This window comes from Eretmochelys imbricata, chromosome 9 (assembly GCF_965152235.1).
Source record: "Eretmochelys imbricata isolate rEreImb1 chromosome 9, rEreImb1.hap1, whole genome shotgun sequence".
Classification (NCBI taxonomy): domain Eukaryota; kingdom Metazoa; phylum Chordata; order Testudines; family Cheloniidae; genus Eretmochelys; species Eretmochelys imbricata.
The window spans coordinates 28,721,351-28,793,439 of NC_135580.1; the positions used below are offsets into that span (position 1 = coordinate 28,721,351).

A 72,089-nucleotide genomic window follows, 5' to 3' on the forward strand; every position below is an offset into this window, starting at 1 on the left:
TTTATACTCAAGACTCCATGCACTTTTACTGTTCAGTTTTCTCTCCAAAGAGTTATTGGAAAATGCTGTAGTTTGGTATTGGTTTGTGTGAGAAATAAAACCATAAGAGGTTTGATTTTTTTTAAAGAAAGAAGTATCATTCTGTTTTACACTGAGTGGGAGCTGGGTGTGATGTACAAGGTACTTCAGAACATCGGTGTGTTCTCAGCTGGGAAGCTGAACAAATGTCTTAGGAGTCTTTCTTCAGACAGAGAAGATTAGATTTCATTTTGAAGTTGATTACAGGGACACAAATAGATGGCTGGAGCCTTGCTCCTTTGGGTCCTTCATTATTTCCATCTCTGTACTTCACAATATACGAGATACTGTAATGCACAAAATGTGGTTTCAGGTTAAAGAAAAATTAATGTTGAGGTATTGACTTTACACATATGGCCCCTATGTTTCCCTCCCTGGGGCAAAGGCAAAAGAGAGGAACATTTACTTCAAAACCTCTGCAAAGTTTGGAGAGCTAGATCTCCCCTGAATGCAGCTGACAGAAATGTGATGCAGGAAGGGATCATGGCCTGTTTTTATTGCATTGGCTGGTGATCCATGGGAAACACCCCTTGTAACATGGATTGTCAGGACATTGGGTGGAGGAAGTCTCACTTGAGCACCCCCAGGAATTGCAGGCTAGCCAGCCCGGTCTCTGTATTGCCTTTAGGCTCCTCTCCATTCCTCACAGCGCCACTTTGCAAAAAGAAAAGGAGTACTTGTGGCACCTTAGAGACTAACGAATTTATTTGAGCATGAGCTTTCGTGAGCTACAGCTCACTTCATCAGATGCATACCGTGGAAACTGCAGCAGACTCTATATATACACAGAGAATATGAAACAATACCTCCTCCCACCCCACTGTCCTGCTGGTAATAGCTTATCTAAAAGCCATTTCCAGCACAAATCCAGGTTTTCTCACCCTCCACCCCCCCACACAAAGCGCCACTTTGGTCGCCCATCGCTGGTACCCTGAGGAGGGCCCCCTCCGGAGTTTGTCATCTGTCACTGGAACCTTGCAGGGGGCCCCCTGTCACCTATTGCTGCTGTGGCCTGTTGCTGGACCCCTGCCAGGGCCCTGCTGGCTGTCAGCTCCAGAGTCCAGTAGCCCCTGGGGCTGAAGCAGAGAATGTCAGGCAGGTCTCTGGAAGTCAGGGATTCTGTGACGTCAACGTAGCTGTACTCATGGGTCTTAGTGCCACTCTCTCAAATTTGGCCTAGTTGGCCCTCCCTAAAGCCGCAACACCTCAAATGGGTAGAGCCCAGCCAATCCCGTGGGACAGGAGCCAGGAGGTAACAGTTGGTGTCATGTTCTCGGGTAAGTATCAACTGGCAGCCCAATATACCTCCCATCCCACAGCTGGGTGACATCCTGGTATCCATATCCTCTCATACCCCCCACCCTGGCCTCCATCCGCTTCTGCCCCCAAACTCCATCTCCACCACTGCTTTATCCTCTGACCCCCATGGGCCTGTGTGGGGGGCTAAGTGTTTTCTGGGTTGTGTCTCAGCTCACTGCCCCTCTCCCTCAGTTGCCAGTTGGAGGTGGGGGGTTTCTCCAGTTGTTCACATCTGACCAGAGAGTCTGGATTTTTAGCTCCAAGCCCTCCCTGCATGGTGTGTTTGATGTGTATAAGTAAATGTTACACTCATTAAAATTTGAGAGAGGGGCCCACAATAAAAACCTGCACTGTGGCCCATCTTCCTGTTCTCGTGACACTGGCCCTGCTAACACACAATACTCTTTATGAGCAGTAAAGTAATTCCATGCACTCTGTGCTCTTTTATGTTTACAGACTGTACAAAAACACTCCAATTAATTCATTTGAAACATGTTAATTTTTCTAAGAAGCCTCCTATAGATAGTAATGTTAGAACTTACAGTAAAGTATTTTTTGGTCCAACATGCAAATTCAGCTCCATGAAAAGGCTATAACCACTCAATTCTAGGTATAGCTGTAAAATACTTTAAAGGAAGTTTTGGGTTCCAGGACCTGGTCAGATTTGTCCATTAACTTTGAAGGGGGGAAAGAGGGAAATGCTTCATGTTCCTGTCCCCGCCATTTTCTCTCAATTTTCACTCCTTCACTGTCATATGTCCAAGCTATCATTCCTCCAGCTCAGAAATACTTTGGAGTAGCATGGCATCATTTAATGGTTAATTGATTGAAAAAAATTGGCTTTTATTTACCTTTTCATTCAGTTAGTGACATGTGTCTCAACACAAAAGCTATTATAAAAGTGTTTTAAATCAGACAAAGCCTCTATACCCTGAGAAGGTACATAGGGCGCTGTTCAAAAGCTGTTCCAACATGGATGCGAGAGGCCAGTTTAGGATGATGCTTAGCCATATTAGCAGTCTGTGCAGAAATTATCAGACCCTGAAATGTATTTAAATAAGGGTAAAGAGCAGAGATAAGTTTGAATATTATCCCTGCGCGGTGAGGCAAATCCCCACCCCCGTCAAGGTGTTGCAGTGCTTCTCTGGCATAATCAGCCCCAGCCCAGTGCACCCATGAGACCTGTCAAGCCTGGAGATGGGTGAGTCCTTAAAAGGGAGGATCCCTGCTCAGTCCAGGGTAGCACTCTGAAGGAATAGCAGTGTAACTCTTGGAGATTAGGGAACAGAATTTGTTTTGACAGAAACAATATATTTGTTGGTTAAAGGAAACTGTCATATCTACCGCTTGTTTACAGAAACATGTCAACAGAGGGATATTGTGCCAGAGAAGAAAGTCAGAGAGCTCATGCATGTCTCCATTCATCCCCCAAGTAGGTGAGTAGCTTTATAGGCATTATGTACATTCTGGCACTCAGTTTTATTAATTTTGTATAACTAAGGCATGATGAATACTAAAACCATGCTGTAGAACAGTACTAGCATGACCAGGATACATGCTACAGGAATTCATGTAAGGCTGGAGAAGATGGAGAAATTAGTGTTTCTGTGATACACTGCCCAGATGTAATTTTACCTAATTATCCTCTATAGCAAATGACTTGTCTGTTTTGCAGGATTCCCATTGATATCAATAGGGGTACTTTGGGTAGACTAACCTAATATGGCCCTTAGTGAGCAGAATCCAGCTAGGCAGAGAGGCACCACACATTATCAGTCACAGAGGCCTAATTTTTCAAGAATGCATTCAAAGTGAACAGTGAACCGTAATGGAATGTGCACAGATCAGAGGAGCAAATTGAGCATCTGATGTAATTGGGAATAGGAATGTTTATACATTTGGTTAGGTGATGGGGGCCTTAAACCCAAGTCAATTGCAGGTGCATGTCAAATTTTTATAAAGATCATGGAGAAGTTTTGATAAGAGGTAGGGCTGCTCAAAAAATTTCTATTGAAATTGTTTTTCAATGGAAAATTTGGTTTTCAATGATACGGTTTTTCACAAAAAGCATCTGCTTTCCATGGAAAAATTTGACTTTTTGTCAAAACATTTGTTTTAACAAAATTGAAATTGTTCATGGAAGTCCCCCATCATTTTCTGACAAGCTCTAGTGAGAGAGAGAGATGAGTGGGAAGTAAGGAAAGATTAAGAGAGAAGAGTGGCATGAACCATGCTCTTGGAAGACAAGGTAGCAAAACTTGCACCTGCTATGCAGAATGGTCATTCCCCCCCCTCATTTCTTTGAAATTTTGAGATTTAAAATACAACTTGTCTGTGCCTCATTGATACTGTGCATATACCTCTAAAAAGCCTATGTCTTTCTGTCCTTCGGCACGTCAGAAACACCTTATATATTTCCTTATACTGTGAGAGCATTTTTAATTTGAAATCTCTATGTTGGAATAATTTATTATGTGAGGAGTATGGGCAGGTGTATATTGGTGGGAGAGCAGATATCAAAAGGATAAAGGGAAAGGAGAAGGGGTGGGAAGAGAAAAATAAGAATGGAAAAGAGACAAGGGGGAACAGAATAAAGGAAAGAAAATTGGGAAGTTGGGGATTTTGAGAATTCTGAGAAGAGAGATATGTGAAAGGAGAATTAAGGGAACCAGGGGGAAGAGTGACGGAAATAGAGATATTTAGAGGAAGGGGAGGGAAAGAGGTAGGGGGATGAGATAAGTTGAGAGGCTAAAAGGAGAAAAATAGACAGTTAAAAGGCTGAAATGATTTGAAGCTGCAAATAAGAGGAAGCAGATAACAGGAGATGGGCAGGGAGGAGGAAGTGATGGCCAATTTGAAGTTTAGACATTTTTATGCATCCCTGCCTCCCCTCCTCCCAAACCCCCTGCTGGTCTCTACCATCCCTTTTCATCCACCTACTGGAACACTTTGAATAATGTCATCCTAGTTTCAACACAAAACTAGATGAAATTTGATGGTTTCTACTAAGTTTTGTTTGAAGATTTGGGTTTTGTTCCAGCCTGGAACTCAGTGATCACTTAGAGCAAAACCTAAGCGACTATTCACACAGACCCTTGCAAAATGAAGCTCCCTTTTCCTCAGAGCTTTGTTATTTACTCCTTCTAGTGACGGAGCCACACCTGACCACCTACATCGTGCAAGCACCACAGGGTGCCTCCTGATAGTATTGTAATATCTCATCCAAGTGGTCCATCCTCCTACTGTCATACTGTCTATTTTCTGGTCTCAGTATTAGAAACTGCTCAACTAAAAATCTGTAGACAGTTACCAACACACTAACCTAATTGATTACTAGCTAAGAGATTTCTGTTGGAAGAGACCACAAAGCACATGGTCTCCCCTTACTCTTCAATACACATGAACTACTGGTATTTCATTCTGCTCCAGGAGAGTCTGGACATATCTGGATTGAGCCGGAAATCCACTTCCACATTAGCAACTTCATCATAAGCTGAATCCAGATGATGGAAATCGAGCTGCACACAGAAATGAGGAGTATCTCATTTTAGTGCTTACATAGTACAATTGGCCAGGTGAGCATGTACAGTTGTAATGGAAAACTGTTGGGACAGTGTTGCCACAACTCTAGACAATGCCTGATTTTATTTTTTGAATTGTGAACACACATTTATAAAGGTATTTACAATCCTACTTTCAGAAAACCTCATTTATTTTCTCATTCTTCAGAAGCCTTAGGAAAGCATTTATTTAAATACAATATTGTTAGTACACTCAGATCGGCAAATGCTGTGTATCCTTTAGGGTCTATATTTGGCTCATGGGGACAAATTCATCTCTGATGTGAGTGGATGCAATTCCCTTGATGTTAATGGAGTTCTGCCCACTTATACCATGGGTGAATTTGGCTCATAGAGTCTTTCACATGTAGATTGTGGGTGAACTTGGCATATCTGGTCTTTCAAGTTAAGTCCATGTGAGTAGTGACCAAAATTGTTATATCTGGTTGTTCTGCTTGCTTGTGGGAAATAAATTTAATCACTTCAGTTCAATTTCTGGTGGACAAGTACCCACATCACAGAAATCAGGCATTAATTGGCCCCCCTGTTGGCAGCCTCAGAAGAGAGAGAGAGAGGATTGAAAATACCTTCTCAGTACCTTTTGATGAGGCTTTTCTAGAACTGGACAGAGGCACATTGGCAAGGCATTGTCACTGCTGTACCTGTTGTAGGGATAAAAACAGGACTCTTGTCTCTAGGGCTGTTGATCTGGCCACTTCCACAAACACTAAATGTGCTCACAATTATTTTTTAGTTTTAAAGAAGTGCCGTCATTAGTTTAGAAGTCTTGGACTTCCCCTGATTTGTACTGTGGTACTTTTCACATTACCCTAGGCTGATACAATCTTTATCAGCTTCTCTGATAATTCAACAAAATTGTCTTGTTTTTCTTTTTTTTCAGTGACAAACATACTTTTTTCTGTCTCTAAACTGGGGTTACATATCTATATCACCCCAGTTACTGGAATACCTAACAATCTTTAATGTATTTATCCTCAGAACACCACTGTGGGGTATGGAGTAACTATTATGTCAATTTTACCAATGGAAACTGAGGCAAACTAAGACTCTGGGTGACTTTCCAAAGGTGACACAGAGTAGAGCACAGAATTGAACTTGGGTCTCCCAAGTCTCTAGCTAATGCCCTAATCACTGAACTGTCCTTCCTCTCTTAGTTTCTCTCGCCACAAAGCTATCATAAATTGTGTTTATAGCTATATAGAATTCAATTCCTTTATTAATACATTGTTTGAAATGCTTCTCTTGAGTTAAGGGTGTGTTAAATCTTTCTCAGGAAGATGGTGTGTGGCTCTCATTCCATTCAATATCTAGATGGATCAGAACATGAGCCAAGGATTATTACATTTTGGGGAAGTCATGAAATAATCTATTCTGGAGAATGTCCAATGTACTGCTGAGAAGCTCCTCTCACTATAGTGCAGTATTATGGAAATTAGTACAAATTATTTATGAGATGCTGAACATAGATTTTACAGTGCTAAAACTTAATATGCCTTTTTCAGGCTTTTCCGCATATATTGCTAATCCGGAGAATGAGCAGGAAAATGTTTGTGTTCATCTTACAACACCAGTAAAATGTCAGATATGACAATGGCTCAAAATAATATTGACACCACCAAATAGTAATAAAAACGAAACGTTTATGATACATAGATACTAAATGTAGCTTGTCAGCTCAGGAAACCAGAAAAAATAGACCACATATTCAACCATACTAAAAATTACAGCAGATCAATCCCTTCATTTCCAACGTATCCTATACTTGCTCTGCCAGTGATATCCTTTATTGTTAGGGGTTGTTGTAAACCCTTTGTTATACAGAGACTGCACCATGGTACACAAGGCTCCATTGTAATCCCAAGATAACAGGTGTGTGTTACTCTATATTTTATAAAAATAATCAGCTACTGGATGTATACGTGAGCATTAGCAGATTTTGTGGGCAAAACTGTTAGATGATGTCTAATGTAGCATAACCCATAGATTCCCTTAGACTACTTACATCTGCTCTACCAATGCATAAAGGAGTCTAAATTAACATAACTTAAATGCCCAGGAGCTGGGAGAAGGTGTATATTAAGGTATGGATGAGGATTCTTTAACACACACTTTCTTATACTTCTTCCACCTGCTGCTTATACTCCTTTGTACTTCAGTGTAGGTGTAAGAGAGAATCTAGCAATGCTACTTTAGGTACCACTTCTGAATTTGGCCCCATATTATAATGATGTATGTACAGTATATGGTGAGTTACACCTGCATCTCTGAGATTTGAGACCATTGCAAGAAGCTAAAAAAAATTAAAGTGAAGAGTTAAATATATGGCACTCTGTGTAAAAATGTCTCAGCTGTATGATGCTGGCCAAGTCCTTCATGAAGTTCACTTGTTTGTCATTCTGAGGATTCCCATGAAACATTTTCTCACTTCAAAAGACATCAGTAACCAGTCACAATCATAACTTTACATTGTACAGTCCTGTTCGGTTCGAGCCCCTTTCTTTGCCTATTAGTCCATTTGAAGTAGGGGTCCTCTAATTTGTCTGGTACAGCTCTTCTGTGCTACAGTGTGTACATAATATCAAACTAATGTGATCATTGATACAATTTCTGCCAATGATCCTCAGAGAGCTTTCTACCTGTCAAAGCGATGAATGTGAGGAACAACATGAGTTGCTGCAATCAAGGCTAAAAGCAACATAAAGTTCATGTTTCTGCTTGTTCTCTGCATAGCAAATACTGTCTGTCACATTTTATATTCCCCCTTCTTATTGCTCAGCAAGCAACTGACTTTCTCTTAGAGCTTCATTGGAGATGGTTTTATTATTATTTGAACCTTCCTACTCTTCAAATAACTGAGATGCTAATAACACTAATGACTCTAGCCTATACTAGTTGGGAAAACAGCACATCTATTCAGATGGAAAGCTTCTGGGACTTAAAGGTCATGGCTCAGAAAGAGGGCTTAATTGCCTTTCTCAGTATACCAATCCATACGTAGTAGTTAAGTAGTTCCTCAAGTTCCACCAGACATCTGTCTTGCATGCAGAGAGAATCCATACAGAATTTGCTCCCGTGGCATTTTGTTTGGTTTTGTTCATTTCTGTTGTTTAGCTATTAAAGTTTTGCTGGGAGTGCAGGTGTTCCTGCATGTCTGTGCATTTGGTTCTCAGTCACAAAATGAAGCTAGCAGCTCAGGATTTATGTTTGTGGTTTTGATTATTTGATTCAAGGATTACATTCTATACATGTAGAAATATAAAGACATGAGCATACCTACCTGATGGATCATATACAACATATGAAATCAGTTACTTATCAGACTGACTTCTTAACTACTGCCCATATTGCTTTAACTAATTTAAAACTGTTGGAACAAAGCCTGAGTAATCAATGTAGCCATTTTCTATATAAGTGTGTGTAGAATTTGTAATGACCGGTGAAGTTTATCAGTTCATTCCTATGTTATTATTTTTCATATTTTCTTTACTTTATTTAATTTTCACTTCAAATGCTAACCTGTTAAATTTAGTTTTCAGGACAGGACCCCTACCTCCATCCTCATTGTCTGATTTTTGATCTCTGTCTGCCTCTGATATAGGGATGGATTAGATATAGTCATTATTAGGTTTTCCCCCAACTCCATTATTGTTGGGCTCCCATTTGCCCTCACTCTTGTTTCACCTAGGAGCTAGCTGCTATTAAAGCTTCTGATTAATATTAGCCTAGTAAGAGAGGTCCAGCTTCTGCCCCTAGATCTATCATGCAGCTCCACTGAAGTCAATGCCCCATGATTGAATTTGGTTTAGTGATCATTAAAGGGCCTTTAAAAAACGCGTTAACTGGCTGAACAGTCAAAATAGACACTGGTGGCTTCTTCATCCATTCAATCCAGTCACTGGAGTAACAGATGTTCTATCAATATTCAAACAGTAGGTGAGTCATTGTCATTTTTATTTGTGATTAATAGAAAAATCCCGAGATATTTTCATTGGCTCTAGAGCTCAAGTGTAAAGGAGAACTAACAGCATCCTGTAAAGCAGAAATCATCAGCCATCAGGGAAAGAGAACAAAGGGGATAGTATATTTGAAACAAGCTTTCTTGAATAATTTTGCAGTGCCATTCTAATATAAATGGTCAAGGACGTAATTGGCAATATATTTAACAGCTTTTAGAGTCTCTTCACAGGTTGGCTTTATCTGAGATTCAGGGAGTGCAAATCCATATCTACCCTTATCACGGAGCTCAAAGGTGAAGGAGTACTTGATACCCTCATTATAAGCCCAGTCATCAGAGCCACCAGCAGCAGGATCTGCATTGGGAGAGAAGAAAACTTTACTAGAAAGGGACAAGTCACTGGTAATCAGTGGGATTTATTATAACGATAACTACCATACTACTTAGCTAAAAATATAGGCAGGGCAGAGGAAAAAGCAGTGAGAGTCAATGAACCATTTGTTTGCATCCAGAATATGGAATAGAGCTTGCCCAGCACTTTAATAGCCTTGAAAATGGAAACCTGTAGCTGTAAAAAGAAGAATATAACCATGTCCCCCTTCTAAAAATATAGAAGAAACAATCCTGATCAGAATACAGACTCTGAGTTATTTTGCAGTGCTGCTCCCCGCTCACTGTAGAGATCCCTCCTGAGAAGGGGTGGGAGGGGTATCTTTTGCCTGAGGAGAGGACTGGAAGCATGGTATCTGCAGGAGCAAGGATCTATCATATTGAATCTCCTGTCTCTGGAGTATCTCCCTGAGATCTACACAGATCTTTGGAGATCCACAAAGCTGGGGATATGAACTCTGCTTTTTTGTTGTTGAAATAAGCTTTGCGCCTTTCCCTCTCAACGAGAGAATTCTGAGCATACTCTCTGGGTTGTTCCTTGTAAGGAGAGAATGGGGTACTAATATTTTTTATCCTATAGGTGGTCCTCAAAATTGCTAGGAATCCCCAAAAGCATTTTTCTCAATAGTTCTTTTAAACATTGACAAACAATTGCAGCCATTATATTTAAGACAAAAAAAAAAATTGGCTTCCAGATTGTTCAGTCCTACAATGCTGAATTTCAAGCAGGCGATAGCCTGAGGAATTAGGAGCCAAAACAGCTGAGCTATAAAACTCTGGAAAACTGGGTTTGGAGACACGAGGTCAGCTTTATAATGTCGCAAAGGACATAACACAACAGCTGGGTTTCAGGAGAGTGTTAGAGTGAGGCTGGAATTTATATATTTTTAAAATCACCATACAGTAACAGAAAGTAACAGTCTGCTGGCTAGAGCCATGAAGGCAAATTCTGGTCAAAAAGGTTTCACATACTATTGTCGCCCCTTGTAGGCCCTGGACATCAAGAAACTCACAGGCTGAACGAGCCCAGTTGTCTCACGTTTTAATCTAATTTTAGCTGTTTGTTTTAGGAACTCCTAGTGTGCCCATCACCGTAGTATTTGGGCGCTACATAGTTATTGTGTGAATCTCATTCGTACCCCCAGGTGCATGTTTGCACGTTTGCAGAACCAGATGTGTTGCATCCACACCTTCAGGACAGTGAGGTTAATGGGACTACTTGCGAAGAAAAGTACCACGCAACAAGAGTAAAGATATCACAGTCTACACCCATTAGGAGGGAAGTAAGTAGGGTGTGTATGGGCAGGGCTCATCTTATGGGGTTTTTTTGGGTCATAATACATAATTTCCTCCCACTGTCTAGATAAATAATTCTTACTACAGTTACTTATGATATTTAGGTTAATACTTACAGATTGTTGAAGCAGATGCACCAAAGGTATATTTTGTGCCATACAATGAAGCCAGCTCTTTAACTGCAGCTTTAGAAATGGTATTCTATAAGGAAGGACAATTGCGGAATAATAAGTTATTCCAGACATTTAAAGCTTTCCTTAGAAATTTGAGTTAACTCATGAGGGCCTCATTTTAGAAGTTTTAAATTATTTGTAACTGTTGTTCCTCTTTTAGAATCAGTAACAGAGTTTATGCTGTCATCGTCTAACGATCTGCAAATGTCTACACTTTGTTCACGTAGCATATCAATAAGTAGTCTGTACTCAGAGCTCTAATTATGAAATGTATCTGGAGTCTGGAAACTACGGGCACAACAGGATCCAGGGATTACTGTATTTAACAGAAATGTGTACTTGAATCTGTGAGAATAAACTAGAATTATGAAATAAAATGATGGTGAGGTTTAGGCAACAGGGGATGTATATATGGAAATTATGAAGACAGCATTTTCTTCCCACTTACACAAGTGTAAATCCAGAGCAACACAGTAAAAGTGGTATAAGTGAAATCAGAATTAGATCCTGTAAAATGCAGATTGCAAATGTCAACAATACTATAGCAGGAGGTGCATGAATTACCCTGGAGTCATATACAGCACTTCTGTGATTTCAGTTTGCATTTCCTGTACAGATTGGGATCCATCCAAGTCCCCCTGACTTCAGTGGGGGTTGCATAAAGTCTGTCAACACTAAAATGCAGCTCTGAGTGTTTGCATTATGAAAGTTACAGACTTTCCTTTGGAATGTGTGGCTTTCCCATTTCTTCATAATATGGCATGTTGACAATAAAACTATGGAAAGTATTCCTAAGGGATGGTAAATATTTGTTTGTATATTGTTAGTTGAGAACAGATGTTCAGCACGCAGACAAACAATGGATTACCATATCTCCCTCTGTAGTTCAGAGTTGAACAGTGTGGTATTCCTAACAATTTCTTCAACTCTCTTGTTTCACTCTACATTACGCAATAAATTATTTTTCCCAAGGAGGAGAGATATTTTAAAACATCTTGACTTCCATTTAGTACTTTCACATTTTTATGAATTTTCCAAAAGCTGCATTTGAAAATGTTTTGAAAAATAGATAGATAAAGTGACTATTTGTTTCTGTGAAAGTAGCAACAAGCCATATTAATGGTTAAAATGGCAGTTTTTTATATCATGGGATTGTAACTGCTCTCAGTGGGATAAAACAGGTTCAAGGTGCAAAATTCACATTGAGAACTGGGTTTTGTACACCCAAGAATTCTGGGAGTTTGTATGTAGGGCTTTGGTTTGTTGCATTTCATGGAGGCCTTTTACAAAAGCCAGATTTAGATCTGAGAGCAGGTTTCAAACACTCCCCAAAGACTGGGTGGGATTTAAAGGCAGGGTTTTTGTTCTGGCCTCTCTCTTCTCTATACATGTGCTGAAGAAGAGTGCTGTTGTGACATACAAAGAAACAATCTTGGAATTCTAATAATAATCAGAGTAGTTAAATCTTCCACTTCTGAAAATTGCCTTAATGAGATGATGCTTCTCCTATTAAAATCCATGGCAATTTTGCTATGTATGTCCATGGAACCTGTAGTGTTTGGACACGAGTATCTGCTATTAGTGATGTATCAAATTTTGTTCAGGCACCTTTTGTTTATATTGGCTTCAAATCAGCGTGCATGCGCTGAGATCTGCAGATAAAGGATTTCTTGTTCACCTCACAAAAGAGAGTTCTGTTGCAAATTTATAATTTGCCTCCTTTTATAATGAACATAGAGAGAAAACATACAACATGGCGATGCCTTGTACTGTGGATGGGACCTGGTGCTAATATAGTGTCTGTGGCAGTGTGTCATTTCCTCAGTGGCAAGAAACTAAGGAAAATAAAATAGGAATATTTCCTATAGGGAGGAGAGGCATTAAGTATCAGCCAGCTGCCAAATGGCAAATTTAAAACATCAGATACTTGTATCTGCCAAATTTAGGAGACTAGCGATCAGAAAAATATGCTGGGAAAGGTTCCTATGAAAAGGATGACCCTACTGTGGATCAGAATTACCATAATGATCAGGCAGCTGTAAAGAAAGGTGCTTGTAGATCAGTGGTGGGCAACCTGCAGCCCTCGGGCCACACACGGCCCATCAGGGTAATCCGCTGGTGGCCGCCAGACCGTTTGTTTACATTTTTGCAGCCGCCCACAGCTTCCAGTGGCGTGGGGCTGGCTGCTGCTTCCCACAGCTCCCATTGGCTGGGAACAGTGAACTGTGGCCACTGGGAGCTGCGGGCGGCTGTGCAAATGTAAACAAATGGTCTGGCGGCCTGCCAGCAGATTACCTTGATGGGCCACGTGTGGCAGGTTGCCGACCACTGTTGTAGAGGAAGGACTGAAATTCTCAGCTGTTGAAAGACATCCTCAGGTTTTCCAGGTTGGAGCATGGTGATGGAAATAAATGGCCTATTTTATAATTCGGTAAATTGAGTGTGCCTGTGTGATTTCACCACAAAATGAGTCAGTAGCAGAGCTAGGAACAGAACCGAGGAGTCCTGATATCTGATCTCTTCTTGTAATCATCAGGCAACACTCTTTCCCAATTGCTCGGTTAATGTATGAAAAGGGCGGAAAAAACAAAACATCAGCATCAAAATGAAAGTGCCATTTTATAGCAACCAAAGCAAGAACATTTAAGTAAAAAAAAGAAAAGGACAGGAAAGGAAAAAGGAATAGTGGTGGCAAACAATTATCCTTCTTAAAACAACAGGGAAACTGGATGAGGTTTCACTCTGTGCCTCATCTTGTCTGTATGTCTATTACTTTCAAAAGGGGAAACAGTATCTCACTTTTGTGAGATGAGACCCAGGCCTAGAGTCTTTATGTTCTTTGTGTTGCTGATAAAAGAGGAGGCAGTGCTGTGGCTTTCCCCCCCTTAACTTTGAAAAACTCTTAGCTCTCTACAGACTCTACAGGTTCTCAAGATTCATTTGAACATCTGGTTTGTTACAGGATTCTCTTTCTGCCTTCTTGGTTTGGGCTCTGTAAAAGGGGAACACTCACAACCAGTGCTGCCTAGTGATCAGGCAGGGGTGCAGCAGGTTGTCACCCCTTTTCAGTTATTGTCCTGGCCTTCAGCTCCCCCTAGGGCTTCAGGGTTTTTATGTTAGTATGGGGATTTTGGGGCCAAGGTCTTCCCCAGCGGGTCTCTCCACCAAGGTAAAGGCTTTCTTCTTGTGCCATCTTTCGGAAGTCGGAAGGGGAGCCTGGGCCCACAGGCGCCAATCCACGGCCTGATGATGGGCAGGTATATTCTACATCTTGCAGTGCCACGCAATTGCCCCATGGATCACTTCCTATCCAAGTCTCCCTTTTCCGCTCAGAGTAAATTACAGAACCACAAACAAAGTCTCTGACCTTCACAGTCAGTCACCTGTCTCTCTCCTCTGTAGGTTTTATTAGGTCAGTTTTCAGGCAACAAGAACTCCTGGGCAGTAGTTCCCGCCCCCTCCCCCCATCTGAGCGGCTCTGCCTACAGCTCGTGCAGGCTTTGCAGGTACAGCTGGGCAGGGCTGAACCCCTTGCTCTCCAGTGTGGGGTTTGTAAGACCCATCACTGGCTCCTGCACTGTCAAGAAACCTTCACCCATAGGGGCAAATTCTGGTGCTAGTTATGCTAGTGAAAACCAAGTAGTGTCACTGAAGTGAAAGGACTTACTCCAGATTTATGCTGTGTAACTGGGTGCAGAAATGATCTTCCATTCTCTGTCTTGTTGCTGAACTTCCAGAAACTGCCTGTTCCAGGAGAATCTAACATTCTCTGTTCTGATCTCTCAGCTTTGTTTCCATTGCAGTTCCTAGTGATTTGATGTTTTGCTTAATCTTGTGCAGCATGTCAGCTAGTCAGTGTAACAAAAGGATCGTGTTCCCTGATCTCATTATCTCATTTAACTGAAGTTCAGTTACTATCAGTTCAGTTACTAGCTTTTAAAGAGAGGCATGTGATGCTGGCTCCCTCCTAACTGCTTGTCTACACTGGCAATTAACAGCACTGCAACTTTCTCGCTCGGGGGTGTGAAAAAACACCCCCCTGCGTGCAGCAAGTTGCAGCCCTGTAAAGCGCTAGCGTAAACAGTGCCCCAGTGCTGGGAGCACTCTCCCAGCACTGGGAGCTACGCCCCTTGTGGAGGTGGGTTTTTTAGAGCGCTTGGAGACCTCTCTCCCAGTGCTGCGCTTCGAACACACAAGGCACGTTAAAGCACGGCTGCGGCAGCGCTTTAGCCTTGCCAGTGTAGACTACCAGGATAATATGGCTGACTAATCACCTTTATCTGTTAATAGATTATCTTTTGGGAGCAGCTTCCCCATTCTTGCTCTCATATTCTCAACTCAGATTTGTCTCTGCAAATTGCTGCTGGTTAAAAACACTCCAAGGGCCTTGATTACGCAGTTGCTGCACACAGGCAACTCCCATTGACATCAGTGGGATATTTGATGGGATTATTGACATAATAGGACTCTAGGATCTTGAAAAATCTGTGATGGATAGCAATGCTTGCTGTAAAATTGGGCTCTATGGATCTGCTTGTCATTCTACCTCTATTGTCTTCTTTATTGCCTCTAAGCTCTGCCCTTCTCAAGTCAGCTTTCTGCAAAGAGCTCTAAACTGCACTCTCCTCATTGTAACGCTCTCACACATTGTCCAGGATCCCTTGATTTCCCTTTGAAATGGTAGCACTAAAAGTGAGTTCATCCAATGCAAGAACTTTAATATCACAGTATATAACACTGCCCTTCTTATACCCATCTTTGTGACTACCACATGGACGCTCCAAGAAATATGTGCATGTTGCTAGTGTTTTTATCCAGTAGCATCAAGCTGAGGCAAATCTGCCCTGAGGCTATTTGAGATTGCTACATGAGCCAAGATGAAGAAGTGGTTACTAAAGATAGCTCAATTTGATAACAGAACACACCATTGTATGAGGTAATGTGAGAGGCAGGAATATATAAACCCACTTTCCTCTTCTTTACTCCAGTAGCCACTTCTAAAAATAATTTACACCTGTCCATCTTCCATAGGACAGAAGAATCCCATGCACTGCTACAGACTAGGGACCGAGTGGCTAGGCAGTAGTTCTGCAGAAAAGGACCTAGGGGTTACAGTGGACGAGAAGTTGGATATGAATCAACAGTGTGCCTTTGTTGCCAAGAAGGCTAACAGCATTTTGGGCTGTGTAAGTAGGAGCACTGCCAGCAGACTGAGGGATGTGATAATTCCCCTCTATTTGGTGTTGGTGGGGCCTCATCTGGAGTACTGTGTCCAGTTTTGTGGCCCACACTACAAGAAGAATATGGAAAAATTGGAAAGAGTCCAGCAGAGGGCAACCAAATTGATTAGGGGGCTGGAGCACATGATTTATGAGGAGAGGCTGAGGGGACTGGGATTATTTATCTGCAGAAGAGAAGAATGAGGGAGGATTTGATAGCTGCTTTCAACTACCTGAAAGGGGGTTCCAAAGAGGATGGATCTAGACTGTTCTCAGTGGTAGCAGATGACAGAACAAGGAGTAATGGTCTCAAGTTGCAGTGGGGGAGGTTTAGGTTGGATATTAGGAAAAACTTTTTCACTAGGAGGGTGGTGAAACACTGGAATGGGTTACCTAGGGAGGTGGTGGAATCTCCTTCCTTAGAGGTTTTTAAGGTCAGGCTTGACAAAGCCCTGTCTGGGATGATTTAGTTGGTGATTGGTCCTGCTTTAAGCAGGGAGTTAGACTAGATGACCTCCTGAGGTCCCTTCCAACCCTGATATTCTATTCTATATTCTAATCTTGGGTCCTGGCTCCTTAAGAGTTCCTTAAGATGACTTTGTTTACAAATAACTTCAAAACGAGCACTAGTGAAATCCAGAACTAGTTTACTGGACCTGGTTTTCAGCCAAGAGGTGAATAGTCATCACATAAATATTCATCATCTAATGCAGTATAGCAGAAATTCACACCTTTGCACATTTTAAGGGCTCAAGTAGGGCTTAAGTGGTCCATAAGCTTGTGCAGAAGGGTTAATTTCCCCTTATACAAACAGTAACCAATATATGAATAGCAAGGTAGCCAATATATGTTCAGGTAACCTGCCTCCTGCTACACATATCACCAAAGCCTGATCTCTGTTGATATAGGATTTCTGTTGCTTGTACACGTCTGGATTTGTCTAGCTTCAACTTCCAGCCATTGGATCCTGTTATACATTCTCTACTAGACTGAAGAGCCTATTATTAAATATTTGCTCCTTATGTAGGTACAAATTCAAAAAGTATGGTAACCCCTCCAACACTGGCCAAAATGTGAGAAAATTCAATTTACAGCCTAAAATGTTTCTGAAAAAAGTGATTAAATATACACAGAGTTTTACTGAGAGAGCAGCTAAGTGTAAATATTGAAAGAATGCTGAAGGGAAGCTTGGCTGTAGAGTGGATGGACAATTGGTCTGTATCCAACCGTTTTTTTTTTTTCAGTTATGGAAGGCTGGGGGAAGCTTTTGTTCTTTAAATGGAAGATACAATTTTTTCTGGTTGATCCAAGCACATATTCTTTTTGTGCTGCGCAACATCTGGGGATATGGTAGAGAGTGAGTTGAGGGGAGTTGTGCAATACACAGAATGTATTCTTTTTGGAGGACAGTTATATTTTTTCCCCCCAAGAAAACATCATAGGAATATTGTTACTTGTGTGAAATTCCTGAGCTGACCCAGTTTTTCCTATCTTGGGTGGCATTATCTTGGTTGTTCAAGCATTAGGCTCAAGTCAGTTCTAGGGTCAGCATTTTCACTGTTGTTCAAGCATTGCTTGAAAATACTGACCCTAGAACTGACTTGTGTCTAATACAGGGCTGTTTCCCTTCCCATGGGGAAAAAACCCCATGAATGGGAAAATCCTATGTGTGTACCTTGTGCTCCAGGGAGAACGTACATGGCTTCAACCACTTTCCTCCACCCTGATACTGGAAGCAGTGAAGGGCTACTTTCGTCCCCAATTTAAATTAGAGTAGCATCAAGGCTGCTGTAACTTGTAATGGCCCTCTAGGCCTGAGATCACTGGAATTCCCAGAATGTCTCTAGATGTCCTGTCATGCCTTGGAAACCAAGAACTGTGGCACCATTTTACACACTTAGGGATTGCCTTACACAAGAGAAGGTTCCATCTTGCTCTTTAAGTTAGCTGTTTGTTCTCCTTGTGCTGCCAGGACAGTGCAAAGGGAACAAAATAGGGCCAAGGATCTGGCCCTTGGAGTTACAGGTACATTCTCCTTTCAAGGCTTTATGGAAGTGGCAGGGGGCGTGGCCTGAAACCATCCAGAAGACATGGGGGCAATCATCTCCACCACTGTTGACCTTGGCTTCTGCTCCCTGTAGCCCCAATCCCATCTGGAAGCACGACTCAATGAAGAGTGCTGTGTCAGTTGCTAATTTCCATAGGCCTGTTCTCTACACTCCTCTTACAGAGGCAGTGAAGGTGTGTAGTGGCATTAATGCTAATTAACATCCTTGTGAATATTTTCTATATATCTGGTTCTAAGAGAAGAAGGCTGTGTCGAGTGGCTGCTTTCCAGCATCACCCACCTACCCTGATGTGCCTCCTGAATACCTGCAGAGTCCCACTGCAGACTGTGTCCAAAGGAAGGTTCAGTGGGCTTGGAAGAAAGCTATGTTGACTCCTCTATTCTCCTCATCTGCAGGCTTAGGGTGATTTCAATCCAATTTTACTTGATTTTGCTCCCTTCCTTCATGCCTCACTTTGGAATGGAGCATTACCCCACAATATTAAACTAACTTCTGAATTAAACAGTGTGGAGCAATATGTTAATGATAAGCAGGCATGTGAAGTTTTGTTGTTTAACTACATATCTCATCCCACACTGAAAAAAGATAAGAAATAGCAACTCTACTTCCTTTAATTTATTAGATCTGTCAGCGTAAAAATAAACATCTAAGATAAGATAATAGTTCTAAATTTTACTTCATTTAGAGCATGATTTATGGTCCCTTTATTTGCCAGAACAATTTATATAAAGCTTTAGATGCCAGTTCTTCAGCCTTTCTCTGAAGTCTGTATCTAGGCAGAACTTTGCTGATATAACACACACATTAAATGGTATATAGTATAATGCCCTTTTATTTTTTCCTCCTTTTTTTCCTGTCTCATTTTTTAACCAAGGAGGAATTGCTAAGAGAAAACCTAATTTCTTTGTGACAGTTCATGTGAACATGTTTAGTTGTTTGAAGTAATCCAGAAAGCTACACCATTAGGACCTGACCCAAAGCCCATTGAAGTCAGTGGGAGTCTTTCCATTGATTTTAATGGGCTTTGGATCAGGCCCTTTATATTTAGCTATCCCAGCTACAGACAGTGCTGATTGGTTGATACTATGATCTCATTCTCAAAAGCCAAGATTTTTGGCTAAAAGTATCCTCCTTTTGTAAAATCAAATATTAGTACAAGTTGAGCGTCTCTGGGACCCTGCTGTTTTTTTGTTGGGAGCTCCAATTGAGGAAATATATTCCTTAATTAGGACATGAGGACAGTTGATCAGATTATCGCCTTTTAGTGGTGACAGGATGGCTCCTTTGTAGCGGAAAATAATAGAACTCCCCCTGGGATCATTGTGGCTGATTTAAAATATAGGATAAAATTACCATGGAAAGACTAACTCATATTAAGTGAGATCAGATGGATGGCTGTTGACATATATCTTGCACTCCTGAATTACCTTTTTTTATATTGAAGAATGGAAGACTCAATCTCTAAATCAAACAAAAAAAAAAGATCAGGCTTTTTATTATTCATAAAATTGCAAACCCTTGGCATGGATGACTGTCGCCAATCGTCAAGATTTTATATATTCTTCTAGTCTAGAATGCTGTAGAACAGGCAAGTTAATATGAAAATTGTTCATCCAGGATTTTTTTTTAAAGGAAAACTAGAAAGACTTATTGAACCTGTCTTAGTGTTAATATTTTGTCTGTTTTTTTTAAAGTTAGGTTTTACTGTATTTTTTGTGTCTTGAGTGTCAATAAAACCTTTCCCCATCTGAATGTAATGGTGTTAGAAACATGCTGTACTTGGAGCAATATGTTTCATCACACTTGATCTTGACTCAGCAAGCTGGGCAGAAGACCATGCAAACTTCTAGCATATGGGAAAAATTGTGAGCTTGACAAAGAAGCAGTTCAGGAGTTTATATTATTTATTTAGACTGAGCTCTAATGGGTGAAATTTGAAATATTCAGTAAAAATCAAAGACAAGCAAAAAAGATGTAAGAAATGACTGGAATATTCACAGTTAAAACTCTCCAGCATGTAAAGTAATATAACAAACAAAACAAACCTCCACATCTTAATGCTCTCCTTTCCATTTAAGCTGCCAGAAGTCCAAGGCAAAACTATTAAGTTGGCCATACTCTTCCTTTCTGCTTCAGAATTATGATAGATCCATGTGGGAGCTCTCGTAAATCTGTCATAGTTCTGCAGCAGTAAAGCCAACTTAATGCTATTGCCTTAGACTTCTGGCAGCTTAAAGAGAAGAGAGAGGATCAAGATGGGTTTTTTTTTTGTTTTGTTTGCTGTGTTGCTTTTCATGCCAACAACTTTTAATTGCTAATATTCCAGAGAATTGAAGTCATTTTATTATTTATAATTATTTTAATCTTTTTTTAAAGGATAAATAATTCACATACTAAATTGCCTTTATCAGACTTAAAAAGCTGCAGGGCTTGGGTGTGGCCCTAAACTTCATTAAATAATGATGTTTCAGGGCCAATCTCCAGCTGGTTTAAATCACTCTAACTCTATTGAAGCTATGGAGCTATGCCAACTTACACAAGCTGTGGATCTGGCCAACAGAGCATGATTTTTGTATGTAATGTATTGCAGTCGGATACTCTGTAACCCACTGAATAAAGTGGAAGCAGTGCTGTATAATTTACATCTCTCAATATGACATTATTTGCAGACAAACACAGCCTTGCAGACAAATCCAACCTTTGTATGATGGAGATGAATCAGGGATCCTTGAGTTTATCTCATGCCTAAACCCTCTTCAAGGTCTCTTGCTATAAAAGACTAATGTACTTTCAAAAGCTTATTGTCCAGATTTTCTCCAGATGTATAAGAAAACGTCTGAAATTAACCTGATCTAAATATCAAATGATGAAATTTGCATATTCTCCCCAGTACACCAAAATTACAAAGATACAATATTTGTGTTCTACTTACCAGCTCTGCATAGTTCTCTGGAAGGGAGTAAGTATAAGCATAAGGAAACAGCAGCATCTGGGAATAGGAGTGAATAGTCAAGTATGCCTTTATAGTGGAGAGATTTTTACGAATAAAGTCAGCCAGAGCCTTGGTCTCCTTTTCAGACTCAGGGGCGCTGCCACAATAAGTCTCATCGCATGGTTTTTTTGAAGCACCAATACCTGCAGGGAAGGGCGAATGCTTGTATTTAATGAAACAGAATTATGTTAATGAACCATAAAGATGGGGATTTACTGTCACCAAAGTTATAGTTAAGACTCTTTAGGCAACCTTAAGTTAGTCCCCTGGAGCATATACTATACATGGAGACAGAATATTTATTATGTGCTCACACACTTCTAGGCAATGTGGTGTAGCATTCTGCAAATATTTTTTTTTCACAGCTACTATATTTGGAGGAATAAAACCATTTCATACATCACTGAAGTAAGTCATCATATTATGTAAGTGAATTAATGTATGAGAAGTGAACAATTCTGTTGACCTGCAGTGCTTTATTAGGGACCTTTACTTGAATGTCTGCTGCATAACACAGGGCACTCCCAGGAATTAGAGTGGAAGTCTAGTGACTGTCACTTTTCTTGTACGATGCTTTCCCCCAGTATGAATTCAGTGCCCAACAGAAATTTCCAGCCTGACAGCCCTGGTGACAGAAGTCTTCTGTTCATCCTAAGGAACAGGTGTCGCATGCACAACAACAGCGTAAGCCTCCCTAAAGTACATTGATGATGATCCTTGCTCCAGGCCTGGAAGGACCAACTTTAGGAATGAAGGAAGCATCTTTGTGGAAGCATCCTTTTGATGTGTTACATGCTGCACCTTTCAATGTTAACTTTAATCAAATATTAGAAAATACTTACTGCACCACCCAGCATTAAAATTCCTGTTGGGGTCAGTACCAATGCAACTGCTGCCAGAGTTTGTGGAACGTGTCTTCCTCCACATGCGATACTGAAATGGAAAGTGCATGTAAATACTAAAGGATAGTTAACTAAAGGTATTTGACCCATTCAGTGAGATTCTTGTTCAGAAAGAAGAGTGTACATACATTGGTCCAGGTGTAGACATAGCCGTCAATATTAAGGACAGGCAGGACGTAGAAATCCAAGTTGTTGAGAAGTCGTGTCATAAGGGTATCACTTCCATAGGTACTAACAGCCTAGATATAGATCAAAGAGAAAGCTGTTGTTTTCATGGAATCAGGAATTGCTGGTGGTTCTGAAATGTATTTTTAAAAACACAAGGGTGCGTTATCTTTTGCAATTGATGCATAATCTTTTTACCTGATATGTTTAATATGGGAATTTTTTTAAAAGACTCTTTCCGCAAACCAGTCCACCAATGTAAATCCAAAAGTACAAGTACATTCTTCTGAGGTAGCCTGCTTCATTAAGGGCCTGATCCAAAAGACACTGAAGTCAATGGGAGTCTTTCCACTGACTTCCGTGGGCTTTGGCTCTGGCCCAAGCATCCTAGAATTAATGATAATAGTTTAGCACTGCAAAGTGATTCCATACATTCCATATCCTGACATGTGCGACTGGCTAAAGCTTTGAGATATTTTTAAGTACTGGAAAGAACAAGGAATAAATCCCAGGTTATATCAGTTGGAACCACACTACTGTTTTAAAGCAGCATTATTCATCTAACTTAACATTGCATAGATGAACAAGCACTGATCATGAGCAATGCACTAAATCAGCATGCCAGTGGGCAGACTCAGCGCTCTCCACAGAACAACTTCCTATTTAGAGGGATTTAGTGCTCCTGGCCACATATGCTGTAAGGGCTCTTGTGTCCCTGTAGTCCATTGTCTTATTTGTATGCAAGAAAATATTTGTCAATCCCAGAGAGGATCCTCCTGAGACATTCAGTACAATAGATACACTTCTGACTTTGGCAAGCTCTCATACAAACAGTCTCAAAAGCATAGATAATGGAACATTACATGCTCTTCCCCACTCCTTCCCTTAGCATACAGAGGCATCATCAAAACTCCTGCACTAAAGCTATAGGGCCCGATTCTCCACTGTCTTGTGCTTTGTGTGATCATTACAGATTTACACCTATATAAAGTGAGTGTAAATGGGGCATAGAAAAGCTGCCATTCTGACCGGGTAGTGTATTGCACTCATGTTTCCCTCACTTTGCACATGTGTGAATGACTACACAGGGTGCAAAGCAGTTGAGAATCAGGCCTGTAGTTTGTTGACTGATTAACAGTGTTCAAAAGCAGATTATGGTTATTGGGAGAACTGGTGCTTCTTCCTGCCTTTTGCATATTCTCTAACTCAGCTCATGCCTTTCCTTTTTGTCTTTGGACATTTGTGTCCAGTAGCACTTTTAAATAAACAACGGAGGATCTTAGTGTTAAAGTACTTCCTCCTTCCCCAAAACCACTAAAGAAAGTCACCTTCAGTCAAGTACATTCATATATTGACTGTTTCAGCTACAAAAAACCCAATGATTGTAGTAAAAATAATTGCTAAAAGAAAAATGGTACCAGGTACTATTTTCAGTTTTAGTGGGAGATAAAGAGATCATTTTCCCATCTACTTGTCACTTTCAATTTCCGTTGTTCCATATGCAAAGCTACATGGATGTCTCTCGGAGGACAGGAAGATTAGCCATATCACCACTGTGTCTATGCTAGCATGAGCCAATCAAATGCTTTGGTTTTCCTTTATTTGGATTTTAACTACGTCAGGGGTGGCCAGCCTGCGGCTCTTCAGAAGTTAACATGCGGCTCCTTGTCTAGGCACCGACTCCCGGGCTGGAGCTACATGCGCCAACTTTCCAATGTGCCGGGGGGTGCTCACGGCTCAACCCCGGCTCTACCACAAACCCTGCCCCCACTCCACCCCTTCCCGCCCCCTCCCCTGAGCCTGCCATGCCCTCGTTCCTCCCCCCATCCCCCAGAGCCTCCTGCACTCCACGAAACAGCTGATCAGGAGGTGCAGGGAGGGAGGGGGAGGCGCTGATCGGTGCGGCTGCTGGTGGCTGGGAGGTGCTGTGAGCAGGGGTGGGGAGCTGACGGGGGGCTGCTGACGTATTACTGTGGCTCTTTGGCAATGTACATTGGTAAATTCTGGCTCCTTCTCAGGCTCAGGTTGGCCACCCCTGAACTGCCTTCTGCTGCTTCTGTTTTAAAACCTTAAATGTAGGAATTTTTATAAAATTTGAGAATTAAGCAGCACGGAGTTGTTTTTTAAAGATTATTCTGTGGAAGAGGAGTGTATCTTTTTCCCTTTAGAGGAGGCTGTGTGTACAATGTTCACCAGCACTCCCTACCTATGCAGTGTTAGGAGATATGAGAGAGAGAGAGAGAATAGAAACTTATATTTCTTTTAGGAATTCATAAAGCCAGCATGGAGTGAACCTCACTTCACGTGTGAGTCTCATGTGATAGAAGGTGATGCTTTCTAGTTACAGAAAAATGTTATTTGTTATTATATGTAACAAATTACATTTTAACAGTAAGAAGTGGTAACTGAGGCAAATAATACCAACATTATTATTTTCCTCCCCCTGAATACAACATGTAGGGAGCTGTCTTCCCAGCCTTTGATTACATTTCCATAATCTTCTTGTTCTGTTTAGGTGAAGAAAAGCTTCTGCCCTTTCTCTTTCTTTTCTTGGAGGAAAAGAATGATTCTAAGAAACCTGGGAATATGAAGCATTAGGAAGACAGGTGTCCATCCTACTTCTATAATACACACTCAGATGCCTCCTTCAATTTACCTTGACTTCTCCATTCTTTAAAATCACACAAAGGGCTTAATTCTGAACCATTGAATTCAATGTCAAAACTTCTACATCACAAATTGAGCCAAGCGCATGACTGGATTCGTAGTGTTACTATAGTGTTATAATAATACAGACATGAAGCAGATTCATTGGTTTGTCCGTCTATCACCTCTCTTTCTATACATATATGCTGTGACAAAGCTCTGTCCTTGCCTCCATGGGTCCCGTATTTCCTGGCTGATTTCACTAGCCTCAGAGGCTCACTGAGACCCTCTATGTAACCCTTCTCTCTCTAGGGACAACGGTCAGTCTACTGAGCCATTTTCATCATAAGCCAGCAAGGGAGGTGAGGAGAAGTTATCCTTCCTTGCACAGTCTCTGTTGTCTCCCAGTCTCAGTGATTAATCAGGGGGCAAAGGTGGGGGGAGGGGGGAGCCTGGGCCCACCCTCTACTCCGAGCTCCAGCCCAGGGACCCTAATAGTATCAGCTATGGTAGCTGACCTTGTAGAAACATGACATGTACAATTCCCTGGGCTACTTCCCCCACAGCAGCCCTCACTTCCTCAAGCTCCACTTCACCCTTACCTCAGGGCCTCCTTCCTTGTGCCTGATATGGTGTGTACTACTCAGCCTCTCCACCAGCACAACTTCCTCCCACAGCTCCACATGCCCACCCACCTGACTAACTGGGAGGCTTTTAACTAGTTTCAGCCAGCCCCTGATTGGCTTCAGGTGTCCCAGTCAACCTAGCCCTCTCCCTGCCTTCTGGAAAGTTCTTAATTGGCCCCAGGTGTCTTAATTGACCTGGAGCAGCTGCCATTTCACTTATCTTGGTACTAGGGATTTGTTTAGCCTGGAGCTAATATATCTATCTCCCACTACTTTTCCATAGCCATCTGGCCTTGCCCAGTCACAATGCACAGGGGATTCTATTCATACCTACCACAGTGAGAATGGGTAGCTCATTTCTTTTAAATAATTTTAATGGAAATTAAAGGGCAATACTTAAAACCTCAAAGCAAACTTGAGTGGTTGCCTTGGGATTCCCCGGGCAGACAGGCAGAATAGTCTGCACTATGCCTCTGCCTCCCAGCTTTGTCCTTCGTGTAGTGGATGTGGCCAGTGACAAGAGGCAGCCCAGATTTCAGCAATCCCTGGATGTTGGAAGGGCCCCCTTGGGGGTCATCACATCCCTGTGGCGTCCTGATGCTCTTTGTTTCCACAAGCTGCTCAGGTGTCGAATGGCCAGTCCTGAGGATCCGGCCGACAGTGTGTATACACTTCATATCAAGGGGAGATTGGAGCCCAAGTTGTATTATTCCAACCCAAATCCAAAATCAGAGAATAAAATTAGAAAGCACTGGATTAGAAACTGCCAAGGACTGAACTGCAGGATATTGTATTATTGTATTTGTTTCACGTTTGTTATAGTCTGTGTCAGGTTCCTCTAAAGTTGATTTATTTTGTGAAAACTCTTTTTTGTTACTGAGTTTACCAACCTCTTTCACAAACCACTGGCAGAATGCAGGGGAGATCCACTCTCTTGCATGGAAACCACAATCCATAAAGATGGCCTTTTTGTTTGAACCACTTTTCCCCACCTATAGTAAATAAAATGTCATGAAAAAACAACCTATTTGGTGTACACATTATTAATATTCTGTTTCCAGACTGGTGACTCTAAAGGTGAAACTTGACAGCAGTATGAGCTATATTCCTTGATTAAATTGGAAACCTAATACTATCAGAATATATTCTTGCCCCTCTGGACAATCAAGTTGTTTAAGTTAAAATAGTACAATCCTATTTGCTTTGTTTTTTTATTAATGCAGACAAGCTCATATTTTCGCAGAATATTTCATTACTACACAGTGTTGGTAGATTTCATATGATAGTATTATTAGTTGAAAAGACCAAGTTGGTTATATACATTCTAGTGAATGCTGGTGCTGTTTTGGGTAAGTGATTTTGTCTGTTTCTCACTCCCCTCCGCTCTCTCCCCTCCCCCCCGCCCCCCGGTTTATTTCTTGGTATCTTATTTATTCATAAGAGTTACGTGACAGAAAATGACATCTGAAGAAGACAGAGAAATTTGTTTGTTTCCTGTTGCCAGCTAGACTGACATTTATAGATCCTTTTATGGTAAGTGTGTTTACAAACGACAGATGGCGTGAACACTTACATAAAGGTAGATTATCATTTACATTGCTCACAGGAATTTGGTTAAATTTATAGGTCTGAACTTCCAAAATATTTATTATGGGTTTCACTCTATAAACCCTTTACCTTAAATCAAAAGGATAAAAATTCACAATAAAAGTAGCTCTCAAAATCTGTTTTGATTTCCTAGAGAATTTATAATACGTGTTAGAGTTAGTGAGGCCTTAATAAATATTGTAATTTTATTCAAGTTACGAGAACAGACCATACTGGTAAAAAGAAACTAAAAACAATCACCTTGAGGAGGTATAGGGGCCGTCCCTGAAATGTAGTCCCGATCTGAGTGCGAGAGACAAGGTTTGCGTTCTGAGCAGCAATGTCAGCAGTCCAAGCAGCTATCTGTTTAATACAACCATTACGTTAAATGGCATCTCTAACCCCAGTTCAAAAGCAATTAATGAATGAAGAGTGTAGCATATTTATTGACTACCTTTTCCCAGTTGTTGTATTTTTCATAATTGTGTCCAGTAGCACGAACATTGCTGTCAAACTGAGCATCAAGTACCGTCTGCAGGTTGTCGATCAGAATTCTGCAATAAACCCACAGTGATATCAAATCTAGAAAGAAGACTTGTCAGTGGGGTGAAATTGTCCAGCAAATTTGACTTTCCCTGCTGGAGAAAGCATTGGACAGATGTCATTGATCTACCATTTGGAACTACAGTGATTCTGAAATGAAGTGTTTGGGTTGGACTATATTCCAGTATGGTGAATTCACAGCTAACCTATTTTTGCCTTATGTTCTGCTCCAAGGATGGGCTCTTCTTGGCCAGCGGCTGTCCACCAGGCCAGCTCTTTGCTCCCAACCCTCTACAATGCAAGCTCTTTTGGGTCAGCTGCAGGGAAGTTAACAACCTTCTTTTCCCCATGCTCTAAGGATAAGCTCATGGAGCAAGTGCTCTTCCTCGGTGAGCAGCCCACTCCCCTTCACCTCAGTGTGAGCTTATGCAGCCATCATTTTCTTGCCTGTGGACATGAGCTTCTAGGGAACAGGGCCTTTGTTGAGTTGATAGCACAGAATGACATTTGCCCCATAATGTCACAAGGTGATGATGTAACATCCCAATGCATTGAAAAAGCACCACCAAGCAAACATCTGTAAAATGGTAACCCCCTCTCTGTCAAACCAAACTCCCAGTATTCAGCTGTGGTATGGCAGCCTCATAGTGCCAATGGACTGAACAGTGTTCCCAGTTCTACTGTATTTGTTGTATGCCAGCTGCAGCAAGGTGAATGCAGTCATCCAACAAACAAACATCACACAGGCACTGAAGTCCTGTCTGCCTCTGGCTGGATCTCTGCCACTCACCTTTCCCATGGACTGAGACTAATGGATAAGGCTTATCATCAGGCAGTACCTTGGAAAGTTTGCTTTTATTCCAGATACTCTAACTTTTGTTTTTCCAGTGCTTGTCTTACCCTGAATGGCTAGAGGGTCAAAGATTGCAAAAACAATATGTTCTTGATCAAAGTGATCTGGATAGAAGAGCGAGAGGTCAATTTGCTGTGCAACACCAGCCTTCATAAGAAACACTTGAACTGGTTGCATTGACATAATTTCAGGGCACTGCAGCTGCAGATCAAAGAATTGTATTTACTTTGGCTGTCACAAGGACATTCTGTTGAAGTTTGTCAGGGACATCCTGCCACCCTCATGGCCTCGCAGTCAGAAGACAGGTGCATGAACTTGTGCAAATTCATGTAGGAAATTCTAGCACATACCAGTGTAACTCCCTTGCCAAACAGAAAATCCTACTTTCAATGGATTCTTATGCTATAAAGGAGCAGTAAGAGCACTGAAAATAATCTTCTTAAGAACTATAATTATATATTTATTGCCAAAATATATGGGTCTTTCCTTCATAGGGCTACTCTGAATATGTCAGAAATACAATTATCGCGGCAAGTGCAGCATTAATAACACTGCTGTGGTTTTCTTAAGACTTGAAAAAGAAACTGTTTGGTTTTTTAATGTCTTTTAATGAAATAATGTTACTACCACAGATAACTATTGAGTTCTCTGTTTTCATATTAGTGGTAATTTTTTTGTAAATGTCCCATTTGCATTAGTTATTTTGCATACATTTGTCCTATGATATGTTAAGGGGCTCCAGCAAATGTCTCCAGGGATGGATTCTTAACGGATTGAAAACAGAGATTTAGTAGATTAAACGGACTAATTTAATGAGAGCTGCATGATCTAGTAGGAAGGAGTTTGATCTATTGAACTGAGCATGGGGTTGTGAGCAAAAAGCTTGTCTACTCTAATCCAGCTCTGCCACTTGACTTGGTGTTTGTTTCTGTATATTGGTGAAATGAGATAATAATACTCACTTACCCACTATACAATTAATGGTCCACATATATCCATATGCTCCAGCTGTTTTGTACTACTATGGTGGCACAAGTCAGCCATAAACCTTATTAGAGAGAAAAGGTGGTTGAGGTAATATATTTTATTGGACCAACTTTTGTTGGTAAGGGAAACAAGTTTTTGAGCTTACACAGAGCTCTTCTTCAGAAAACTTGTGTCTCTCACCAACAGAAGTGGGACCAATAAAAGATATTACCTCACCACCTTGGGTCTCTCATATACTGGCACCAACATGGCTAAAACTACACTCCATAAATCTTATTGGTAGCTGTCTAGAGTGGCACAAAGGAGCCAGAACATATTGCTGATCCTGGCTCAGTGTTTGCATAGTGATTTGAAAATATAAATTAGAGGTGGGATTTTCAAAGGTGCCAAAGTGATTTAGCAGCACAAGTCCTTCACTGTGTGGGCATGAGGACTATCAGAATTCTTCCATCCTGCTCGAGTGCTGCTAGGAGTGATAACTCCTAGGAGCTTCTGGGACTGAATAGTACTGCACCAGATATATTGGAAGACTTTGTAAGAAGTTATATATGTGGTCCCCTTACAACTTCATGATGATAACTGGATCCAGGACCTATTTGGAGGGATTGATTATATACTCTTCTCCTTAGAGCATTGTTTAAGTGTGGGATTTCCTTGAGATCAATAGGGGACTTGAAAATGTATATAATACTGCAACTGTTCCACCTAAGGCCTGATCTGACTTGTATTCAAGTCAGTGGAAAGACTCGCAGTTACTACAGGAGGAGGAAGCATTAACAGAAGGCACTGATAACCCAAGAGATCTTTTCCTGGATTAAATCAGAATAAGATGACTAATTTGCTGAATTTCTAACCATCAAAGACACTGTTTAATGCAGAGAAAAGATGGATGAGATAATATCTTTTATTGGACAACTTCTTTTGGTGAAAGAGACAAGCTTTTAAGCCACACAAAGCTCAGTAGCCATTCAATAATAAATAGATGAGTTGATTCAATATTCTTTGTTGTAACTAAATCATGTTGCTCAAGGTGTTGTATTGGACAGATAGTTTCAGAAAGCACTATGGGATTATTTTGTAAACAGATGCGTCTGTGAAATCTAGGTTTCTAACTCCTGGATGCTAGTTTTATGATGATACTTAAAAATGAATGAAAACATTGTTTGCATGAGGAAACCTCTTCCAGTCTCACTGAACTGCTGTTTGGCCTTTGGCAATTCACTTCAATTTGCTGGGCCTCTGTCTTTTCTCGCCTTTTGTCTATTTTGACTTTTTATACTGTAAATTCTTCAAATCTCTTACTATATGTTTTTACAGTGTCTATCTATCATGGGCAGCAGGTGAGCCCCGGCTCAGGGAGGCCGAACTGCCCCTTCTGCCCGAGGCCCTGCCACTGCCGCCGGAACCCAGAGCCCCTTCCCCTGTGCCGCGGTCACCCGAGCACTCCAGCTGCAGAGCACTGGGAGGGCTGGGGGTGCAAGACCCCTCAGCCCCAAAGTGCCAGGTGGGCAGCATGCCCCCCATTCCCAGAGTGCCAGGTGGGTGGGCATCGAAGCCCCCAGCATCCCCAGCCCCAGAGTGCCAGGCAGGTGGGCGGCATGGCCTCCAGCCCCGGAGTGCCAGGTGGAATTTCTGGCTGTAGGCCAGCCCCCATAAGTCCCAGCCCAGAGACCCGGCCACAGGGGAAGAGCCGCCCATAGCGGAGTGCTGGGAAGCAGGAGGAGGTCTGGTGGCAGAAAGTGAGTGGGGCTATGTAGGGCTGTGTTTGGGGAGGCTCAGCCTCCCCCAGCCTTTGATACCCACTGCCCATGACCCTAAACCTAATTGCAGTCTCTAGGGGCTACAATAATAATAATTAGTAATTAATTAATAAATATCTTGACTAACAATTATGGCCTTTCTGTTGTTAGAGGTTTGTTATGGGAAGGCCCTTCTGTTATGGGAGGGTTGGCTGGGTAAATTTTCTCAGTATTTACCCTTCTTATATTCAAAATACTAAATAAGAAAAAAACATACTCATATTCCACTCCACTCTGCTCCAGGAGACTCTGAACATCAAAGCACTTGTCCGCTTCAACCCGGAAGTCAACTCTCATTTCTGGTTTTACTTGTGTGATGGTCTCTGGATTCCAGAAATCAATCTGAAAAGTGGAACAGATGAAATTGCGATTGTTAGGTTGGTATCTATGTTGTGGTAACATAGATGTGGCTTGATATGATAATAAGGCAAACTCCATTAACTCAAGACAGCACCAGGGCTATATTCCATTGATCTACCTAAGTTTTCTAAAATTAAACATAAAATCACATGGAAAATTAACTACAATGATTGTATTAGGACATGTAGTTCACACATTGTGAGATATAGATTTGCTCAGATGGCAGTGACTGCTTTCCAAGATTTCAATTCAGCAAAGTACTTAAGCATATGTTTAAGAGCTTTTAATGGACTGGGGCCTAAGGCAGGAGATGAGCATTCAGGTTCAAAGACAACTTCTGGACAAAAGTGTATGTCCGTCTGAGGAGTGAGTAAATTAGAAATATAATCTTTCATATATTTTTAGGAACAAAAGAGACCATTATGATCATCAAGTGAGACCTCCTGCATAACGGAGGCCATGGACTCTTTTCCAGTAAGTTCTCCAGCAAGACCATAAGTCCTGTTTGAGTTATAGCGCATCTTTTAGGCCTGGTCTACACTATGGAGGGTGGGGGAGATCGATCTAAGATACGCAACTTCAGCTACAAGAATAGCGTAGCTGAAGTCGACGTATCTTAGGTCGACTTAGAATCACTTACTTTGCGCCCTCGCGGTACGGGATCGACGGCCACTGCTCCCCCATTGACTCCGCTTCCGCCTCTCACCCTGGTGGAGTTCCAGAGTCAACATCAGAGCGATCGGGGATTGATTTATCACGTCTACACTAGACACAATAAATTGATCCCTGATAGATCGATCACTACCCGCCAATCCGGTGGGTAGTGTAGACGTGGCCTTAGAAAGATATCCAGTCTTGATTTCAAGACGTCAAGTATAGAAAATCCACCATGTCTCTAAGTAAGTTGTTCCAATAATTAATTAATAATTATTAAAATGGAAAATGACTGCCTAGGAAGGAGTACTGTGGAAAGGGACCTGATGGTCATAGTGGATCACAAGCTAAATATGTGTCAACAGTGCAGGGGTGAAAGGGAGCTGGTAGGGGCTGGTACTGCGTACCGGTAAGAACCCGCACCGGCCCATACCCAGCCCACATTAAGGCGTTGCCATGGCAGCGCTTTCCTGTCCCTGCCCCTTTTGCCTCCTCTGTCGGGGGCCCTGCTGGTAGGGTCCGTACCGGCAGGGCCGCCGACGGAGGAGGGGCAAGGGGCAGCAACGTTAAAGCGCTGATGCGGCAAAGGACCGTCCTTAAAGCGCTGCCGCAGCAGTGCTTTGATTTCACTGCCCCTTCCCCCTGTCGGCGGCCCTGCCGGTACGGACCCTACCAGCAGGGCCACCGACAGGGGAGGCAAAAGGGGCAGGGACATTAAAGTGCTGCCACAGCAGCGCTTTAAGGAGGGTCCTTTGCCACCGCGAAGCTTTAATGTTGCTGTTTCCAGCATGAGCGGGGCCACGGCAAAGGACCCTGCAGCGCTTTAATGTTACTGCCCTTTTTGGCCCCCCCGGCCGCCGACGGGCAGGGAGGGGGGGCAAAGGGAGCAGCTGCCTTGGGGCCGGCGATTTAAAAGGGCCCAGAGCTCCGGACGCCACTGCCGCTATGGCAGCAGCAGCGTCTGGAGCCCCGGGCCCTTTAAATCAACACGGGAGCCCTAGGCAGCGCGGGCCAGCTGGACTGGAAGGGCTGGCTGGGGGATGCTGACCCCCGCAACCCTGCCCCTTCCACCCAAGGCCCTGCCCCTTCCACCCAAGGCCCTGCCCCTTCCGGGGACCAGAGCCACCCCGCCCCGTACCAGTAAGTGGCCTCAGTTACTTTCACCCCTCCAACAGTGTAACACTATTGCAAGAAAAGCAAACTTCATTCTGGGATGTATTAGCAGAAGTGTTGTAAACAAGACACAAGAAGTAATTCTTCCATTCTACCCTGCGCTGATTAGGCCTCAACTGGGTTACTGTGTCAAGTTTTGGGTGCCACATTTCAGGAAAGATGTGGACAAATTGGAGAAAGTCCAGAGAAGAGCAACAAAAATGATTAAAGGTCTAGAAAACATGACCTATGAGGGAAGATAGAAAAAATTGTGTTTGTTTAGTCTGGCAAAGAGAAGACTGAGCAGGGAGCTTTCAAGTACATAAAAGGTTGTTACAAGGAGGAGGAGGGAGAAAAATTGTTCCCCTTAACCTCTGAGGCTAGGATAAGAAGCAATGGGCTTAAATTGCAGCAAGGATGGTTTAGGTTGGACATTAGGAAAAACTTACTGTCAGGGTAGTTAAGCACTGGAATAAATTGCCTAGGGAGGTTGAGGAATCTCCGTCATTGGAGATTTTTAAGAGCAGGTTAGACAAACACCTGTCAGGGATGGTCTAGATAATACTTAGTCCTGCCTTGAGTACAGAGGACTGGACTAGAAGATGTCCCAAGGTCCCTTCCAGTCCTAAAATTCTATGATTCTGTCTTAACTGTTAAAACTTTCTGCCTTTTTAATAGTTGACTATATCTATTTTCAGCTTCTGAGCATTATAGCTTATTAGGCCTTCCTCTACAAGTTTAAAGAGCAGTCTACTAACTGAAATCTCTTTCCCGTGATCGTTGCCCCTTAACCTTATCTTAGATAAACTAAATATATTGGGGTTTATGTCTCTCACTATAAAGGCAAGTTTTCTAGACCTTGGATCATTCTTTTAGGTCTTTTCCAACCCCTTTACAATTTTTCATCATTCTTTTTGAAGAGTGAACACTGGAACTGTCCACAGTATTACAGTAATGGTCTCACTAATGCCAACTATGATCCCCTTGCAGCCCAAACTCTTGATTTCAGTGAGAATTTTGTCTATATGAGGACTGTAGGATTGGGCACTTAGACCCTGATCCTGCAATAAACTCGTGGGTAGAACCCTATTAACGTCAGTGGGGATCTGCATGGGCTCAGTGGTCTGACTTTGGATATCTGCTTGCAGGCGTAGGTCCGTAGGACAGTGGTCCCCAAACTGTGTGGTATTCCCCCCTAGGGGGCCATGGAGGAACATTTGGGCGGCATATGGCCAGCCCAGCTCTGCCACCAGCCTCACTCCTCCCCAAACTCTGTTCAGCCCCCAGTTCTGCTCCGCCTCCAGGCCCAGCTCTGATCTCACTCCTTCTCTGCCCCCAGACGAGCTCCACCCCCTAGCTGCAGCTCCGCTCCGCCCCTGCTGCACTCCCAAGTGGCCTCTGCTCTCATTCCCTCTCTGCCCCCAGCTACAGCTCCACTCCGCCCCTGTTGCACCCCCAGCCTGGCTCTGCCCTCATTCTCTCTCCACCCCCAGGCCAGATCTGTCTGTCCCTAGCCCCAGCGCCTCCCACATCCCCAGCTCTGCCTTTAGCCCAAGTTCCTCTGCCGAGGAAGCCTTGCCTGTGCAGAAATGTAGGGGGGGCATGGACTGATTTCGCTGCGGGGGGGGAGGGGGGGACTGAAAAGTTTGAGCAATCGGGGCTATATTTGTATTTATACCTTCAGGTGTATACATTTTGCCTGGGACTAAATAAGCATACTTGCATGAGTAAAGGCTACTGATGTGAGTAAAGACATCTTTTTTCTTGGAATCTAAGCAATGAACAAAATATTATTACCTTGGGGATTACAATAATGTAAACAGGGAGTGCTGTCATCTTAATATACAATGATAAATGTGTGTTCACTATTTAAGATTTATAACTTTCTCTTCCTAACAATAATAAAAAAAAATCACATCTTTTGTTGTTTCTGTTGTTGCTCTATTTATTATTTCTTTATTTTTATCTTACTTGCACTTTTGTCATACCATTCCTTATGTGAATATTCCTTACTATGCAATTTCCTCACAGTCTGTAATTTCAAGCATAGTTCAAAGTTTTTTTTCTTTTTTTAAAGGATTTCAGGGGGGAAGTTTTGGCAAGCATAAATGTTTTAAAGTACAGGCAACTCTGATTCCAATAACAACAAATATTTTCAAGTATATTTCACTTGGAATAGTAATTTTTGATTCAAAGATGATTATAGTTTTCTTGTTCCTTTTGTAGTCTATATTGTCACTTCCTGATGATCAAGTCTGCTGTTATATGGGCACCAGCATGTTTTCCCCATTATTACTGTATACAGCATAAATATTAAATTTATTAATTATGTGCATGAATTATAATTACCTTTTACAACAGATAAGACCAGCTTCTGCATTCCTTACACACCTATTCAGATCAATGAGAATGCTGGTTTCAAAGTATCTGCAGAATTGGGCCCACAGAGTATCTCTAGTCCACAGTAGCACTGTACACGCACTGTACATAAATCTATGAGATGGAGATCACTGTGTGTATAAATAATTTGGGGCCTGATTCACTAAATCTGGTACAAGGTACAAATTGTAACTGTTCCCTTTCCCCAGATGGGGGAGTTCATCCCAGAGAGGACTGGTGGTGGTACTGCTACAGGCTTCCTTTGGGTTTAGTTCAGCTTTCAGTCTCACTAGTGGCTTCATTAAAGTCCTATTAGTAGAGGGTGCTGTGCAAGGAGCCAATTCACCATCTGTCCTGGCTATGCCCCCTCTCTGGCCATCACCTCCCAAAGTATAAAGGAGGTTGTGGCTGGTGTGTCCATCCATGAATGCTGTATTTGTGTGTGAGCTAGCTGTTATCCCAAAACTGGTTACTAGTCCTGATTGTCAACTATTTTGGCCATAATTTTGCATAGATTTTTGATTTTCATTTTTTAGGAAAAAGAAAAACCAGCCCTCTAATTTAATTCCTTTATAAGGCACTCTTGAAAGAAAGTATGACATGTTAATTTATATAATGAGGGTGAGAAGGCAGTGGCACACCAATAGCCTTGCCTTCTCATATGATATCACCTTATCGCTGGTGAGAGCGCCTCCACTTCTGCACATCATTAAAAATGTCATGTTTTCATCTCACTGATGATGGTGGTTTTTCTTTCCACAGCTATTTTACAACATCAAAGCTGAAAGGAAGTATTGAAAACACATTTGCTGTCCTTATTATTTTTACGTCATCATCATGTCATCATATATCTACATCAAGGTCAGTAAAAAAACTGGCAGCTTGATTGGGCAGGGTAGGAAGCTTTAAAGAAAATCCAAGGAAGAAAATATATCGCATGAGAGGCTAAAGGAAAGTTGAAGTTGGATGCGAGCCTAGTTTTTTAGGTTAATTCTAAGTGAACAAATTCTGTTGTAATTATTAGGGTAAAAACCACTGGAAACTGGAATTTTCATGTGGTGTTTAGCATAACATGTATTCAAAAGTATCGTACCATACATTTTTCTCTCGTTTTTAACATGCAGCTTGGATTATTCAGCTAGATTTTCTAGAAATGTGTTTATTTAGCTCCTGCCTTGTAACTTAGTCCGGCTCCCTCAACAGGAAAATTCACATTGACTTGAATGGACTCAGGATCAGTCCTCTAATTCAGCAGTATGACATACAGTATTTCTTAGATCAATATTGGTAAAACAAAATAGCTTTAAGTTACAGTCTATTCCCCCACCCAACTCCATCTTAATTACCTGCACGTTGCTGGCCAAGGTGTTGAGGAATTCTACCTGCTCTTCATTGTGTGGTGTTACACGAAACACCTTCTCTCTTGGTGGTGGAGGAGGCGGGAGAAAAAGGTATGATTAAAACAGGCAGGTCAGCTAAGAGAGTTCTGTTTAGCAAAAAAGTGCTGGTTTAATCTTAATTTGAATTCTTACCCATCAAAGTGGTGACTGTGAAGTGGAGCTGAAGCAGCTGCGGCACCTACAAGAACCAATACAGCCCACATTTTTTTAGAAGGGCATGTGATTATTCTCGGCTGCTTTTATAATCCAGTTTACCCTGCTCTTTACTAATCACTCAGCAAAGTAGCCTTTCATTAGCTGATTGATTATTCTCCTGTCCTTGTTTTATCTGTACATTGTTTATAAACTGTGTATTTTGTCGCACACCTGTGGAAACAGAGCTGAGAGTCTCACAGCTGGCTCAGGGTGCCCACCACTAAAACTGGATGACCTATTCATAGCAGAGAATTTATATGATGAATCTTGCTCTTTTTTTTCATTTGTGAATTACTGGCGAACAATTTTCATGAATTTTTATTCAAAGTAATTCAATTAATGTACTTGAAAACAAATTGGGTGCACAAGCTGTATGCTAACTGGGTCTACAGTCCTCTGTAGTCCACAGGGGCACTGTACACGTCCTGTACATCATTCAGCGAGGTGGGGATCATTGCTTGTGATTGTCTAGGTGATGATTCATTGCATCTTTAATCTAAATGTCTAGGAGGAATGTGCCCCTAACCCTTCGTATATTCTGAATGCTCACATAATACTCTACTTGAGGTACTGCATATGGACAAAGAAAATCAAATGAAATGTAGTCATATAAATAAAGGGCCATTTTTTCAGCTGTTCCCTCCATTTCACACCTGCAAAAATGCACACAGGTGGTTGCAAAGGAAAAATAGTACTTGCCCCTATTTTGCTCATAACAAAACATGTAACTCAGATAGTTAGATGTCATACTACTCAATTCACCAAGCAATAGATTCATTTTCATTGTGTTCACTGGTACTAACTTAAACTTTGTATTTTAGTCTTTCAAGTGCTTTTGATGGGCTATCCCCAAATGTACAAAAAATGGAGTGTAAGGGCTAAATTCTGTCCTCAGTTATGTCTGAGTGGTCCTATAGATTCTAAGGCTTCAGCCATACATTTTACTAAGGGCAGAACTGGACTTTATGGCTGCAGTTTTGTATTTTGATTTTAACTAATGGATCAACATATTTATATTCCCAGTTTAGCAACTATAGAGTCAATTTGGAAATGCAGGAGATTGAAATAACTAGTATGTTTCTTAGATATTCCTCAGCACAGCAGAATTCTACTTAGAAATAGCTCCATGAGGCTTTCAACAGAGGTGAGCAAATATTTAGGGTTGTGTGTTGAGTATGAGGATGAACATTGTCAGTCAAATTTGGAGGCCCATATACAATCAAAATGAATACTGAATTCAAATGTAATCAATACAGTGAGCCTTTTGCTCAAATAAGGACCACAGATTTTGACCCTACATTATATAATATATCCTTTTTGTATAAATCCTTTTATGTATAATGACGAAACACTAGTTCAGTGCACTAATCAGACAAAACTTTCTCCTTTATAGAAATATTGCTGCCACAAGTTTTATGATGGACTTTATTTATGCAATATATAAGTTCCATTTAGTCTGTTCCACTCCCAATGCTATTGTGGTTGCACATGATGTAATTTAGGCTCTTTGATCCAGAGATGGCTGTTTGAATTTGGCCCAAATTGTTGATACCTCTTTTAAGAATGAACATGATTCCACGTGTGAATATCCTATTATACTTTTGGGAGGCAATTTTGCAAAACTACACTGAACAGCCTGAAAATACGTTAAGACTGGAACATCCAACATATGCAGCCATTTGCACCTAACAGTCTGATCCCTGATGAATTTGTTGTTTAAACAAGATTCCCAAATTGCACGTATCTTAATAACCTGAGAATAACCTGAGAATTATATTTGCCAAAATATAAGGATTGAATTTAATTTACAACTAATGACCTAATTTTGTGACACTGCACATTGCCACAAACAATAATCTTACTCAGAGTCAAGTCCGCTAAGCAGGATGACAGCAGGAGTTATTCTGACAGACTGCCAAAACAATAATGCAAGGACTTCAAAAGTTTTAATTTTAAGATGAGATCTACCATATTTGATAAAATGGTATGGTCTCACGAACATTGCTAAGACAATAAAGCAGAATGATCAAGCCCAGAACTTGCAATGAATAAATGATCACAAGAAGTAATCAAACAAATCGCAGATGTCATCATTCCCTGTTGAGCTCTAGGAAGCATCTCAGAAATAGAAGACTGTCAGATTGCAGTGTTTGAATTCACTTTTAAGAAATTCTTTGTGCCTTTTCATGCAGTTTCCAACACAATCCCTAACCCAGCTTTACTGCTAGTACTACTGAGTTGCCAAGCTATGTAGAATATTATAATTTCTGATGACAGTCTTTGCTGTGTCCATTACAGATTAGGTCAGAGAAAACTAGTGACATGGAATCTTATTGAAGTGGTTCATTTTGCATCCGAGGATTGATGATTATGTGTCAAATTATCTCATAAGCTAGCTCTAAACATGGTCTTGTTTTTCTAACTGTATTAGATGAATGTTCAATATCGGTATGATAAAGTGGCAGCTCAGGGAGAAATCAAATAGCAAATTAAATTTGGATAGACCAGCTGCTCCCTTCATTTTATGACTACAAGACCATAGCACATCAGCTGGACATGGATGAGTAAACCATTGCCATATATATTTGGAACTGACAGAAAAGGTTAGCTAGTGGCAATGCCTGATAGGCCATCTCTAATAGGGTATAGGAAGAAGACCCCAAGTTTTCCCCTATGCTCCAGTTTCCTTATAAAACAGGCTATGCCTACAGGAGTGGGGGTGGATGTGACTAGGGACCCAGAAGAATATTTCTCAAGGTGTAGGACAGGAAGCAGGAGCAGCTGGGCCCAGTCATTAGTGAGCAGCTATAAAGAGGCAACAAGGCAGAAGGAGCTTGTTGTTATAGGGAGAGACATCTCATTCCCTTCCTGGCTGGGAAGATATCAAACTGCATATACTGCTGGCCTGGTACCCACTGAAAGCTCTCTTCAAACAAAGAACCTCAGCCTTTTGGGATGCTTGCTCAAAAAAGATATGGCTGATGCCGCAGCTTCCTGTGACATATTGGGTCTTAGGTTTCCCTGGCTCTATCAGATGAAAGCTGTTTTATGAAGAATCTGGGATGTAGGAAAACCACAGCAGTGGAGGAACATACTGTACATCATACATCCTCATGGACTTTTCTTCTCCTTACTTGCCTCCTGTGAGATATAATGGGTATCACTAAGTGTGTCAGTGTTGCCCACTAGTGGCTGAACCACAGAAAGCATAAAGGATCTACTAGTACAAACAGTTACAGAAGCTGGCCTTTAGCTCAAGTGATAGAGAACTCTGGCTACAGAAGCTGGGTTCTAGTCCCAAATTCCCCGCGTGTGTGATTTGTAACCAGTTGTCTGTTGTTTCCAGCACATTGATTTATTACAATGGCCTGAAAGAGTTGCTGCTTCAACTGGTAATTCATACAATTAATGGTAAAATAAACAGGCTCTCTGTCTCCTGTCATCCAGTATGACATCAGATTTTCTGATTCAACTGTACAACAGAAGCACTATGTTCTACAGTAGGGAGTGTGTCTAGGAATTAGAGCAAAAGAGTAGGTGTCAGGAATCTGGGGTCTGTTCCCACTTTCATTATCGATTTGTTAGGTGAAAAGTCTCTATGCCAGGTTACCTGCACCAGTAATCACTAGTATCAGTGGATACTTACTGATCTGTCTCAAGTGAAAATGGATAACAGTGAGCAAGGTCAGGAGGGAATAAGATTGCCTACCTGCATTCCTATGTATTTCATCTTCATTACATCACCAAGTTGATAAATGGGTAGAATAATATCTAGCTTTTATATGGAGTATTTAACATTTGGAAAGCATTTTGAGATCATCAGCTGGAAAGCACTGTATAAATTCAAAATGTTATCATTCCACTTTTATCACTCACAAAAGAGGCTGTTAGATATGTTTGTGCAATAATCTAATCTAGCAACAAAAGGGATTTGTTAATTATAAAATGTGTAGATGGTCTAGACTGGTGTCTGTATGTCGTCTGTGTTCCTGTTGGATAAAAGAGCTTGGGAATAGTCAAAGATCAAAATATTGTACTCTGAACCTGCAAAATTGAATTGTGTGGATGGAGCTGCGGAGCAATAACAGAGCTGCTAAACAAGAAACTGGCTTCTCGGTGGTTTGTTCTTCCTAGAGGTCCTAGGAAAGTTTAGTTTGTGCTTTATAAAGTTAAGCATATGTTAAGAAAACTCAAACAACTGATGCACTAAGCTTCAATACAAAACAATTTCAATTTCTATCTTCCCAGGTACTCTGCAGAAAATCTGGAGTTACCTGAAAATTAAAATGGAAGCCCCTTTGTGAGTATGAGAAATGCAGCTAAAACGTTGTTAAAATGCACTTAGCATCTGGCACAATTTACTGCCACTCCAAGTAACTACCTCAAGTGTTCCTGTCTGGAATAAAAATGACATTCAAATTATATTTACAACTCTGCTAATACTACCCAAAGTCTTGCATTTGTCACTTCCAGCCTGTCTAATTCACGAATGCATTGCAGTCACATCCTTCTGAAAAGTTGTTCTCAAGTGCTGCAATCTAACTGTAGCCCTCTTTGGGTGGAAGATGATTCATGTCTGAAGACTGACATGTTCATTCTTGACAAGATTAGACAGAAAAAAGCAAATCAGTGTACTAGCAATGAAGGGTCCTACCACCCCAGAGACTAGGGCATAGAGAGGGGAAGTAACTTGCCACAGTATTACTCAGTAGGTGAGTGTCAGAACCAGGAATAGACCCCAAGTCTCCTGACTTTCAATTCATTATCCTATCTCTGGACATAGGAACTGTCATATCGATTCAGACCAGCAGTCCATCTAGTCCAGCATCCTGTCTTCAACAGTGGCCAGAACCAGAGGCTTCAGTCGAAGGCATAGACCTCTGCATTAAGTAGGGGATACTCTGCGCTCGCCCCCCCTCCCCCCACATAGGTCTCATCCTGATTTCTGATCATTAGAGACTAGTTTAAGCACTAAAGCACACTGCATCTCTCAACACTCTCTTAGTCCCTGTCCTGGGCTCTGCATGGACTGAGGGATGAATCAGGCACTAGTGGTACAATCATCCATCTGCCTCCTTAGCATAAGGATTTGGGCAGACTGTTGAAACTCCATCTTGCCCAGTTAAGTGAGCTCAGCAACACTGTCCTGGAGCCAGCCTAGCATATGCCTGGATCACTGTGAATGGTAGAAAAGACAAACTGTACATAAGCTGAGAGTTCAGTATGCATTGTAAAACATCACAAAAGTGTGTTGTGTAAGGTCAGGAACAGAGTAGACAGAGAATTGCTGCTTTGATTCTAATGTGGACTGTAGTGGAAATTTTTTAGGATTGCTGGGTAATTTAGTGTTCTCTTTTGCTTTTGGTGTGTATTGGCCTTCATGGATGATGTAAATCATGAAAGTTCTTTTCTTCTGCATCTGGTGTTTGTGATCCCTAGACGTGATAAAGTTTAAAGCTCAGTGTTTGGACGGTTACCTTCAACTCTGAATGATTTTGAAATCTGGTGGCCTTTGCTTAGATGAGAAGCAGGCTGGGTGAACTACTGTTAGGCTGGTGTGAAGGGATGAAGGTTAGGGAGTTCCCATTTACTAAAACCCAACACATTTTAGAGCTAAGAGAACTTTCTCAATTGTATTTATTGAAGGAAATAAGCCAAATTTACCTCTGGCATAAGGAGGAACAACTCCATTGAAATAGGCTCCTGGACACTACAGTAATGCAAATAAATAAATAAATAAATAAATAATAAAAATAACAATAAAATAATTAATAAAATAATTAATTAAGGTCTGAAATTCCAGCTGCGGATGAATTTGGGTCAATGCTTTTCCTGTCTACTAATAAAAGATAGAAATTATTTGAGGCACACTAGTATTACTTTCCGCCCTTTCTTTGTAATGCAGAAGTTATGGGTCTGTAGTTTGATATATCACATTGTAAATTGTGAAAATCAATAAACAAAATGTGAGAAATCCCCGAACAATCCAAAACTGATAAATTTTGATAAATCAGGTATTCCAGACATAAATTTATTAATCTAACCACAACATGTTCTGTTTCAAACAGTCCCCTTCATTAAGCAAACGTATTCATAAAACACTTCCCATAGTAATTCATTAGTCTAATAAAATAATATATGAACACCCCAAGCAACGCAGTTATTGAACAGCTATGCATTTGTTAAAAGTTCATAGCTGCAGTTTGCTTGTTATCAGAGTCAGGAAGAAGAGCAGATTAGTCAGAAAGAATTGAACCGGGCACTTCTTGTTCCTCTATACATTTACAAGTAAACAGTGCTAAAATATACAAGGGAAGCCCTTTAAACAATCATAGTAGTCATTTGTGATAAAGGGCTACGATGCCAAAGACCAAATTCAGTTTATTGAAGTGAATGGGACTAAATCTGGCCCAAGTAACTTGCTCATTAAAACTCCCTTTATTCACCAAAACAAATCAGTAAATAAGGGTAACAGCAGATTTCTCAGCCAAAGGATAATTCATTATGATTCTTCAGTAGGCAGTAGAATGTTGTACTTTACCAGGGTACACAGGGAAACCATAGAAAAAATTATTCTGTGCTTAAATGAAAAAGATAGAGTCATGGGTTCTGATTCTGAACCCACTTACACGAATAAAAACAACAAGGAGTCTGGTGGCACCTTAAAGACTGACAGATTTATTTGGGCATAAGCTTTTGTGGGTAAAACACAACTTCTTCAGATGCATGGAGTGAAAATTACAGATGGAGGCATTATATAATGACACATGAAGGGAAGGGAGTTACCTCACAAGTGGAGAACCAGTGTTGACAGGGCTAATTCAATCAGGGTGGATGTAGTCCACTCCCAATAATAGATGAGGAGTTGACAATTCCAGGAGAGGCAAAGTTGCTTTTGTAATGAGCCAGCCACTCCCAGTGCCTATTCAAGTCCCCATTAATGGTGTTAAATTTGCAAATGAATTTTAGTTCTGCTGTTTCTCTTTGAAGTCTGTTTCTGAAGTTTTTTTGTTCAAGTATAGCTACTTTTAAATCTGTTATAGAATGTCCAGGAAGATTGAAGTGTTCTCCTACTGGCTTTTGTATGTTACCATTCCTGATGTCCGATTTGTGTCCATTTATTCTTTTACGTAGGGTGTCATAAATATAAAGGGAAGGGTAAACCCCTTTGAAATCCCTCCTGGCCAGGGGAAAGCTCCTCTCACCTGTAAAGGGTTAAGAAGCTAAAGGTAACCTCGCTGGCACCTGACCAAAATGACCAATGAGGGGACAAGATACTTTCAAAAGCTGGGAGGAGGGAGAGAAACAAAGGGTCTGTGTCTGTCTGTATGCTGTGCTTGGCCAGGGATAGACCAGGAATGGAGTCTTAGAACTTTTAGTAAGTAATCTAGCTAGGTATGTGTTAGATTATGATTTCTTTAAATGGCTGAGAAAAGAATTGTGCTGAATAGAATAACTATTTCTGTCTGTGTATCTTTTTTGTAACTTAAGGTTTTGCCTAGAGGGGTTCTCTATGTTTTTTAATCTAATTACCCTGTAAGATATCTACCATCCTGATTTTACAGGGGGGATTTCTTCATTTCTATTTACTTCTATTTTCTATTAAAAGTCTTCTTGTAAAAAACTGAATGTTTTTTCATTGTTCTCAGATCCAAGGGTTTGGGTCTGTGGTCACCTATGCAAATTGGTGAGGCTTTTTATCCAACATTTCCCAGGAAAGGGGGGGTGCAAGTGTTGGGAGGATTGTTCATTGTTCTTAAGATCCAAGGGTCTGGGTCTGTAGTCACCTAGGCAAATTGGTGAGGCTTTTTACCAAACCTTGTCCAGGAAGTGGGGTGCAGGGTTTTGGGAAGTATTTTGGGGGGAAAGACGCGTCCAAACAGCTCTTCCCCAGTAACCAGTATTAGTTTGGTGGTGGTAGCGGCCATTCCAAGGACCACGGGTGGAATACTTTGTACCTTGGGGAAGTTTTGACCTAAGCTGGTAAAGATAAGCTTAGGAGGTTTTTCATGCAGGTCCCCACATCTGTACCCTAGAGTTCAGAGTGGGGGAGGAACCTTGACATAGGGACTGTCCGGTTTGGCCAATGTACATGGCAGAGTGGCATGGCTGGCACATGATGGCATATATAACATTAGTAGATGTGCAGGTGAATGAGCCTCTGATGGCGTGGCTGATGTGGTTGGGTCCTCTGATGGTGTCGCTAGAGTAGATAAGGGGACAGAGTAGGCAACGAGGTTTGCTACAGCGATTGGTTCCTGGGTTAGTGTTTCTGTGGTGTGGTGTGTAGTTGCCACAGGTTTTGCTTCAGGTTGGGGAGCTGTCTGTAAGCAAGGACTGGCCTGCCTCCCAAGGTCTGGGAGAGTGAGGGATCGTTTTCCAGGATAGGTTGTAGATCGTTGATAATGTGCTGGAGAGGTTTTACCTGGGGGCTGTATGTGATGGCCAGTGGTGTTCTGTTATTTTCCTTGTTGGGCCTGTCCTGTAGTAGGTGATTTCTGGGTACCCGTCTTGCTCTGTCAATGTGTTTCCTCACTTCCCCAGGTGGGTATTGTAGTTTTAAGAATGCTTGATAAAGATCTTGTAGGTGTTTATCTCTGTGTGAGGGATTGGAGCAAATTCAGTTGTATCTTAGGGCTTGGCTGTAGACAATGGATCGTGTGATGTGTCCTGGATGGAAGCTGGAGGCATGCAGGTAAGTGTAGCGATCAGTAGGTTTTCTAGTATAGGGTGATGTCTATGTGACCATCACTTATTTGCACTGTAGTGTCCAGGAAGTGGCTCTCTTGTGTGGACAGGCTGAGGTTGATGGTGAGGTGGAAATTGTTGAAATCCAGCTGGAATTCTTCAATGGCCTTCTTCCCATGGGTCCGTGAGTCAACACCGGTTCTACACTTGTGAGTGAGTCATGATGCGCTGAAGTGATTTGGTGTAAATTATGTAAGAAAAGTGCACTGCAATTTTTGTGTATAACAGACATGAAAATCAGCCTCAAGGGGCTTATAAAATTCCAGAATAAGGCTTTAAAATCATGTTAAATGTGGCATGTAAGAGTTTGATTTATGCTTGGAGGTGCAGTTTGATTTGTCAAAAAAAGTACAGCAGGCACTTAAAAAATAACACATGCATAAGGAATCAAAAGGCCCCCACTGTGTGGCTTTGGAGAAGTTGGTTAACCACTCTGTGTTAAAGTTTCCCATCACTAAAAATGGGGATAATCTAGCTGAAAGGAGTGCTCTGAGGATTTATTCTTAATGTTTCTAAAGAACTTTCAAGAAAAAGGACGAAATCCAGCCCTGGTAAAAGCAGCTGGAACTCCACTGAAGTCCAGGGAGTGGTGCCCCCTTATGCCAAGGTTCAATTTGCCTTGTATGTTATTAATTTTCATACCCCTATCCTGGCTCCCTCAACCCCATATGGGTATAGCTGACTGCAGAATTTAACCCACTCAGATGACATTGTGTAACTCCTCCAACTGAATCCATAAGAGAGGGTTTTAAAGGGTTGGGCTGAGTTTAGGAGCCAAGGAGCATGGTTCTTGTGTTTTACACACTCTCCTTGATCTGTCCATGCAGCCTTGCACATCCTGGCATGAGTGAAATGTGTGTGTAGCTGTGTGAGCATTCCCAGACTGGCCAGAATGTGATGATTAATTGTACTTTTGTAGAATTATTTTGCACATATTTGGGAAGCAACACTGAAAAGGGCATTTTGATTTGCAGCATACACAGAAGGCCATAGTGCTGTACAGAAGAACACTAAGAATTCTGAGACTCCTTAAAAATTTTAAAACCTCAATGTGAAACTAATAATAAGGATATAATTTTAATTTTCTGATTAAAAAAGCAGTATCATGCCAATCCTTTCCCACCGCTCTCATTATTGCTAGAGGAAAATGTATTTGATACAGTGGATGAGCATTACTCTACGGAACTAATGCTAAATAAACATCCTGAAGGTAATAGGAGTGACTTTGGAATACTATAGGAAAATGAACAGTGGCAGAAGGAAGATTAGGGAAGGAAGGATACATTTAATTAAAAAACTTAACATGCAGGGGATTCATCAGAGCAGTGGCGTGCCATGACATTATTAGTCAGGTATGCAAATCTACAGTTGCATGCAAAATGGCATCCTTCATGTGGCATGGCTTTGCTCTTACCATGTGTGTGAGGTCATGCTGTGTGGAAGACACTGTTTTGTTCTACAGAATGGCATCCTCTGTGTGTGTTTGAGGCCGGACGGAATTGACCCATGGGCACAGCCGTTCCTGGGGAATGTAATGCCTGCCTTGCATGGGAGACTCCAGCTCTGTTCTTTAGTCCCAAGCGGTGAGTGAGCTCACCTCCTAGTAGGAGGAAGCAAAGGTCTTTCTGGTCTCCAAAGGTCTTTGGAGGAAGAGTTGTAACAGTGCCTAATCTCAAGGATGGGGGAGAAGGGGGTGGGGGAGAAGGGGGTGGGGGAGTGGGGGTGGGGGAGAGGGGGTGGGGGAGAAGAAGTGGATGGTATCCTTGGAGGAGTAAGTTGTGAAAAAGTCTAGAGTTTAAGTTCCAGTGCTGTGCAGACTGATCAACATTGTACTCCTTTCTGGAGATGACCCTCAAAGGAAACAGCATGAAATCTAGAATACGTAACCTAAGTGTCAGACTTTCGTCCATGACAATCGCAGATTGTTCTATTTCCAATGTGTTCTTATTTTATTTTCAATTGTGGCGAAAATGTCCAAAAAAGTATTGTATTCCATTAAAAACCATAGCAAATCAAGTATTGTATTCCATTAAAAACCATAGCAAATGAAGCACTCAGAAGCTAGGAAATGTCAGTGTTATGCTTGTCCATGTAACTTTCATCCTACCTCCTTCACATGTGCATTATGATACATTTTTAATTTACATGAGCACATACTATTTTTTCCCCACAAGGCTCACCCCTGTGCTAAACATGATATGGTAGCTGTGGGAACCACAAGTTTGAGTTTCTTCTTTAAAATTGAAATTATCAATTGAAAATGGAATGCAAGGCTTTGTGGGGGTTGTGATTTTTTATTTGTATTGAATAGTTTTGTAATTTGCTGTTTAGAAAGACTTTGGATGGGAGAATCAGCCCAGCCCAGCTGTACTATAGGAGTAACAACATGTTTTTCCACTTCATAGTGGTGACAGTTCTGGCTAAACATTTGTAAATGGCGATACTGAAGTTTTCCTTATTGTATATAAGAACATTGTATATTGTATATAAGAATAGTCATACTGGATCAGATCAATGGTGTACTTATCCAATGCTTTTTTGAATCCTGTGTCCTGGGATGCCCTGCAAGGATGTGACTGTACACATCTATTCACTGTGGGCTTGATTGTCATTTAAACTAAGGCCCTTTTACTCTGCTCTGGCAGAGGAAAACATAACTTACAGAGAACATAACTTACAGAGAACTGTAAAGCGGCATTAGTGTATCTGGCCCCGTATCTATTTTATGTGGCCAAGGTATGCATCCAAACCAGGGAAACTGAAATAATAGCAGGGTTGATGATGCCTCTGATTATTATTATATTATTATGCATTATTATAGCCCTGCAGAAGCATGTGATTATTTCAGTTTGTGATCAGTCTTGTATTTTAGTCTTTTTTTCTTAACCAGTTGAATCTCACGTTGCATGCATGTTTATTTCAATGTGCAATCACTTATTTTTTTTCTTTTCATTTTAAAATAACCCAAACAAATAAATTTCAGTGCAAATACTATGTTAATGCTTGAGAATTTAAATGCAGAAAAGCCAGGGCATTCAAAATTATGGTTTCCAAGCAACAGAAACTGAGCCACAGGACTTTTCTATCCCATGCCTCCTTAATGGCATATACAATAATAAAAACATATTCCTTTTGTGCAAAGGCATCAAGATACAGGACTTGCAGAGAAAATGACTTTGAATTGTTTTCCCTTTTGCACTCAAATTCTCAACTTAGAAGTTGCATGAAACACAGTTGGGTGACTCGGTTTGTTTGTAGTGAATGTTTTATGTAGTTTGCTGTTTGGAAAACTGCTGGGTTGGGAAATCAGTGTCCACAAAGGCCAGCAGGTTATCCTAGCAATACCGTAACAGCAGTGTGACGGGGTTTATAAATGCCACACTAAGGCAGAGACAGGGGAATGGGTAGAGCAGTGGGCCAGAAAGGCCCCACTCCTCAGGGATTGCCTCAGCAATAGGAGAGGAAACTTCTACCGAGCCCATCTGGCTGTTGTTGGGATTTTTCTCCGAGACCTTTCCACTCAGTTCCCAGGAAATTAGCTTGAATCTGGGCTCATCACAGGTTGTTGTTTTTTAAATTGTCGTACAAGAACACTGTGTTGAGGTGATCCAGCTCTAGTGTAATGGGGTGAGTACAGGGACCTACCACAGCTCTGAAGCACCTAATAATAAATCAGATTATATACATATTCTAAAACAGACTAATGCATGCACATTACATTTTACATTGTACTCCACTTCATAATTTCCATACTAATTTTTGTAACCATCCCCTGTACAAATCTTCAACTGTCCACAAGCTGTAAAATATGCTAGTAAGCAAAACTGTAGCTACAAGCTTATCACACATTACTCTTCTTACTATTTCCTTATCTGTTGACTAGCTGTTATTTACGAGGCCACTCGTGAATTCATGCTTTGTCCATTGTTAACCTCTGTTTCCTTACTTCTGTTTTCTCTCCTTGTTCATGCAAGGGTTACAGCGGTGAGACTCTTCTGCCATCCTAGACACTTCCCAAGAGGAAGGGAGAACTGTTGGGAAGGGCTCGAGAAGGCTGCATGCATTGGCCCTAGACTGTGTCGGTTTGAAAGTAAAGACCCTAAGTCCACTGTGACCTTGCCCTAAATTAAAATGCAATGGTGGGAGGAAGCAGTGTAGGGGAAGGTGAGCAAGTGGGTTGGCTGAACTTAGGGCAGTGCATGCTGCTCCACTTTCAGGGTCCTGGACCAGAACCTTGTGGAGAGGTCCCCCTAATTACTCTGGAGCTATATCCCTGGCCCCAAGGAAGGCAGGGCTAGAGGTTATCATCGAAGAGGCCAGTTCAGCTAAGACCTCATCGAGGGGGCAGGGACATCTTGAACTAACAGAAAGACTGGAATTGGAGGCCCAGACCAATAGGCCTGCTGGCCGACCAAACCGTCCTGCAAAAAACTGATAGAAAGAGTTGACTCGGAGGCCTGGACCACTAGGCCTGTTGACTGAACAAACCACTCTACTACAAGCAGTAACAACATGCTCTTTTCATTCATTAGCAGAGGTAGGTATGGCTCAAGTTGATAGAACATTTTTTTTATTAGAATGACAGCTGGGAGAGGAAAACATCTCCACCCACTTCTCCATAGGATTACTATAAAATGCCACCACTCTATGCAGAGGTATTAAAACAACGATGTTTCCTACTGCAATGTTTCACTGAATTCTGATTGAATTGGCAGAAAGTTATCCCGAGAAAAATATTTGCTTTTGAACCATACAGTAGTCCTAACATTTTCTAGTCTTGACTTAGTCTCTTCCTACCATTGATGGAGGGGAACTGTCTGCTTGACTACCCCTCTCACTTTCCTACTAGATAATCAATTAATTTTTTCAGCATGCCCTGCATCAGACAGAGAGGAATGTGAAGTGAAGATGTTGAATTACACCTGGTCTAAACATAAAACATAGGTCAATCTAGGTATGCCCCCCAGGGATGTGAAATATTCACACCTCTAAGGGATATAGTTAGGAAGACCTAAGCAGACTCAGCTAGGTTGACGGAAGAATACTTACGTCAACTTAGCTACCGCCTCTCGGGGGGTTGACTTTCTTCAGTGATGGAAAACCACCTTCCATTGCTTCAGTAAGGGTCTAGACTACAGGGCTACAGCAGCTGTGCCACTGTAGCACTTGTAGTGTAGACATATCCTTACATGTTTTGTGGCCATTTTATTCCCAATTCTTCTTTAGAGACCAAAAAAACACAGAAAAGACTGAGAAGATGGATTGGAAGCCAGATACGTCTGAAATGCCACTAAGAGCAGCACAATAAAAACTGGAGACCTTGAATGATAACAAAAATAACTGAGTTGATAAAAACCGGATTGGTAGGAACCTCATGTAGGACATATTGTGTTTCTAATGTTACAGGTCATTTCTTTTGCCTTTCTTTCGAAACATGTTTTTCCAGTTGGTTTCAAGTTGATCCAGCTGTTTCAAATACAATATACTGAGAACATATTCATATGACAGATAACTAGCAGCTATTGCTGGAAAACTAACAAAGCAAGAGATGGATGCTGCCTCTAAGAATGAACTTGTCCTATAGAACCAAACTTGTTCTTGAATATTTTGCTCTTCTTTTGAGTTTTTTTGTGATGAAAGCTGGATTGATGACACTGAGGGGATACATCCTTTCTTGGTTTAGTTCTAGTAAATGTATTTTAAGAAACACATTCAGGTGTGGACTCCTTATTCACTCTTCAAGCAACTGAACAGAAAGGAGTGTTATATATATAGTTCTCTGCATATGTTTACACTGTTAAAGATGATGCCATTGTCAAATGTTAATTACACCTCTTGATTTATTTTATTCGTATCAATTACTGACAGTAAAGGGTAAGAAAAACATAAGAATGGCCATACTGGGTCAGACCAACTGTCCATCCAGCCCAGTATCCTGTCTACCGACAGTGGCCAATGCCAGGTGCCCCAGAGGGAGTGAATCTAACAGGTAATGATCAAGTGATCTCTCTCCTGCCATCCATCTCCACCCTCTGACAAACAGAGGCTAGGGACACCATTCCTTACCCATCCTGGTTAATAGCCATTAATGGACTTAACCTCCATGAATTTATCCAGTTCTCTTTTAAACTCTGTTATAGTCCTAGCCTTCACAACCTCCTCAGGCAAGGAGTTCCACAGGTTGACTGTGCACTGAGTGAAGAAGAACTTCCTTTTATTTGTTTTAAACCTGCAATCCATTAATTTCCTTTGGTAGCCCCTAGTTCTTATATTATGGGAACAAGTAAATAACTTTTCCTTTATTCACTTTCTCCACACCACTCATGATTTTATATACCTCTATCATGTCCCCCCTTAGTCTCCTCTTTTCCAAGCTGAAAAGTCCGAGCCTCTTTAATCTCTCCTCATATGGGACCCGTTCCAAACCCCTAATCATTTTAGTTGCCCTTTTCTGAACCTTTTCCAATGCCAGTATATCTTTTTTGAGATCATAGAATCATAGAATAGAATCATAGAATCATAGAATATCAGGGTTGGAAGGGACCTCAGGAGGTCATCAACCCCCTGCTCAAAGCAGGACCATTCCCCAACTAAATCATCCCAGCCAGGGCTTTGTCAAGCCTGACCTTAAAAATATCTAAGGAAGGAGATTCCACCATCTCCCTAGGTAACGCATTCCAGTGTTTCACCACCCTCCTAGTGAAAAAGTTTTTCCTAATATCCAACCTAAACCTCCCCCACTGCAACTTGAGACCATTACTCCTTGTTCTGTCATCAGCTACCACTGAGAACAGTCTAGATCCATCCTCTTTGGAACCCCCTTTCAGGTAGTTGAAAGCAGCTATCAAAACCCCTCATTCTTCTCTTCCGCAGACTAAACAATCCCAGTTCCCTCAGCCTCTCCTCATAAGTCATGTGTTCCAGTCCCCTAATCATTTTTGTTGCCCTCCGCTGGACGTTTTCCAATTTTTCCACATCCTTCTTGTAGTGTGGGGCCCAAAACTGGACATGAGGGGACCACATCTGTATGCAGTATTCAAGATGTGGGGCATACCATGGATTTATATAAGGGCAATAAGATATTCTCCATCTTATTTTCTATCCCTTTTTTAACGATTCCTAACATCCCGTTTGCTTTTTTGACTGCCATTGCACACTATGTGGACGTCTTCAGAAAACTATCCATGATGACTCCAAGATCTTTCTCCTCATTAGTTGTAGCTAAATTAGCCCCCATCATATTGTATGTATAGTTGGGGTTATTTTTTCCCCAATGTGCATTACTTTACACTTATCCACATTAAATTTCATTTGCCATTTTGTTGCCCAATCACTTAGTTTTGTGAGATCTTTTTGAAGTTCTTCACAGTCTGCTTTGGTCTTAACTATCTTGAGCACTTTAGTATCATCTGCAAACTTTGCCACCTCACTGTTTACCCCTTTCTCCAGATCATTTATGAATAAGTTGAATAGGATTGACTCTTGGGGAACGCCACTAGTTACCCCTCTCCATTCTGAATATTTACCATTTATTCCTACCCTTTGTTCCCTGTCTTTTAACCAGTTCTCAATCCATGAAAGAATCTTCCCTCTTATCCAACAACAACTTAATTTAAGTAAGAGCTTTTGGTGAGGGACCTTGTCAAAGGCTTTCTGGAAATCTAAGTACACTATATCCACTGGGTCCCCCTTGTCCACATGTTTGTTGACTCCCTCAAAGAACTCTAATAGATTAGTAAGATATGATCTCCCTTTACAGAAACCATGTTGACTTTTGCGCAATAATTTATGTTCTTCTATGTGTCTGACAATTTTATTTTTTACTATTGTTTCAGCTAATTTGCCCAGTACTGACGTTAGACTTACCGGTCTGTAATTGCCAGTATCACCTCTAGAGCCCTTCTTAAATTTTGGCGTTACATTAGCTATCTTCCAGTCATTGGGTCCAGTAGCTGATTTAAAGGACAGGTTACAAACCATAGTTAATAGTTCCACAATTTCACATTTGAGTTCTTCCAGAACTCTTGGGTGAATGCCGTCTGGTCCCGGTGACTTGTTACTGTTAAGTTTCTCAATTAATTCCAAAACCTCCTCTAGTGACATTTCAATCTGTGACAATTCCTCAGATTTGTCACCTACAAAAGACGGCTCAGGTTTGGGAATCTCCCTAACATCCTCAGCCATGAAGACTGACGCAAAGAATTAATTTAGTTTCTCTGCGATGACTTTATCGTCTTTAAGTGCTCCTTTTGTATCTCGATTGTCCAAGCTACCCCACTGGTTGTTTAGCAGGCTTCCTGCTCCTGATGTACTTAAACATATTACCTTTTGAGTTTTTGGCTAGCTGTTCTTCAAACTCCTTTTTGGCTTTTCTTTATTATATTTTTACATTTAATTTGGCAGTGTTTATGCTCCTTTCTATTTACCTAACTATGAATTGACTTCCACTTTTTAAAAGATGCCTTTTTATCTCTCACTGCTTCTTTCATATGGTTGTTAAGCCACGGTCGCTCTTTCTTAGTTCTTTTACTGTGGTTTTTTTTTAATTTGGGGTATACAGTTAAGTAGAGCCTCTATTATGGTGTCTTTGAAAAGTGTCCATGCAGCTTGCAGGGATTTCACTCTAGTCACTGTACCTTTTAATTTCTGTTTAACTAACCTCCTCATTTTTGCATAGTTCCCCTTTCTGACATTAAATGCCACAGTGTTGGGCTGTTGAGGTGTTCTTCCCACCACAGGAATGTTAAATGTTATTCTATTATGGTCACTATTTCCAAGCAGTCCTGTTATAGTTACCTCTTGGACCAGATCCTGCGCTTCACTCACTACTAGATCGAGAGTTGCCTCTCCCTTTGTGGGTTCCTGTACCAGCTGCTCCAAGAAGCAGTCGTTTAAAGTATCGAGAACTTTTGTCTCTGCATTTCGTCCTGAGGTGACATGTACCCAGTCAATATGGGGATAATTGAAATCCCCCACTATTACTGAGTTTTTTATTTTGATAGCCTCTCTAATCTCCCTTAGCATTTCATCGTCACTATCACTGACCTGGTCAGGTGGTCGATAATAGATCCCTACTGTTATATTCTTATTAGAGCATGGAATTACTATCCATAGAGATTCTACGGAACATGTGGATTAATTTAAGATTTTTATTTCATTTGATTCTACAATTTCTTTCACATATAGTGCCACTCCCCCACCCCCACACAGCCTATTCTGTACTTCCAACATATTTTGTTCCCCGGAATGATTGTGTCCCATTGATTGTCCTCACTCCACCAGGTTTCTGTGATGTCTATTATATCAATATCCTCCTTTAACACGAGGCACTCTAGTTCACCCATCTTATTATTTAGACTTCTAGCATTTGTGTACAAGCACTTTAAAAATTTGTCACTGTTTATTTGTCTGCCCTTTTCTGATGTGTCAGATTCTTGTGACTGTTTCTCATCTGATCTGGCCCATACTTTATCCTGTTCCATCCTCTCCTCCTGACTAAAACCTAGAGAATCTCTATCAATAGCCTCTCCTCTAAGAGAAGTCTCTGTCCGATCCACGTGCGCCTCTGCAGCTTCCCCCCATCTCTTAGTTTAAAAACTGCTCTGCAACCTTTTTAATGTGAAGTGCCAGCAGTCTGGATCAACTTTAGTTTAGGTGGAGCCCATCCTTCCTGTATAGGCTCCCCCTATCTCCAAAGTTTCCCCAGTTCCTAATAAATCTAAACCCCTCCTCTCTACACCATGGTCTCATCCACGCATTGAAACTCTGAAGCTCTGCCTGCCTACCTGGCCCTGCATGTGGAACTGGAAGCATTTCTGAGAATGCCACCATAGAGGTCCTGGATTTCAGTCTCTTTCTTAGCAGCCTAGATTTGGCCTCCAGGACGTCCCTCCTACCCTTCCCTATGTCATTGGTACCTACATGTACCACGACCACCGGCTCCTCCCCAGCACTACACATAAGTCTATCTAGATGCCTCAAGAGATCCGCAACCTTTGCACCGGGCAGGCAAGTCACCAAATGGTTCTCCCAGTCATCACAAACCCAGCTATCTATGTTTCTAATGATCGAATCTCCCATTACTAACATCTGTCTTTTCCTAATGACTGGAGTTCCCTCCCCCGGAGAGGTAACCTCAGTGCGAGAGGATACCCCAACATCATCTGGAAGGAAGGTCCCAACTATGGGAAAGTTTCCCTCTGTTCCTATTGACTGCTCTCCTTCTCTGGGCCTTTCATCCTCTTTAACAGCGCAGGGGCTGTCTGACGGAAGGTGGGACAAATCTACAGTGTCCCAGAAAGCCTCATCAACATACCTCTCTGCCTCCCTTAGCTCCTCTAGTTCCACCACCCTGGCCTCTAGAGCCCATACACCATCTCTGAGGGCCAGGAGCTCCTTGCACCGAATGCACACATATGCCACTCGCCCACAGGGCAGGTAATCATACATGCTACACTGAGTGCAATAAACAAGATAGCCTCCACTCTGCTGCTGGGCTTCTGCCTGCATTCTCTCCTACAGCTAGCTAAGTTAATGATAGGGTGTTTGTTTAAATCAAGAAGTTTTGATTATGGTTTAGTTTAAAGGTTTTAAAGAATGGCAAGTGTACCTCGCCCCCTTTCCAAACTCCCTCTTGAAACTCCCTGTTAGCGGTCCCTGTTTGCAAAGCAAAGGTAGATATTTAGTGTATAAGATGATACCATGTATGGCAATTTAAAATATTATGTGGATTTGTGGTGGAATGTCTGGACTCCAGTGATAATCTAATAACCCATGTGACTCTTTCTCATCTCATCTCATCTCATCATTCTTTGAATTCAAGCTTTGTCTTAAATACTGCATTTGCAATTTAAGCACTGCGTCATTCATGCTGCTATTGCTGTTTGCAACTTAAAGTTACACTAGAATGATACTGTATTCTTTGACTGAAGAAAATAATATCTTCGCTTCTTTCTAATAATACTTTTTATTGTTTGTTTTCCAAAACACTTCATACTTTACCTTAAAAGGGAAGAAAAACAGCACAATTTTTTAAACTGGCAATAAAAAGTTACATTCTTATTTTGCATTTAAACCTATAGGGAATACAACTTGCTTTAAGTTTATTACCATTCTGATCCTCCAGGTCTCATACAATTCAGGCTGACGCTGGCTGCTACAGTACAGCATGTCTCAATAACAAAAAATAGATGTAAGTGTACTTTGACCTACTTCACTCTTTTTATCTCAAAGTTTAAAAAGTACTCATAGCTTTTCAGGGGATTTCAGAAAAAATAGGTCAATAGAAGAACCATCATAAAAGTAAGATTTTCCTATTGAAGGTACCTTTTTTGTAATTGAGTGTAAGGAGATAAGATCATTACAGATCTTGATTTGGGGTTTTTTTTGTAGTACAATTCTGCATGGGCTTTTGATTTATACTATTTACCTTGTATAATTCAATCTGCCTTGAACAATTATAATCAAGCAATAGGATAATAAATTGGAGGAACATGAACAGTCTATATAAATGTCTCTATAAATAATCTGAGAAAGCACATAAACATGTTTTTTAAAAAAAATCTGTTTAAAATAAATCTACACCAGAGGTTCTTATTCAGAGTGTGGACCATATTGTTGGCAAGAGACTGTCTTGTGTACCACCTCCCCTCCCATTCACAAACTGTGCTGACCTCAGCTGCTTTCATTCATAATCACATAACATCCTTGCAGCAATTGGTTTACATGAAAAAAGATGTACTTTAATGTACTTTTGAGCTTGTTTTACTCTACAATAATGTGGAAACAAGGAGGAACCAGCACCATGCCACCAGCCACTCCCCATAGACCACATTTTGATAACTGCTGACTTAGTCCTCAATCCTGTGTGGCCACAGAGGTTCACCTGCATATAGCTCATCATAGACTGGGGGCCTTAGAATATTAAGTAAAGGAATATTTTAAAATCAAACTTTTCACTACTTATGTTGTTTATTTCAGTTTTCTGTTTTTTCTCAGTTTGAACAATAATAAAATAATTGGGTTTAGAGGATAGAAAATTTCTAATCAAACTTCATATTTTTGTTGCTATAAACTAGCCCATTGCTGTTTGGGATGAGATCACTGCAAGGGTACATTTGTTTAAAAAAAGAGAAAAAGTCCTTTAAATATTTCATGTTAACTATTCTCCTGTTTGTCTTAGCTCTCTTAGCTTGTTTTAACATTTTTGGGAACCAAATGTAACCTGTTTTCTTTTAAAGTGTTGTTTCAACTATCTGGCAGACTTTATTATCTTCATGACTCCATAATTGCATTTTTACTAAGTTTAGAAGCTGTTTGGACCGTCTCATGGAATCTGCAAACTGCATGAGCTTTTAATTTTGGGGCTTCAGGCTTACAAACTCTGACTTATGCTAGGAACCTTCAGGAGCCAGTCTTCTCAGACTCATGGTTCATTTTATATTCAGCATTGGCAAGCAGGCAGGTTTTGTAATCTCCATAGGTCTTTCATTTTGGAGTTCACAAAGTTCACAAAGAACTTGAGAATTCTATAATCTTTGCAAATGTTGTATGCATACACCATAATCTCTTCACCACCAAGAGTCACCATACAGCCCCTGAAATCTAACCACTAGATAGTGATCAAATCAGCAGACAAAGGGGACACCAATGTAGTCCTCAACTGTGATGAGTACGATAATGAGGCCAACTGACAATTGTCTGACACCACCTACTATAAAGAACTCAGAGAAGACACCACACCACAATTTACGCAGGAACTTAAAGATATCATTAAATCCTTCCCCAAACAACTCAAAGAGAAACTCTACAAACTCATGCCCCAGAAACTCACCCCTGAGACCTTGTACACAGGGGTGCTGCAACAATATTTATAGTGGGGGTGCTGAGAATCATTGAACCAAACTTAGTCCAGCACCTATGCTTCTACATGCTTCTCAAGATACACAGACAAGAGAACCCAGGCAGACCCATGATATCTGGCTACGGCACTCTTACTGAAGGATTATTAGGACTCCTAGAAACATCCTCAAACCACTGACCGCATAAAGGACTCCAGGACACAACTGACTTCCTCCACAAACTCCACAACATTGACAACCCCCTCCCCCCCCAGAACACCATCCTTGCCACCATGGATATCACTTCCCTATACACCACCATCCCTCACAATGACGGCATAGCTGCCTGCCTCAAATATTTATTTACAAATGGACAACCCTCATATAGCTACCTCAGACAATCACTATACTCTCAAATGAACTGACACAGGAAAATGATAAAAGACAAAAACACCCTATCACTTGTGGGTGAACACTTTTCGCAAAGCAATCACTCGATATCTGATCTAACAGTCCTCATCCTCAAAGGAAACCTGCACAACACCATCACAAGACAAGCCTGGGAACTTAAATCCATAACTCCGCTAGACACTAAAAATCATGGACTGAATAGAGACACTGGATTTCTGGCTTATTATAACAATCTGTAACCAGCTATCCCCCTCTTTTTGTCCTATGACTGCAGAGGTGTTAATGGGCCAGTCTTCTTTGAACGGTCACTTTAGAACAACGTTTCTCAAATGCCACCACCAGGTAGTTTCCCTGCAGCCATGACAGCCTCCTGGGCAGTGATGGGGGGGAAGGGGAAGCATCGGTCCTGCCCCTCCTTCCCTGTTGTGCCTGGATGCGCCACCCTGCGCTTCCTCTGGAGACAGGTGAGGCAAAATGCTGAACGAGCAAGGTAAGTTCTCTTCGGGGAGGCTTAGTGGGGCTCGGGCTTCAGCCCTGAGGTGGTTGGGCATCAGGGACTCAGGGACCCTAGCTGTGGACCAAGGCTCCAGCCATGGGGCTTCGGACATCAACACCCAGGCCCTGAGTGCTGACTCCCTGCTCTGGCCATGTGGCCCTGGCCTTCAGCCATGGGGCTTCAGGCTCCAACCCCTGGTCACGCAGTGGTGGGCTCCAATCCCTGGCTCTGGCTGTGTGGCACTGACCCCTGGCCCTGGGAGCCAATCCCCCAGCCCTGGCCATGCAGCAGTGGGCACCGACCCCAGGCTCCAGTGGGTGCTGGCTCAGGGCGCTGACCTCCAGCCCCAGGTGTCAACTCCTAGTTCCGACCACGTGGCTGCAGCGGGGCCCCGCATATCCATCACTCCTGTTCTCCGCTCCCTTCCCCAGCCCCACATTTATCCTCCCTGGCCCCCGCTGCCTCATCTCCCACCCCTCCATCCAACTCTTAATTTCCCAGGACTTGCTGTGAAAAGTGATATTAACAAAGATACAAATATCACCTTCCACAGCATTATTTTTATTATTGAGTCCACAAAAACCCCCCCACCTCTACATAAATAAATTACAATGTTCTGGATGCATATACATGCATATTTATTTGTTTTTCCTAAGTTAATTATTTTAGAAAAAAGTTGGTGGCTGCACTCTGAGGACACCAAAAAATTTGTTGTGAGAACCCCGCTGTAGAATATGTGCTAACTATTTCTGCTAAATGATCTGTTCAACCGTGCATTTAGTTGTCACGCTCGAAGTAGCTTTCCCAGACCTAAAGAAGAGCTCTGTGTGGCTTAAAAGCTTTTCTCTCACCAACAGAAGTTGGTCCAATAGATGATATTACCTCACTCACCTTGTCTCTCTAATAATCTTTGCAAGTCTCTTATTTCAATGCTTTCAGGACTTTACAAGCCCTAGCCGGAAGCTGATGAACCTTGTAACTCACAAGTATTTGATATATAAGGGATTCATAATAAATACAAGTCACCATGATTCATGGCTCTTGTAAGATCTGACAAGTGGGTGATAGGAGCTCACATGAGTTACAATCTCCACTGGATTCTTTGCAAGGCTGGCAGAAATTGTAAAATCTGCCATCGGGACCTATAAAGTGTTGGTTGCAGGGGCTTGCAAACTCTACAAGCCATTAAACAAAGGGTTCATGGGGTATTACAATGCATATGTAGCAGGCTCAGAGTTTATCAGCAACACAAGATGTCTGATGGAGACTAAAAATTGCATGAAGTGAGGTTATGCGCAGACGCTCTCTCTTGACTATTTTTGCAAGCTTACACATATTAGGGTAGTCATAATATCCCAAGGTCCAAGCAGTTTAGTAACTGCACTGAATTATACTGTGGCAGTTACAAGCTCTGGCAGCTCTGCCACTGAAGCTTCTAACTGCTGCAAACCACAATTCTTTCACATATGGCACTTATGACCTCTCTCAGCTGTGCAAACGGAGCTTATCAGTGTCATGAATTGCAGCTGTAGTAGCAAACCAGCACAGTTTCTAAGTTCCATGAACTGTAATTATTTCTCTCCTAGAACGTACAAACCATGGCAGCTCTGTAAGTACTTTTAGCCATTTATATTTCTCTCTCTCAGCTTTTGAGATGCACTGTGAAATGTAAAGTGGAAAGTAATGGTCTGATCCAGCTCCCATTAGTATTAATGGAAAAACTCCCATTGACTTTTGTGGGTGCTGCATTACGCTGTAAGTGTTATGATCATAGATATTTCTCTCATAGGATACACAAGTAAATTCCTTTGTAACCCTGGCAAGCCATAGCTCTTTGTATCATTGAGTTTACAACCTCTGCAGATCTTTATTGTTGCTCCTAATGTCTGCAGGACATTTCATAGAAATTATACTATCCTGTGAAACCCCCACATAATGAAAGTTCTATATTTGACCTCTAATAATGTAATTATTCCATCATTTTACACTTAACTTCAGTAAAAATAGCCCCACATATTAGTTGTAATTGAGAACTGCCATAAAAGGAAATTAGAAGTTTTTAGAACAAGCTTTTAAATTACGAATGGACAAAAGTCATTAGACTTTTCAAAAGGTGAAAAATGACTATTTTATTGTCCCTTATTTCAAAAGCTCCTTGTCCAATTAAACTCACACTTGCCACTAAATAAAAAAGGCTGTTTCAATAGGATTTAAGGGAATTAGGTGCCAAAATCCTATTGAAATTCTTGTGGAAATCCCAGCCTAAATACACCGTTATCCTTTGTTTAGAGACAGGTGAGGCACATAACTTTCTGATGGAAAGGTGTAAATGTATAATGGAGTGTGGAAGATGAGCTTACGATAGAAATAGTCATATCCTCAACTGTGGTGCCACTATCATGGCTCAGTAATAGGATTTTATATTACGGTAGCACCTATAGGCCTAGGGCCCCATTGTACTAGATGTGTACAAATATGTAACACAGAGTCTCTGCCCTGAGGAGCTGACTAGTGTTACTATATATTTATATGAGGGCCTGTCCTTTGAGAGTGCAATCAATGGTTTATGCTAGTAATGATTTTTTTTTTCACGTCAAGTTACATTTCTACATATTGCTTCACTATCTTGGCTGCTAGTGTGTTTATATAGGTTTTGTTGTTACTTATTAATGGTGACTTCTGCTATATGCTAGGCATTTTCCAAAAACTTTAGAGGCTAATTCCTGCTTCAAGGTGCCCATGGTATTTTTATGATCCTCTCTGATTTAAGAGGAGTTGTTCTTGGTTGATGTTAATTGCAAGTATATCAGATTCCAATTGTTTCTGGGGGAGAAAGAAATGAAAAAAACAACAGAAAATTCCACTTCCACATTATCCCTTGATCTGCAAAGGAAACTCATGTGGAGGTAAAGTGCTCAAGGTAAACAGAGCACCCATCTCTGTTGCAGAACTCAGTACACTGTAGAAGACCAAATTTAACCCAAAATTTAATGTCCAGAGGAATAGATCATTGTAACAGATAAAAATGGTTAGTAGTATTATATGTATTATAGCAACTCCTAGAGGTACCAAAGAAGATTAAGGACACATTGTGAAAGATGCTTGCCACAGGATTAATGTCCCTTTCAGGACAGGCCTGGGTCTGTATGTCTCTGCTTCAAGTTTGCATAAAGACAGGTCTTCTGTGAGTTGTAATCTGCAGAGGCTCATGAGATTGTAAAGTAAGCCTTCTGAGAAATGGGTGCAGCACTATATAAACCAAGCTTTGTGCCCTCCACAGTGGTCTGCTGCCTATAGACTGCATTCCGCCTACTAGAACTATTGCTGGTTCCCTGTCAGCAGCAGGATGTGTCTCTGCTCAGCTCTTAATAGTCTTCTGGTGCTAACTCCTGGGCTGCCTTAAAGGAAGATAGGCAGTGTACGAAGCTGGCCTGGGAGAAGGCCAGCCAGTCCTTTGTGGTTAGGGTTCCAGGAGTGGAACCTGTAATACATAGTTCTCACTTAGAGAGATGGTATGGACCGCTCTGTAGCCCAGGGCTGAACAACTGTGTGTGTTCTGCACTGAGAAGCAAAGCAAGAATGAACCGTTTGGGTTGGGGTGGCCAAGAAATTGTCTAGCCCAGTGAGCCCTCCACTGAGGGGGGTGAAGTCTGTGGCCTGGGGAGGGCCAAAGCTGTGTGTGCTTTGGACTTTGTTTACTCTGGGAGGGGATGGCTTGTTTACTTTAGCTGGAAGGCCAAAGCAGTAAAACCACTGAATCACTGAAGAACCCAGCTATCTGAGAGCAAGGGAAACCAAGGCACAGATTACCTAACACCAGGTGAGGTAAACTGGCACTACTGTAGTGCTGTACATACTCATACTGGCAGTGTTTTGAATGGGGCAGTGGCGTTGCAAAAGTTTGCTTCTTAACTAAGACTATCTTGTTTTGAGAAGTGACATGCCTGAAGAGTGTGAATGGTACTTTCCAGGTTATTTTATCTGTAAAAGTTCTGCTGAAAGTCCTGCCATGGTGTTTGTAGCCCTGGGGTAAGAAGTTTCAACTCTGCTATAGTAAATGTCATTACACCTGGGCTGAGTTTGGCCTTGTAGCTGTAGGATGATCTATTGCTAAGATTCTGGCTGGTTAGGCTGGGAAAGAAAATATCTGGCCAGACTCTGATCTCAGTTGCACATGTGCAACTCCCAAAGATGTAGTGCTACACCCTGGCCTAGGAAGTATAATCATGAGGTCTTCCATTATTGCAGATAATATAGATGTTACACTGGAGACTGTATGAACAATTGTGCCTGTCTTTGTTATGCGCTAAAAACTTGCATACTGCAACATCTGATTTGCTTCATCCATTTAAAACCAACCATCCAACAATCCAACAAACAAAAAAACATTTAATTGCTAGAGAGTTAATAATAACAACATATATGTTCTAAAAGTTATAGTAAACAAAATTGTTCCTCTGGTGTGTAGCATTTGTTTTTTTGGATTTAGGAGAGTGGCTCCTTTTTTTATATTTTTTTGTTCAAAGCACAGAAAACCTTAGAAGGAGAGGTTTTTGTTTGCATATTTTGTTACTTGGTGTACCCAGCTCTAATAGTATCTTTCAAGGAATATTTTTGAGGGATTTGTCAAATATATTATTATTGAGGGATTTGTGCTTTGAAAATTCAAGAAAGCAGGAGTGATTTTACAAAAAATTGCAAATTTTTGTGGCTGTCCAGATAGTTTGCCACTATGGTGGTGATAGTGACATAGTAATCAAGGTTGATGTTTGCAAAATTTCAAAATAACGATTTTTGCTCAAAAAGTGACATTTGTTTCAATCTTGAAACATCTGCCAAAGGAACAGGAGAAAGTGGCATTGTGCTCTAAAAGCACAGACAGGAACCAGAAATGGGGTGAGTTTTTATTTTTGCCCCTATCCCTTACTGGCCTTAATATTTTGCATTTCTACAGCATTTTACTCTCATGACAACCTTGCCCATGTTTAATATGCTAGACCACAGTACTCATTAGACAAGTAATTTTAACTTGTGTTTTTTTATCTGGTGAGACAGTGTAATATTGACATAAAGAATATAGAACATAAGAAAGGGTATTTAAATTGTACTATAGCATGGTTTACATCAACAAAAAATATTTCAAAATATATTGACCTATATCACTAGTTATAAAATTCAAATGCTATTTTAACAATGAATCCTCACTTCTCACTTACTTTTTAAATTGTAGATCAGTGGTCTCCTAAACATTGCATTTTGGTGAAACAGGGCAGAATTTTCAATGATCAGACTGGTTCCTGGGTTTTTTGACCATATGCGTGAACAGAAATACCTACTAACAGCATTATGAAATAATATTATTTATCCAGCATCTTAAATGCACCCAGCAGTTTACAGAACAAATATATTAAAAAGCATCTCTTCCCCAAGAATTTTCAATCTTAAATTTAAGCACAACATGAACGATAACAGTAAGTGGGGGAGGGAAGGGGAGTCTGAAGGTAGGTTAAGGGAGGACAAAAACACAGATAAGATAATGCAGTTGCTTGAGTTTCTTGGAACCAAAATATGTGTATATGTAAGAATGTTTATTTTTTAAAGATATAGTTGTTGATTGTCATGTGTGCCGATATGGAGTGGCAATTGGTAAAAGAGTTGGAAGGGTACATGAAAGGGTTGAAATACAGAGGGGAGGAGAAGTGGGATGACGTTTCAGGAGAGTGGATAGGCAGGGCAAGGGCAAGCAAAGTGTGGAAGAGAAAATGTCCAGGTGGCATGCTCAAACTTTACTAACAATGGGGAGTTAGTGAATTGAACAAAGTGGAACTGCAGAGGCAATGGCAATACAGAATATAGTATAATTCATATGCATCTATATTATAATTTTGAAACATGATTAAAATCCATAAGGAACATCTGCTTGATTTTTTTTAAATATTCTGTATATCTATTGTCTCTAACTATAAAGAAGGGGATTTTTAAAATAATTACGGTGTTGAAGATAATCATACATATGTATAAAATTCATTCCATGTAGATTTACCTCATGTTAATATTTTAGTGTCATGATGTGAATATGAAAAGAAAAAATAGAGAGGGCAGAGTATCTTGTGCTCCAATCCCAAATTTCTGCCCCGTCTACTGCATCTGTTCCCCCTGCAAAATGGATGGGACAAAGCCAGGGGCTGAGTGTACAGTACCTTCTTTGCCAATGCAAGACATCACACCAGGGTCATGATACTAGGCCTTGTAACAGTGTAGAATACTAGGGCTCTACATAATGGTGCAGGTGAACTCCTTTGTTTTAGGCATCCTGTCAGGTATTTGAAGCCTTCGTGAAAATGCAGTGGAATTACTGCTGAGTTTCTTATATGAATTCAACTAACTTTAGTCAGGCTATAAAAGCTTCTCTTCAACATAGAATGAACTAGAGCCTGGGACAGGAGGTTGAGCAGGCAAAACACTTGGAACAGCCAACTGTCTAGAAAGTTTAGGCTAAGATTTGTGTGTGTTTTGTTGTTATTTGCGTCACCAGTTAAACCCAAACCTCAGGTAGGGAGTAAATTTGAGAATATTCAATGTATGTATAACCTATTGTGGCAAGAACAGGGTGGGATTGACACCAGTTTACAGGCCTAACTACCAATTTTTTGTCAGTCTTAGCAAGGTGGTGCCATTTTTCCTCTTATTTTCATGCAGTCATATTTTTTAGACTGTTTTATGATCAGTGTACAGAATCTGTTTATACTGTATACCTAGGTGTTTGAGGATAGCTGTTATATCAAGTTTATAGGGATTATTTTATGTTCATGAAAAAACAGCTAATTGTTCCTGCAAAAGTCAGTATTATGTCATTTAAAGCTGTGCAGAGTTTCTTGTAACTTGTGATGGATTTTTTTTGGCCTTCATTCTCTCCAAGAAGCAATGATGTGTAAATTGCTTATTTTGGGTTATTTCATCCTTCTTTGTCTTGATCCATGCTCCTGTTTGGAATGTTCATGATCTTTCTGTGTATATTTAAAATAACAGAAGATGCAAGTGTCAAGCTAAACAGAATGTTGATGTTACACATCACTTTTCTGTGTGTGTGTTATGTATTGCATAAGTGATGTAAAAATAAAACTCTTCATGTTTTGTAATGGGAAGCTAAGGATATACCATTAATGAATTACCCCTCAGCAAGAAATGCTTATCCTTATTATCCAGGATATTTCACACTTCTATGCAGCTGGGATACATCTGTTCCTACTTGGTTGTTTCTACAATTATATGAAAGTATCAGATGTTAATATGTCTCTCTCATTCAGGGTAGAGGAAAAAAAGGCAAATTATGGATTTGTTTTTCTTTGAGCTTTTCATTCAAGTCATTCTCTTGGGTTTCTGGCATTTGATCCTTAGCAATGGCATATCCATTCGCAGCTGTGTGTTTATGCTCGGGGATCGCAACCTATCATCATGGAATTCAAATTACAGTATTAAAATCTAGCTATTTTTGTTCCTTGCATGAGATACCATCTTGCACCAAGTTGTGTTAACCCAAAGTAAGTTGTCCTTGAATAGGCTGCATGTTTTAATTTGTGATGTTGGTTTTCATCTTGTAGCATGTGAATTGCTTGCTTGTTCTCAATAGAGAGCTGGCATCTGACTAAGTCATCTGACTTAGGTTTCTGCTAGACCTTGTTTTCAGCTACACGGGCTCTTCCTGAGAATCCCAGGCAAGTGGAGAGTGAGTTTAAGAAAATCCAGGGCAGGGCCCTGACAGGCCCTGTATCTCTGCCCCAATAGCCCCATGTCTGCACTGTGGTCCCACCCCCACACTTGGAGCAGTGCTGGGCAGCCCCCCGCTCATCCTCACCCAGAGAAGTAGTGGCATGAGGCAATATCAGCAGAGGAGCAGGGGCACCCTTTCCCTCTGGAGAAGCAGGGCGACCCTCAATACTTACCCAACAGCCAGAGTATATCTGCTTGTCTGGGTGGGTTGCGCCAGCTGCACTCAGACCTCTGCTTGGGCAGTGTTGGTGGGGCCTCCTGGGCACTGGTGCTTGGAGTTAAGACCCTATTCAGATGAATTGAACACTTCTTAGAACTGTTGTTTCATGCTGTCTGAAGAATCAGGCAAACATCATTGCATAGGTTAACTGTGATTCATGTTTTCAAGCTTTCCTTCACAACCATGAGGAACATAAGAATGCCCACGCTGGGTCAGACCAATAGTCCATCTAGCCCAGCTTCTTGTCTTCAGACAGTGGTCAGTGCCAGATACCTCAAAGGGAATTAACAGAACAGTTATTGAGCGATCCATCCCCTGTGGTCCAGTCCTAGCTTCTAACAGTAAGGGGTAAACATCTACTTTTTTAAAAATGAAAGCTGAGATTCTGATATAATCACATGTCTTCAAAGAGGCAGGGCCTAAGGGCCCAGAGCCACAAAAGTATTTAGGGTAAATCCCTTTATTGATCTGGGTCATAGTGTCTGTGCCTTAATGTGGTCCTGTCAAGTGAAATGAGGAGAAGGTGACCTACAGCAGTGGTTCTTAACCAAGGGTACACAGAGGTCTTCTGGGGGTACATCAACTCATCTAGATATTTGCCTAGTTTTACAACAGGCTACACAAAAAGCACTAGTGAAGTCAGTACAAATTAAAATATCATACAGACAAAATGAGAAAGTCAGCAATTTTTCAGTAATAATGTGCTGTGACACTTCGTATTTTTATGTCTGATTTTGTTAGCAAGTAGTTTTTAAGTGAGGTGAAACTTGGGGGTACACAAAACTTGGGTGAAACAAATCTGACTACTGAAATGGGTACAGTAGTTCCTTTCAGTGACGTAGGGGGTCTGTTGGCAGAGAAGCATGTACAGGAGCATGGGCAGGAACAAATGGAAGAGTCAGCTGATACAAAGAGCAGAAGAGACCGTGAGAGCAATCCTTTTTCAAAGAGGAGTAAATACATGTTGTATTAAAAGCAGATAAAAATACACAATGTCTTTCCCAATACTGCTTTTCTATATAAACAAATGCTTTAGTTGCCAAAAGGATGTTGCATGATTTTGAATAGGTGATGGTCTTTCTGAAGTGTGGTCCACATTTATGAACACTATTAAGAATCCCCTGATCTTTGGAATCATTGTTATGTTACTGTAAGTTAACAAGAAAAGTAACGTGTGTTACTGCTAGATGGTAGAAGTAATTCTTAGCTACAAATAAAATTATTGTATATCTTTGTTCAGGTAGCGGTAGAAATTTTAGAGAAATAGCTGAAAGAGCTCATGTAAAATAGACCTTGTTACAACATTGACTTTTCTCTTTCTAACATTTCTCTTTCTGTCATTTTGGCTGTACTTAATAAAATTGTTTCATAACTGCTGTTCCCCTTATAATTCCTTTACTGTAATTGGGTTATATTATGTTGTACAAAGGTGGAAAACATAGAAGTGCTCGGTACAAAGGGCATGTTATTACTTCAAAAACTCTGCTTGGGTGACAAGAATTAATTAGAATTCTAAATTATTACATAAGTCTTCTGTTCTACGGTGGGAGCTTTAGTGAAATGCTGACACTGGATAATTAACAGGCACTATTCTGTCTCTTCATTTTGGGTTGTCCATAAAAGATTTGATGCTTCCTTTCCTGAAACAAACAAAAACAGCTTCTGAACTGTCAGAAAATAACAGCAGTTCTTGAAGGCTAATCATTACCAGCCTTTGTCATGGGGTTGTAATTGTTTCATGAATTCTGCTTCAATCAGGGAAAAATATGTTTAAGTGCCAATAAATTTTTTATGCTGCTATGATTTTTTTCTCCAATTTATGGCTTTATTCTACCGTTTGTGTCTAAGCAACACTGTACGTGTTAATGCAAATTATTCCAAACTCTCAGACAGTGAGGCAGAATCTAGTGCCAATAGCACTGGGTTAATTTTCTGATTAATATATGGCAAAAAGAAATGCTGCTGCACTGGAAAAGGCAGATAAAAAGGCTAGGAAGCTGGGTTGAAGGTCGAAAGGAATAAAAGATTTAATATTAATTTGAGTGACTGTAGCAGTTCCACATTTAATAGCTGTCCATCTTTCTCGAACCAGATGCCCCAAAACTTCGCTGCCCAAGGTTCTATCACTTTGACTGGCATTGCTTTTAGTTAAGCAGCTCAGTGGTTTGCACCGTGTACATCCCATTGTGACACAAGTGCTGGCGTTGTGATTGTATGTCACTTTCATATGTATTGTAGAAGAGAGAACATGATTATACATCTGATATTTTACTTTTATTCTGCTCGATTTTCGGTATTGGTGAGTTTCCATTGAAGTCAATAGGAAAACCACCATCAATAGGAGCAGAGCTAAATCAACACTAAGAGCTTCCGATAATCCCACCCATGCTATGCAACCTCTTAAATATTGTTCATTGCAAGAGATTCGAAGTTCTATTTTCTGAACATACAGTACTCAAGATAGTCTCATTTAACAGGCTAGAAATACAGTTTGTTCCTGAAAGTAATTCTTTAGGTAGAAAGAACTAAGGCAGACCCATCTCAGAATGGTACGAGAGAATGCTAGAAGCCACATTGAAGGGTCATGTTTGCTCACAGGAGCATCTTATTTCAGAATTGCTTTTAAGGCTTGGTTATACCCACACTGAAGTTAATGGCAAAACTCTTAGCATCAGGCCCTTAAAATGTTGCTGAAATAAATTGGTGAAATATAGAATCTTCTAACAGTTTAAGTTCTGGGTGTAAAACTTCATGTACCTGCATGTATTTTTACATTTTTGATTGCTATAGTGTGTGAAGATGTAGATCTTTAAAACAAATTAAAAAGGGATTCAGCCTTGATTGGCCCAAACCATGTTGCCCCCGCTTTTTTTTTAAATAAAGAGCTGAAAAGGGACATTGAAACAGATTAGATTTCAAGTTGCCTAAGTATTAATAGTAATATAGCGAAAAATACCTTCAGATACTACTCCTGCCAATGAGTCCCCTCCCATTTTGTGTGTTTTTATTACTTGTTTTCCATTTAAAAAAAAGTTTTCTGTCCTGTTGTGAAAGATCCACACAAATGGAAGGAGAAACTGACTAAGCAAAGGAAACAGTGAATCTTACTGCACAGGGAGTGGTGTTAACTGTACAAAGTGAAATTTCGAAAGAGAGAAATTGGTTTTAGCCCTTAGATCTTACTTACAATAAAAGATAAACATTTTCACACAGAAACCTGACTTTTTCTAAGCTGATGATGTCCTTTTAAAGTAATTGCACATAATCTGAGGTAATAGACAAAAAAGTCCACAAATAAAAGAGAGCCTCATCCTTTCTCCTTGTGTTTTATAGAAGTGTATTGGATTTAAAAACTAGAACCATAAGATGATAAAATTATGGATTGCATCCTTGATATTGTCCCATGTGTTTTCCTCTGTAGTTTACAGCCACTTTAACAGCTGTGGATCAAGTATTATCTGAAGGTTAAGAAAAGAACATGTATTGCGAGAATTAAGCATAAACTTTGATACAGTTAATCAAATTTAGCACCTGCCAGATCCTAAAAACAAGCCAAACCTGTACTTCATTAGCATTTGCAGTGTGTGAGAATGTGGCTACAACACAAATACGGCATGTGTTTGCTAGTTGGTATATGCAGTAATTTATAAAGGAAAATTAACAATTCAGGCATGGAAATGGCTGATTTACTGTAGAATTAAAAAAAAAAACAAAAAAAAACCCCCAACAGCCTATGCAATTCATTGGGCCAGATTCATCAACCTTGCTCACTTTAAGTAGACTCTTACTCCTCAAAACACTACTCAGCATGTCTATAGCTGGAATTTATGGAGTCCTAGATTTGACAAAATACTGCTAGCCTCCTCTGTTGCACAGACACATTATCAATAAAATGGTAACACAGAAGAGAGCTGCTCTTCTACTTTACCATTACCACTTATTTTACAGAAATACAATGGGCCAGATTCTTTGATAGTGTAACTTTAAGTCAATGGTTAAGTTAATTTTTCAGAGAATTTGACCCTAAACCAGCCCCAAGATAAGCAGTAAAATGCAGGGTGAAAAATGTGTCCCTTGACTGTAACTTATTTAAAGTTTGCAGCGTTCCATTGGAGAGTGGGTCAAAATTGAAGAACACAACTTAAGATTTTTTTAAATGTACCATATTATTTTTGTAACATTATGACAATACCATAGTTCACTGGTTCACATAAAGGCAAAAGGTAATGTACTGATCACAAACCTGAATTTTAAGGTTTCTTTTTGGCCCTGATCCTGCAAACTCTTAGGCACATTCTTAACTTT

The 72,089-nt window shown here is 41.0% G+C and overlaps 1 protein-coding gene across 1 annotated transcript; it reads right to left on the minus strand.

Moving 5' to 3' along the window:
- Positions 1–9,080: 9,080 nt before the first annotated feature.
- Positions 9,081–37,308, minus strand: CPB1 (carboxypeptidase B1). Its single transcript, XM_077826277.1, has 11 exons — positions 37,238–37,308; positions 37,052–37,127; positions 31,378–31,502; positions 27,433–27,532; positions 27,240–27,341; positions 26,282–26,383; positions 22,083–22,193; positions 21,895–21,985; positions 20,993–21,195; positions 10,716–10,800; positions 9,081–9,268 (listed from the first exon to the last, which is right to left on the minus strand). Exons 1-11 carry the CDS (start codon positions 37,306–37,308, stop codon positions 9,081–9,083), a joined length of 1,254 nt encoding a protein of 417 aa, XP_077682403.1.
- Positions 37,309–72,089: the final 34,781 nt, after the last annotated feature.

What these genes read in the sequence shown, in the direction of transcription:
- CPB1 (XM_077826277.1), bottom strand. Translation starts at nt 37,308, where the DNA reads ATGTGGGCTGTATTGGTTCTTGTAGGTGCCGCAGCTGCTTCAGCTCCA. An exon ending in CACAGTCACCACTTTGATGG is followed by an intron (nt 37,128 to 37,237) that starts GTAAGAATTCAA and finishes TCCACCACCAAG; the next exon opens with AGAGAAGGTGTTTCGTGTAA. An exon ending in AATACAACAACTGGGAAAAG is followed by an intron (nt 27,342 to 27,432) that starts GTAGTCAATAAA and finishes TGTATTAAACAG; the next exon opens with ATAGCTGCTTGGACTGCTGA.